The sequence below is a fragment of the Oryzias latipes genome, chromosome 16 (genome assembly GCF_053564925.1).
Source record: "Oryzias latipes strain Hd-rR chromosome 16, Olatipes_Hd-rR_3.1".
Taxonomy (NCBI): Eukaryota; Metazoa; Chordata; class Actinopteri; order Beloniformes; family Adrianichthyidae; genus Oryzias; species Oryzias latipes.
Genome location: NC_136252.1, coordinates 5,057,681 through 5,129,769, shown reverse-complemented (window position 1 = coordinate 5,129,769; position 72,089 = coordinate 5,057,681). Strand labels below are relative to the sequence as shown.

The following is a 72,089-nucleotide window of genomic DNA, read 5'->3' as shown; positions in this document are numbered from 1 at the left end:
GTACTCTTACAGATTCAAAGATTATGTCCATTGGTGGGGATTCGCTCACGGTCTAAACTGAAAACCACACCACCGTCTCCTCTTCTATGCCTAACTTAACTAAATTGAGTTGGTGTTAATCAAGATTCATGCACTGGATTAAGTTGATATAAATTAGGATTTATGATTTATTTAAATACTTTTTTTAAATTATATAATATTAAATTGAGTTTCATCATTAATTTTTTACTCATTTCCAGCTATATTATTAACTTATTTGTTCATGTGTATAGAACTAATGATCACTTTGAATAGTTCTTTAAAACCTTTATTTCAAAAATGCACCAAACTGTTTAAAAAAATTGAATATCCCTTTTAATTATCCCTTTTTTTATCCCTTATCCCTTTTTTAAACTCTTTTTTTAAATAAAATACAACAAAATACAATTGTTGAAATACAACAATTAACATTGTCATGTTCAACATCTCAGCAATTGGGAATGTCTCCACCCGGGCCAAACCTAAAGTCTTCACCCGGGCCAGATTTGCAGATGTAAAACAACAAACAAACACGTAAGTCATCTCATTCATCACTGAAAAATGTACACATGCATCTTCGTTTGGTCTGATTCCACTCCAGAAACCAAACCAAAGACACAACCGGTATGGACTAATAATGAATTAAGAATATATTTTATGTTGAATGCTGGTTATTGGTCACAGTTTAAATTTAAGAGCTTTTTGATATGTGTTTGACATGTTAAGATTTTTGAAATGTTCAATTGAAATTCTGATTTATGTCTTTTAAGGTTTTCAACCTATCATGTTCATCAAATATCAGACAACTGTCTGCTAATATAAACAAAAAGGCGAAGAAAAGTAGATGAGCGATTGAGTTGATTTCATGTCCTTTGGAAAACATGGTCTATCGAGTCGGACAGGGACTGGGGAAGACCAAAAGACTCGACGGTTGAAAACCGACATGTGACGGTGAAACTAAAGCTGATAAAGTCAGAGAAATCATCTGTCGACTTTGGAAATACAAAAGTTCACAAAAGATGCCTGAAGTAGCTCTTTGAAGAACCTTAAAACAACTGAAGCGAGAAAGAACCAAAAAATGCTTTCACTGAACAACCCAAGTACCTGAGCAGAAGGGCCCAAAGTAATGGAGAAAATGAATTAAAAGAGAAGTTCAAAAGACTCATAAAGGAGGCAAGAAATGTTAGTGAAGCAAATGATGATTACAGAGCTGGTGTACTTGAAGAGTTGGAAACTAGTGGCAAAGACACAGAAGAAGTGGAACTTTATAAGCAGCAAGAAGAAGATTTAGAAAAAACAAGTAATGAATGTGACTGAAGGTTTGAGACGGTGACGGTGTTAAAAGTGTAGTTCAACTGAACCTCTGGTCAACATACGGTTTTGAGGAAATGAGTGTTGCTGTTCAAGAAGCTGAAAAAGCCTGTGATGATGTTGCTGCCATCCCTGTTACTTCTGTGAACAAAGATGGATATGAAGCACGGTTGACGATTGTGCAGAAACTTGTCCAAGATTCAGTTCAGAGTCTAGCATCTTGGGAGCTGTGGTTACCAACAGCAGAAAAACGGTGATTTTTAAGCCAGAGTAAAAAGGTTAAAAACTATAATCAGCGCTCTTGAGACAAGAAAGTCTGAGTTTATCACAGCACACATCGTTCCAGAAGAGAACCGTGCATCTCGAACAGTAGCTGCTGCAGCAAGTTTGGTAAATGTGCAAACATGGCAAAAATGTTTAGGGTGTCACTCTGAGAATCCAGAATTTCTGAAGACCAATTGTCTATGTAGAAAAAAGTACTTTAGGAAATGTGGTTCTTCAACCCATCATTACTTTCTCTGCCCAAATGGAGAAGAACCAAGTGGAACTGGAAAAAGTAGAGAAATCAAGAGAAGACCAACTTTCACACAAGAGCAAGAAAATGTATTGGCGGACTTCCCCCTGAAATGGCAGAACAATTTAAAAGAGCTTTCTCAAACACTGCTGCAGTCACAAGAGACAAAACGGATTTTCATTAAGAAAGTGAGGTCAAAGTTGAAGAGTTGCCTGTTTGATATTGTTGGAAGTTACTGCCAACGCAGGTCAGAAAATTGGAACTCTAATTGACCTAGCTTCTGACACAAACTACATCACTCACAGAGCAGCCAAAAGACTGAACTTAAAAAGGGAGAAATTCACACTGATTGTTCATGGTGTTGGAGGGATGTCAACAAAAGTAAAGTCAAGAAGATACTTCCTAAAAATCAGAGTTAAATCCCCTCAAGGAACTGAAAAGGTGCATCCGCTGAGGCTACGGCCTCGATGAGATTGCAAAAGTGCATCAAATTGTAACACCAGAGCAACTAAGAAGATTCTTTCAAGAGATTGAACCAGAAGACCTCCAGAGACAAGACACTATTGACCTGCTAATTCACCACTGAGAGGGGCATCCATCTCCACAAAGGCTCAAAATGGTGGGTGATCTAGTCCTTTGGGACAGTCCTCTGGGGAAAACTGTAGGTGGAGCTCACCCTGATCTGTTTGAGATTGTTGATGTCCCAGCTCACAGGTCTGAAACACATTTTGGTTATGAGAACAGCTGCTGCTAAATATAAAGAAGCCTGCAGTTCAAAGGAATCTTCCCAGCATAGGTGTGCAGTTGCTGCCAGTAACTTCCTGGACTGGTGGATTTGGGAGAGTATTGGAGCTGCTTGTGATCCAAAGTGTGGAGGTTGTCGGTGCAGCAAGTGTCAGCCAGGAGGCAAAGAAATGTCATTGGTGGAGGAAAAAGAACTTGAAATCATAAAGCAATGCGCCACCTATGTCACATCAGACTTGCATAGCAACTCACCACACTGGGATGCAACTTATTCCTGGATTGTAGATCCATAATTTCTTCCAAAATACAGGAAAGGAGTGGAGCAAACATTTCTGAAAACAGAAAAGCAACTCAACAGGCAACCTGAGTGGAAGATGACTTATGCTGCCTAAGTCCATGACATGGTGAAGAGGGGAGCAGCAGAATGACTCACACAGGAAGACTTGAACAGCTGGAAAGGACCAATATGGTATGTGAGCCATCTAGTTGCACCAAAGCCAAATTCCATGTGTACTCCTGTGCGTTTTGTCTGGAGTAGTAGCCAAAAGTTCAACGGGCTGAGCATGAACGACCTCTTGTTGAAAGGAGCTGATGTTCTGAATCCCATACGAACAGTTTTACTACGGTTCAGAAGAAAAATGCACGAAGCTCTGGGCGACATCAAGAAGATGTGTAATTCTGTATGGTTAAACGAAAAAGAGATGCATCTTCACCGTTTTTTCTGGAGGGATGACCAAGAACAGGAAATTAGTGAATACGCCATCACTAGAGTGAACATAGATGATCGACCAGCTGGATGTATTGCTCAACTGGCTATGCGAGAAACATCAAACCTTCAAATGTTCACCAACCTAAAAGAGGAACGACAAATTGTTGAAGAAGACAGCTATGTTGATGACATTTTCCGGCAACAACTTGGAGAGCCTCAATGAAATCCTAAAAGGAGTCAAACAGATCCTGAAAGCAGGAGGGTTTTTCCTCAAACGGTGGATCCCATCTGCCTAAAGTGGAAGGCACACTGAAACTTCAGATCCTCTCCCTCCAGCAAATGAAAACAAAGTCCTCATACTACCCAAACAAATGAAGATGGAGGAAAATGAAGCTCTTGGAGTTGGCTACCTGGTGAAAGTGGATAAACGTTATGTAATGACTGCAATCAATTTCTCAAAAAGAAGATACACAATAAGAGTTGAAGAGGAAAACTCCAAACCCCTTAACTAGAAGGGAGTTACTGAGCCAAGTAGCAAGTCTGTATGACCCAATTGGTGGCGCCATACCTACAAAACAAATAGGGGTGATTCTTGTTAGGAAAGCCTTCCAAGAAGTTAGAGGTGGCGCTAAGACCAAAGACACCTGGGACAACCCCCTTTCTGACCGCCTGAGAGAAGAAGCAACACAGCTTTTTGAAGATTACATACGTCTCAGTCACATCACTTTCCCTAGGAGCCTCACACCAGTAGACTGGGTTGGAAATAATGTAAGTGACAAAAGATATGGTGCTGTAGTGTACTTCAGGTGAGAAACAATCAAAGGGGTTCAAGTCAGACTGGTTGAGTCAAAGGCAAAGCTTACTACACTTACCAAAAAAGGAGATGCAGTCAAAGCTGAAATGTGTTGAGCTGTCTCTGCATTTCGACTAAGACTGCACGTCGAAAAGCACAGCCGCATGAAAATAGACTGCTGGTATCACCTAGTGGACAGTCAAACTGTTTTTGGAGCCATTCAGAGAGACAGTTATGGATACCAAACCTTTTTTGCCAACAGGATTGGTGAAATCCAAAAGGTCGGACCCATAGAAGATTGGTGGTGGATACCAGGAGACCTCAATGTTGCAGACTGCATAACGAGAGGTACTGGACCTGAAAATCTCTGTGAGGACTCTGACTGGCAAAGGGGAGGAAGCCTATGACAGAATGACCAATAAAGTCAGCCAAAGAAATTACTACCAGTTCCAAAGGAGTTAACAAACTCCTACGAAAAGCCTACTCTTCTGCCATCACATGAGCTCAGGCAATATCAAGACAAATGCACTCGACAATATGGTTCAAGGTAGTCCAGGGAAGGCATCTTGTGAGTTCAAAGTGGAGATTTTTCATGCTCACAGACCTTCAGCTAGAGGAGCAGTTAAAAAAAAACTCATAGATGGTATAAAAATCAGCAGTTTAATGCGATTAGTCAGGAATATTGCTTGGCTTTGGAAAGCTTTTGAAATATGGAAACAAAAACTAAAGAACACAAAAAAGAGACACATCAAAGTTGCCCTTTCAAAAGAAGAACTAGGAAATGCAATTAAAAAGCTCACTCTCACCGTGGAAGAATACCAGGATGCTCTCAGAGATGTGTTCCACACTGCACAAGAAGGGGTGAAATTTGAAGATACCACTCTGAACAGACTTGTTTTGTACACGGATGAGTAAACGGGACTTCAAGTATGTGGTGGAAGAATCCAAAGCTTTGATGAGGACAAGACAGCAGTCCCCCTTTTGCCATGTAACTCCTGGGTGTCAACGCTCCTCGCCCGAGAAGCACACAAAGCAAACCATGAAGACATTGCTGGAACACTCATGAGGATGAGGAAAAGGGCCTGGGTTGTTAAAGGCAAAAGACTAGCTAAAAAGGTGCTTGATAGCTGTGTGGAGTGCAGAAAGACTAAAGCCAAAAAATGTTATCAAATCATGGCTGACCTTCCTCCTGAAAGAACACGTCCAGCCCAAACCCTTTGAGTTTACCACAGTTGATCTGTTTTTTGGAAGTGAAAGATGAAGTAAGAAAAGGGTACTGTGGCGATCTGACAGTTTGCATATCGCCCTGATGAAAATCACCTGTGCAGGTCAGAGAGGAGAGGCGTGCCCTCTAATCAGAGTGCCATCAGCTGTGGAAAAAGGGGACATAAAAAGACAGACGCAGAGGATCTGGGAGAAGAAGAGTCAGAGAGAGGAGGAAGCTGAAAGAGGATCCAATGACCAACCATGCGTGGTTCAACCTGAAAGACTGACGTCTTCTGAAAGGAAAACCTGATCAGATGCTGCAGAACTTTTCCAGACAGTTTATTGCACAAGGCCTCATCCTGCACTATCCACAAGACATCTGCTCAAAACCTGGATTAAAGTCACAATACAACAAACTGGACCAAGAACCCACAACTCTATAACGTAACACACGGAACTGCTCCTGTACAACAAAGACGGTAGGAAAACCTGGACCGGATCCCCTCTACCAATGACTGGATTCAGGAAACAACGTCCCAGGAACCCGGAAAGGATTTCGTAGGAGTACTGGACTGAACAAGAAACAAAAGGTACTCGGAAAAAGTAGACTGTGTGGCCATGCTTCCTAACTTAATTTCAGCAATACCCCCCCCCCCCCTCCCTAAAGTAACGGAGACAATAAAAGAATTTAAACGAACTTTGGGCTTTTGTGTGTGTAAAGAGCAGAGGGTGTGGATAACATCCTTTGTGACAGTGGATTTTTTTTTTTTTTTTTGTATCTTATGTCAGGAGAGAGACCTGACTGGCACCTCAGAGAAAAGTCATCCACAAACTGTCACAGTACGACTTAAGGTGTGGGGGATTGTCTTTTTGTGCGTGGCTTCCAGAGCGGTTCATGCTGATGCCGTAAGTGATCAGTCAACTGAAGGTTTTCTGTTAGCCTACAAGCGATTCACTGCCATCTGAGGTCACAAAATGGCAAAAAGCAGCGAAGAGCGACGCGGAAGTCTCCCTGAGGAGGAGCTGTAAAAGCAAAGCTTGTCCGGACTTGTTGACGTGACCACTGTCCTTAAAGTGGCAGCAGTGACCTGCTCTGTGCATGTCAAGTATCAATATTTAAAAAAAAAATGTTAAGCTTTTCTTAATTTAGAAAGTAATTTTAAATACTTAATTATGACAACTTTAAAAGATGATGACATATTTAACTATTAACATTAATTTAAAAAAAAAACAACTACTCAGCTGCAGTTTAGCATTGGTACATTTTAAGACATTCAAAAACAATAATTTTTAATATTACTCTTACTATTGCAGGAACTAAGCTCCAGACTGAATACAAAGATAGCATAGGTTTCCACTAATTTGATGTCTTACAAAATTACAGAATTAATATGCATTAGCGCCCTCCTGCCACTTTCTACACAGTTATGTTAATTACGTTTGTTTAACTTAAATTAGTTAATTTATTTTCCCTGTTTTACCTCAAAGCACTCACAACTTGTTTATAAGTTTGCAGAACATATTAAAAAATATTAGTGTCACGTCCGCAATCATACAGTGTCAACTTAATTCTGTTAAGTATAATATAACATCTTACAGTACAGAGCAGTTTAACACACCACTTACTCTTATGTATTATCTACTCTCATCATGATGCCTTACTATGTATGCACCAAATACCTATAGCTGGAGTCATTATTACCATGGCCAAGAACCGCCATTGCGGCAAAAAAAAAAGTATACCTGCTAACGAATAAAAGGGAGAGTTTAATTCATTGAAAATTTATTCAGAGAGGTAACTACTTCTGGTGGTTTTAAATCGTTGTCTTTGTATATAAAACTTTTTAGTAAGCACAGATTTAGGTTGCTAATATTCCAATAAGTTATTTATTCCATGTTTGTCTTGTGTTATGAATCTTCAATCAGTAATTAAATGCTCTAGTAGTGTTACGCCCCCTGCTTGCCGGGAAGTGTAACATTTTTTTGTTTATAAGGATGTCCAGGTTGTTCCAGATGGGTGTCATTTTGCACGGTTGAATTGATGAGTTTGATATTTTGAGAAATTCCCACCAGTCTGGTAAAGTGGCATTTATTTTAATACTTTGGAAGCAGTCCTGTTTTTAACTGTTTGGCTAATAAATGGTAGATCTGACAGGTTGATCTTTCCACATAACGCCTGTTCCAAGTCTAACCATGAGTTGGTTTCGGGATTATTTTTTAACCATTTCAGGATGTACTGTAATTTATTTGCAAGAAAGTAATTGTAGAAGTTAGGTAATTCTAAGCCTCCACAGCTTTTTGCAGATTTTAAAGTTTTTAGACTAATTCTTGCAGGTTTATTGTTACATAAAAGCTTGATATAGATGAGTCTAATGTTTTGAACCATTTTAGTGGCGGTTGTGTGGGAATCATTGAGAAGAGATAATTAACCTTGGGTAAGATTTTCATTTTAACCGTGGCTACCTTGCCCATTAGGGACAGAGGCAGGCTGACCCAGCGTGTTAGATCGTCCTGTATGCTTTTCAGTAATGGGGTGTGGTTTAGCTGCACCAGTTCTGATAGTTTTGGGGGAAAAATAGATACCTAGATATTTGATATTTTCTGATTTGACTGGTATTGTGAGTCTTTGTTCCGCATTCCTGTTGAGTGGTAATAAAACAGACTTATTCCAATTAATGGAATAGTCTGAAATGGAGTAGAATTCATTAATGATTGTTGCTGTTACATTTACAGAATGTAAATTACTTAAAAACAGTAATATGTCATCTGCATAGAGACTAATTTTATGATGGCTGTGTTTGGTTTTAATTCCTTTGATGTGCTCTTTCTGTCTTATTGCTGCAGCTAGAGGCTCAATAAATATAGCAAAAAGAGAAGGGGGAGAGTGGGCAACCCTGCCTGGTTCCTCTTCCAAGAAAAGACCTGTTGGAAGTCTGTCTATTAGTTCTGACTGATTCATTTGGGTTGTGATATAATATTTTAATCCAATTGATGAATGATTCTCCAAACCCAAACTTATGGAGGGCAGCAATGAAGAACTTCCAATTTTATCTGTCAAAAGCTTTTTAAACATCCAGCATTAGTATGGTCATTTCCTGATTTTTATTGTGGCAATGTCTATTATGTTAACGAGTCTGCGGACATTGTCATCCGAGTGTCTGCCTTTGATGAATCCAGTTTGATCGAGGTGAATTATGTGAGGAGTGATTTTTTTTCTATTCTCTGTGCTAGTGCTTTGCAGATAATTTTTACATCTGCATTGATTAGAGAAATAGGGCGATAGCTTGAAGGACTAGTGGGATCTTTGTCTGGTTTTAGAAGAAGGATTATGTTGGCTGAGTTCATGTTAGGTGGTAGTGACTGGCTTTCATTGATAGATGTGACCGTTTTATAAAACATTGGTGCCAGTTGTTCCCAGAATACTTTCATAAAACTCAGCAGGAAAGCCGTCAGGCCCTGGTGCTTTACCATTGGGCAATAGTAACAGAGTTTCATGAAGTTCAGACAACGAGAGCGGTAAGTCTAAATTTGTAATCCTCATTTAACTTGGGTAGGTTTCCATTATTAAGAAATAAGTTGATGCTTTGCTTTGATGGAGTGATCTGTGATGTGTATAAGTTTTGATAAAAGTTTTCAAATGCGTTATTAATTTTGACCGGGTCGTGAGTGATATTTCCTGTTTGGTCCATAATAGAAGTGATTGTTGATTTTTCTCTATTAATTTTAAGCTGATTAGCTAGAAATTTGCCAGATCGATTTGAGTTTTCAAATCTTTCATGTCGAAGTCTTTGTATTTGAAATTGTGTTTGTTTATTGATTATGTATTTTAACTGCAGATTTAATTTTTTCAGATCTCCCAGAATGTGTTCCTGTGCAGAAGCAGCATAAGCAGCCTCCAAAGTTTTAATTTTATTTTATATTATAACAGAGATATATTAAACCCCCTAGTTGTACCTGAGGGTGTGGATATTTCCCTAAAAGTTTTTATAGAAACTGGTGCATGATCACTGATAATAATTGGATGAATGTTGGAACTTTGGATATCTTTTAAGAGATTTACTGACTAATAAATAGTCTAAACGAGAGTGTGATTGGTGAAGTGGGGAGAAGAAGGTGTCAGTGTTTGGGTGACATGAGTGGCAAGCGTCGCAGACCCAGACCATTCATGTACTGCTTTAGGATACTTGTAGACCGCCATGTGCGTTGGTTTGCTGCTGTGCTGAGTCTGTTAAGTTCAGGATCCAGAATCAGGTTGATGTCTCCTCCTATAATGATTGTGGAGTCAGAGTGAACCGAGAGTAAGGTGAAGAATATGTGATAAAAGGAAGAGTCGTCAACATTCGGGCCACAAATACTGGCTAAGCAAAGGTCATTGTTCTGAACCAATATGTAATATGTGATAATTACAAATCTGTCTTCTGGGTCAGTAACTGTATCCTTATGAGTAAATTTCATTTTTTTATTAATCAAAACAGCAACTCCTCTTTGTTTGGAGTTGTAACCAGCAGAATACATTGACGGCAATACTGAGCAGCACAGAAGATGATCAGCTGATTTAGAGAAGTGGGTCTCCTGCAGCAAAGCTAGATCTGCTTTAAGATCAATCAGGTGGGTAAAGACTTTCTGCCTCTTTGGCCCAGAGCAAAGTCCACGCACATTCCAGCTAACAATGGTAACCCTTGTGCTATCCTAGGCACTTTAACATTGGGAGTTGGGTCTTCTAGACCCACTAGACAGTGCTCTGAACCGTTTTTCTTTAATGATTTGTGATCTTCACTGGTATCCATGGATTACATGAAATCTTTCCACTTTTATCCACCTTTGTCATGGTAGGGAGAACAATTCTGGATATGTAGTGCTCCAGCAAGTTGTTCTAACCAACTATGGTAAGTAAAAGGCACTGGGAGAGCTCCTTGTTCATCTAGTTTTCCTGAAATAAAACTTTGAGCCAAAAAAGAGTGAATCTATAGCAATTCTATTTGACTCATGTAGCAGTAAAGCAAAATACTGTTTTGTTCAGTGGTTCTCAAACTGTGGGGCACGCCTCCGTGGTAAAGAGGGCAGAGGCATCTCAGGGGGGTCGTGAGTCACCCGGTGGGATAAGGCTGGGAAGTGGGAGAGACTAATGGGTGGACGTCTGAATTTTTTTCACGCCGGAACATAAACAAACCACGCTTCGGGACCACTCATCTGTGGGTCTTCCGCACTTACATTAACCTAATCTTAACCGTGACATTTGAATACGTTATTACTGTTGTCAACAGCGGTTTTAATGTCTTAAAAAGAACGGCAAAGCTGCCGTTAACAACAACTATTACTTCTTGAGACGGTAATGCCGCCCAGATGTTAACGCATTTTGCACATGTGACAGATGTACATATTGGATACCCACACCTGCCTTTTCAGCTGTGATAATATTTTTTTAGAAGAATGGAGGAATGCATGTATAATGGGTGTAAAACCTCCGTGCCCCCTCAGGGAGGCGTGCCCCACAGTTTGAGAACATAGAAAGTGAATGATCCTTTATTTAATTTATTTTGTACTATGCATAAAGGATCATTCACTTGTACATGTCTTCCCTGCGAGGATACTTTCTTAAATATTTCCCAGACAACAGTGCTAAATACAACTGGCTGAGAGATCCAATTAACGCAGCAGCACCTGCTGATTCAAACTCTGCTGAGGAGGATCAGTTCATTCAAATCACGTTAGATTCCACCCTGACGATGAGGTTTACAGCACAGACACTCACTGAATTCTGGTTGGGTGTGGAGAGGGAGCATCCACTCATAGGGCAGAAGGCTGTGGGCATTCTGCTTCCATCCTACATCCTAAGATCTGCTTTTCTGCTGTTGCCACTTTGAAAACAAAGAACAGAGCTAGGCTCAATATTGAGCATGACTGGAGAGTTGAAGTAACAAACCTGCAAACTCGTTTTGATAAGATGTGTAGCACAAAGTAGGCACATTTCAGCCACTAACACAACTTTTTGTTTATTTTGGACATAGATTTAATGTTATTGTTCTTAAAAAGTGAATGATCCTGTATTAACTTTTTTTTAGTCTCTAGCAACAGGAATGTTTAAGATTTTGATATAGTATTAATATTTTACAAATTTGGCTTATTTTATCACAGTTTTTTTTTCGTGTTGGGGGGTGAACATGTTTCCCACTACGAAGGGGGAGAACAAGAGAAAAAGTTTGAGAACCACTGGTTTAGTCAAACTGAGTCAACAACATTCTATTTCCATTTTTACTTTTTTTTAAAAACGTTCTTGTGTACACTGTAAAGACTTTTTCTTAAATATATCTTAACAGTTTAATAAGTACTAGTAAGTATAAAAAAAGACAAAGTGCTAGTGTGGTTTCTGAGATTTATGTGCCACATTCCAACTGTGCTAAAATCAGGGATCAATAATGCTTCACTTTTATAGAGCAGCGAGAATGTCTTCAATGAATCCAGTTTTGTCTAAAAGCAGTAATTTCAGGCAGACATGGAAAAAAAGAGCTGGCAAGAGAGAGTCTTGACCTTAGAGTTCACAAACTGCCATGACAGGGAGAAGCAGAAATGCTACCAATGCACTGACAATTTGGGAAGAAGAAATGTAGATGCAACTTTTTTATTGTCTTTTTTTGGGGGGGATTAGGCATAACGTAGCTGTACATTAGCAGTGCATGAGCGTTAACATTGTTTGTCTTGAGCATGTTCTTCGGTAGCTTCAGTGGCATAACTCTGAGCCAAGGTGGGACACCACAAGTAGAGTGACTTGGCTTAGAGTGGCGAAGCTGTCATCCCCAGAGATTGATGCTTTCAGCGTGGTCATAGCTCAAAATAGCTCGGAGCCCGACTCATGCCAGAGCTGCTGGACGAGGCACTTTCTGCAGCGAAGGCTGGTCGAGGCTCAGAAGTGGGGAAGACACGAAGAGTGTGGATGGAGAGAGCAGTCTGCATCAAGATGTAAAAACATAGCAGTATTTACTGCATTGTGTACCTTTTTATTATAGACAAAGAACAATACAAAATCCAAAACAAGCCATTTAGCGATAAGAGCAGAGAAAAACCACCTTGAGACAGAGCGTGGATATTGTAAATAGTGTCACTTTTGGTGTTCATATCACAAAAAAACATGTTCATGCTGCTAATGCATGGTTGCCGTGCATGACTCAGTACATTTGCAACATAAATGTTTGCCTTTTTTACACACACACACAAAAAATCATTTTTAAGGAAATAAAGAGAAGTAAGACACTACAGATGGGAGGTAATTTATAAAGCACGGACACTAAATCTATGTTTTTTAAATGATTTTCCATCTATTCCACTTTGGTGATTAGCCTTCAAACACGGATTAGAAATGACAGAGCAGAAGATCAAAACAGGCTATCATTAAAAAAAAAAACCCCAAAGCATTTGTTTTAAAGCACAATACTGCCATGGATTTCAAATCACACTGCACAACCGATTTCAACCAGTGTTACAAAACAGACAAAAAGCTCAGGCACTGTACGTTCCTGAAGCCTATTTACACATTCTGTCATTTCTCTGTGGGGATCAGATACATCTCTGAACAGACATTAATTCCGTAAACGTGTTCAAAATTGCTTCCACAGCAATAATTAGTCCTATCAAACAACAGCCTCTGACTGCTCCTCAGGAGTATCTCCCCTCATCACGATGTACTGGCCCTCGACCTTTTAAGGCTCCCTGCAGAGGGTACACCATGTTCACCTTCACAGTGACCAAAGCAGCATAAGGCTTCAGTGTCCCTGTCATGTTCTGACTAATCAAAGTAATCCCTGCTGGCTTAATTAGCATCCAGGTGAATTTAAGTGAGTGTCTAATATCTGCCTTTTTTTATGCTGGGATGTTTTTTTTTCTTTCAAAGGTCATGTATATCTGCACCCAAGCATTTCCTTTTCTAGCATAATTAAAATGTCACAGTGGTTTTTTGTGGATTAATTTGAATTGTATGGTTCAACTGCAAACACACAAGAAGGAAAAAACATGTGTTACACTGTAAAGCCATGGTACAAAAAAAGAGGTAGAATTATATGTCAGGGGAAGCTGGATTATGTTTTTTATGTCAATATATCTTCAGAAAAAAATTATATAATCTGTAGATATGTGGCATTATGTGACAGTAAACCATATCACGCATTGCCAGACCACTAATTTAAGACAGTCATAGGCAAAAGTATTAAATGTCTTCAGTAATAAATGTCTTTATTAATGACCATTAATTTGTGAAAAAGGGTGAAACCTCCAAATATTTTTTTACAGACAACAAACTGTTGTTGAAATTAAATTAACTGAACTTGTTTGTCACTTGTGCTGAAAACAGCTTTTTAAAAAGGATTTATGCAAACATCAGGAAAATACACTTTTATGCTGAGGAGTGAAAGAATAATGTGTCCATTATTCATTCACTTCTCATTCATTCTTGGTGATGGTAACTACTGATGTAGTCACAGCTGCCCTGGGGCAGACTGACAGAGGTGTGGCTGCAAGTACATGCCTATGACCCCTGCTTATGGCAGCCCATAAGCTAAACTTTATAGATGAGATGGTATTTTACATGCAATTGTGAGTAATTGGAGTTTATCTAAAAAGTGACGATTACAGGAAACAGCTTAGCAATTGTATTTTATAGGGTATCCCCTTTGAGCAACAGGTTAACCATAACTGGATTGCCACAGGACAAAACAGATAAAAAGGCTCGATCACACCAACATTGACACCAATGATACTTTCCTAAATGGTAATAACTGTTGGAACACATCACACCCCATCACTGGTTAATATTCATCTGTGTTGAAAACCAGTAAATGCACATTTCTATGTTAGGTGTTGCTGGGTAGGTGGTTTAAAATGGCAGTTAGGAGCTTTCCTTGTAAACATCTATTTGCTGTGGCTGATAGAGGTGCTAAGAGAACAAACCGTAAAATTATATTACCCACAGCTTAACAATAAACTGAAAAATGACAGAAACAGGACCCTTGTCCTTTCACATCCATTATAGGGACTTTCAGCCGGTGACTGTGAAATGGGAATGATTATATTTCTCTCTAGTTTGTCAGATTCTTCTTTCCTCTGATCCACTGTGCAGCTTTTTTCATTCAAGTTTATTCTGTCGTAGTAAAATTTACGCAAAGGTCAGTGGATAAGAGCTGTGTTAAACTGTAAGATTATTCAGTTTTAGACAAGTCATCTTTCATCGTATTTGCTTTTTTTGTGCATAATATTAAAAGCCTTGAGTGCATGACGGCGCATTCCATTATGCTGTAGTTATTGTTTAGCAAATGTTCCCTTTTAAGAAAGTATTATTTACAAAAAGAAACTAAGCAGCACATCTTTGTCAGCTTTTGATTAAGACTTAAATTAAATTAAACTGTAAATTTTCAGAATCCCTGACATTCAGATAACTTTAGTCAAGCTTTGACATCTTGACCAGTGAGGATATTCTCATCACACTGCATCGTTTTGGCACATGGCAAAATGTTGGCATGTAGGTATTGGTCTGTCGGCGACTGCAGATCATCCAGTTCAGTGGTAAAGTGGTCAGGACTTTCGCCATTGGAGGTGTCCTTGATGACGCTATATGTGAGTGCCACACTGTAGGTCACCGGTTTCTCCATGCGCTGGGGACCACACTGGCATAGCTTCTTGAAAGCTGTGCGAAACTTCTGGGACATGGCGTTGTAGATCACTGGGTTGATGGCACTGTTCAAGTAGATGCAGAGACGGCAGAAGAGCAGGAACCAGGTGTCCAAGTAAGCTTTTTCTAGGAAAGAATTGACCACCACCAAGGTCCGGTAAGGCATCCAAAGCACGGCGAAGAGGACCACCACCACAGCAAGCATTTTTGTGACCTGATTAGGAGAAAAAATGGAAACAACAAAAAATAAATAATACATATAAATGCCAAAAATTCAATACCCAAAACATCACAAACCCAAGCATTTTTAAACTGCAGGTTTTTTCGTCTGTTCTCAATCCATCACAATTTGGATAAATTCCCAGAAATGCAATTTTTATTTATATATATATATATATATATATATATATATATATATATATATATATATATATATATATATATATATATATATATATATATATATATATATATATATATATATATATATATATATATATATATATATATATATATATATATATATATATATATAATTTAAGGTTATTAAATTCTTTAATATGTTTCCTCCATCATGAGAGAAATGCTACAAAAACATGTTAAAAACACCACAAACACTATTTTCATTGGAGTAGCTCTTTAACCCTTGTGTTATCTTAGATGGCCCCACCCTTACATTGCCGTGTTCTTCCTACCATGATAAAGGTGGAAAGATTTCATGTAATCCATGGACACCAGTGAAGATCACAAATCATTGAAGAAAAAAGGTTCAGAGCACTGTCTAGTGGGTCTAGATGACCCGACTCCCAACGTTAAAGTGCCTAGGGTAGCACAAGGGGTCCTCCTTCTTACATGTGCTTTTACAGCCACAAACCTTACAGCTTTTACAGATGGACATAGTAATACTATGAAAGCACCAAAAATATTGTTCTTGCAATTTTTTATTCGATGCACATGTTGTTTGCAGATGCAAAACTTAAATAACTGTGGTAATCACTTAAGCCTACTACTGTGAAAAAAAGCCTAACCTATCCAGGATAAGTCATGCAGGCCACAGGAGGGCAGACCAGCACAAGCAAGGTTGGTTGACATTTGTAAATGTGTGTCCTGTGCTGCCTCCTGGATCTATTAAAAGGCAAAAGAATGGCAGCAAATTAGCTGATCAGAATCATAATCAACTTTATTGGCTAAGTACAGTGCATGTACAAGGAGTTTGGCTTCAGTGTCTTGTGCTCTCGTGCAAACTAGCAAGGTATAAAAAAGTGTAAAGGGGCAAGACAAAAAAAGAATAAATAATAAAAAAAGAAAGTAATATAAGGTAAATATAGGAATAAATAAACAACTAAATAAGAAAAAAGACTAATGCAGCAGTAGTTCCGGTGTGACAGTTTCTGTGGTTTTGTTCTATGTTCTTGAGTGGTCAGGAGTCAGGAGTTCATTAGAGTGACGGCTCGGGGGAAGAAGCTGTCTTTGTGGCGAGTGGTTTTGGTGCGCATTGTCCTAAAGCGCCGCCCTGACGGGAGGAGGCTGGAAAGGCCGTGTCCGGGATGAGAGGGCTCTTTTACGATTCTGCCAGACCACTTCCTGACTCTGGATCAGTACAGGTCCTGAATGGAGGGAAGGCTGGAAGCAATAATCCTCTCAGCAGATCTGATGATTCTCTGTAGTCTGTTCTTGTCGTGTCTGGTAGCTGATCCAAACCAGACCGTGATAGATGTGGTCAGGACAGACTGGGTTATTGCCGTGTAGAAGACAGTCAGCAGCTCCTGAGGCAGGTGGAACTTCTTGAGTTGTCGCAGGAAGTACAACCTCTGCTGAGCCCATTTCCAAAAGTAAGTCAATGTGAGAGGTCCACTTAAGGTCCTGTGAGATGGTGGACCCTAGGAACCTGTGTCTGTTGAGGGGACAGTGGTGTTGAGAATTGTGAGTTGGGGGTTCCTCCTGAAGTCCACTGTCATCTCCACCGTTTTAAGTGGGTTCAAATCCAGGTGGTTCTGGCTGCATCAGAGAACTATGACCTCAACTGTGACTTAGAATGACACATTATAAAGATTTTATTGAAAAAGCAGTTATAATCTTTATAGTTATAAAGATTTTATTTAAAAAGTTAGGTGCATTTAAGACTTTAAGATAAGAATCACAACACGTCTGTTTATTAAAAAGTGACAGTTAACATTATCAGAAATGTATGATTCCTCAGGAAGAGAAAAGCACTGCTGCCGTTTTCAGGACAAAAGCTTATCACTAATATGAAACCTTCAAGTGACCAAAGCTGATTTTCTTTTGAACAATATCTCATTCTATCAGCATGAAGTGATTTATGTCATTGTACTGGCAGTCATCAAAGTAAAGGAAAAGGGAATGCTCTTTGGAGGAAAAGAACAGTCTTAAGATGTAAAAATTCTCATTTTATCTACAAAAGCCTGCTGATAGCATTGAACTTATAGATTATCATTGATGAATTTTCCCTGTGCATTTTTCTTAAATTGCCTGGATTAAAAGATATAGAGTCTAAAACTTGTAAAGCTGGACCAGCTGAAGTAAAATAAGTGCAATTTAGAAAAAGCAAAAAATGAAGTACTTTTCTGCAACGGATGTCAACATCTAATTTTAGCAAGGGTTTAGAGTCATAAATATCTGTCATTGCAGTTTTTGCACCAGGAGTCTCTAGCTTCCCCTTCTTTCTTCTCATCTGCTATACTTGATTACAGAAGTGGTTCTCGGTGTGCAGGGGTCATCTCCCAGCTGAAGCTCGTCCTTCACCGGCTGCATAAATACCTGTACAAGTCTACAGGTACACAACACAAGTGTTTGGTTTGTCCACTCATTCAATCACTTAGCATCTGCCATGTGAGAACTCACAGAGGGGCAGAGGAATGAATTCTGCATGCCACTTGAAGCAGAGGTGCCTCATATTTATGCAGAGGAGGAATCACACAGCTATGTGTTAAAACACAGCGGCAGAAATGATCATGATAGATGTGATGCACAGCACGGCTTACACAAACCAATTGTCTTTGTTCACATTAACAACCCCTTAAAAATCCAATTGTTGGACCCTGTTTGTTTTGTGGTCCAGCTTTCATCTGTGACAGCGCTCTTTGTGCATCAAGTGTCCCCACTGTTGACTGTCAACACCATGTTAAAAGCCATCGCTAATAAGGGCCTTCGGGTTGGACAAGAACTTTCCCCTCTGAGACGACATGACAGTAATTAGTTTCAATTCATCTCTCGCCTGCCTATGTCTATGGAGTTAATTCAGTCTCAATAATCAGAAATGCACACAACCGGTTTTACAAATGCACACGCTCCGATTCACAAATGTCATTTTATGCAAACGTGAAAAATAAATTCGGAAATACACACCCTGTGTTTCACAAACACACAGATTGTGTTTCACAAATGCACACTAAATGTTTTACAAATGCACAATAAGTGTTTCTCACAAATGTGCACACTGTGTTTCACAAAAAACATTTTAGAAATTCACAATAAATGTATCAGAAATGCACAGTAAGTGCTTCACAAACATGATTTTTAGGTACACATGTGATGTGAACTCACAGATCATTCGAACTGCAGACTGTGCATTCAAAATCCCGTTCTCGTTTGTGAATCTCCCCGTGTGTGTGAGAGAATTTTCTACGGTGAATATTGAGACTCATCTGACGGAGCGGGTCAACTAATGTCACCATTGGCTAGTGAATCTGTCAATCAAACTCATCGGCAAAGCAGGCGGGTTCGCTTTTAACCAATCGAATGGCCCCTTACACTCCTCACTTTCAAAGTGACGAGGGAGGGAGCTGTTCAGCACAGCAGTTGGGAGGACGCGGGCGGCAAACATGGCGGAGAGGTCTTCTGAACGGGATCAGTCTCAGCCCGTAAGTAATGCATTTATTTGATCATTCCCTCGTTGTACGTCCTGTAATGTTATTGAATACTAAGTTGAAGCGTTCTCCTTTGCCAAGTGACATGTGTGAATGCTTTATGAACACTGCAGCCGAGTCGTTTGCAGAGTACCCCCACCGCAAATTAGCTTAGCTTTGTTTTGCTTAGCCTGTGCAAGTTGTGGCTGTGTGAGTGTGAGTGAAGTTCAAGCCGGTGTCGGTTCAAGCTAGCGTCTATAGCCAATGATCTGTAGGTTCTTAACATGATTCAGATAGAACTAAGGGGAAAACATGCCGGATTTACAGCAGCAAAGAAAGTTTAATAAAAAGTATTGATTTGGAGACGGCGATTTGTTTAAACACTGATGCTATGCTATGCTAACTAGCTAGTTGTTCCGTGTGCTGCCTTTATGTAAACGCGATCCGGGTTAAAGTTAGACACAGCATTTTCACAACCCAGACTTTAAGACGGGGTGGATATGTGCAACAAAGTTAATTCATATGACATTCATGAAAACGGCATTTTTTAAATATAACATACATGAATCCACTGTTGAATGAAAGAAGCCTCATTAAGTTTCTAACGTTAGAACCCGTATTGTGCTGAAAGCCCTGTGAGATTGTGTCAGAGTGTCAGCCACTAAAATCCCCGTATCTTTACTTCCAATGACGTAATGACAAGAATCCCAAACATTATGTTTTTAGGCTGTTTTGTAGTCGATAAGTAGTCACAGAAAGGGCGGATGGGAGAAATCAGCTATCAACAGTGATTAGAGTAGAAGTTACTGTAAGTATTACACACAGGCTTCCTGTGATCAGTAGCCGCGGTTACATGGGCAGAATATCTTGATCGGATCAATGGTCGGGTTAAAATTCACCCGTGCACATGGGCACAGAAAACCTTTTTCCGATTAGAACAAACGTTCCCATGGCTCACACTTTCGTTCGGAATGAATAATTTGGGCATGCGCAGTAGTGTAAAATCACCCGGATGCGGAAATAGGTCCCTTTGTAAACAAACCGCTGCCACAGACATTTATACAGCAGCTCGGTAACATACGAGACGATCTTTCAAACGTGCTTTTATTAATGTTATGAATATTATGAAGTGCCTGTTCGCTCATCGTTATATTTAATCTGTGTGGTCAGTGCTTTTTTGTGGAAGAATTAAGATGGACGAAAGCTTAGGACAGGCTAACACGGGCTAACATCATTAACCTGATGGACACAAAATCCAGGACCGTGCGAGAAACGCAGCAATCTGCAGCTTTCTAAGGACTGAGCGACATTTATTTTTGCTCTGAAAAGTTCACACAGACCGCCCCAAAGCCACTCTGTGAGCTAGCGGCCCGAGCTTTGTTCGAACACGGTTCCTCCCGAGTCCTGCAGCCGCTAACCTAGAGCGGCGGGACGGCTCGCAGTCTGAATTCTCCCACACATAACAAAACAACAAAACGCACACGTAAAAAAGCCCCCCCACACACACACACACACAGACACAAAATTATTAATCCAGCTCCTCTGCTCACTCAGGTGCCAGTGGACCGAGTGAGCGTCGGGGGGCACGAAGCGCCCCTCCTCCGAATCTCCCCCATGAGGGGTGAAAGAGAGGGGAGACCCAGCGTGGCAAGAGTGGAGCGGCGCTTTTCACGGGGCGTCCGCAAAGCAGCTGGTCGGTCCCATATGCGCTCCAAAGCTTTCTCTCAGCGAAACACCGTCTATGCATGACGTAAACCAGAGCAGCAGTGACACACGATCGGAATTACCGTTTACATGCTCCACGATCGGATAAACGATCGGTATAACCCACCTATCTCCATCGGAAAGAAATTCTGATCCGAATGAGTCTGATCGGGGCAGAGTATTCCGAACGGCGCGTTTACATGACGCATTTTCTTTCCGATCAGGCGTTCATTCCGATTACTTTGGCCCATGTAAACGCGGCTAGTGTCTTGTCTCTGATTTTTTTAAAGGTGTTCTTTACTACAAGCTCAAGTAATCATAGCAAGAGTGTTTTAAAAAAATTCCCCTTTCATATATTTGAAAATTATGTAATTTAAGATAAGACAGCTAAATGATCTAATCCATGTTTGTTGTGTTTTTATTTATTCTCTAGGAATTACTGAAGCGTGACAGCGTGACAATCTTTTGTTCCTCGTGCCATCAGGCAATACAACTCTCTGGCAGGGCATCTTACAAGTAATTTCTTTTAATTTTACCCACTGATTTTCCAATTATTTACCTTTTTTTATCAATCTTTTTATTTTGTGATATTTCTATTTGTAATGCATGTGTGTTTATTTGTTTTTTTAAGATGGCCATTTTTAAAAAATTTCCTCAGGGATTATTAAATACCCTTCTATTCTATTTCATATTTTATCATCCTATTGTATTACTGTTTTACCTGTCAATTGGGAATTTAGCATTTTTGCCGCCGTAAACATCTGTCAGTTGAAAGTATTTGTACTTGTATTCCATAGATCTTGTACCTGAGAAGATAGCAGACAACAACTGTGCAGACACCCATTTGGCCTTCTTCAGTGACGCTGTGAACGTTTATGGCTTTCCTCTGAGGTATTCATGTCATTCATAAAGAAATATTTTATTCACATATCAGGCAGTATAAGTACTTGGTTATTTGTACAAAAATAAAATTACTTTTTTTAGACTCCTCTCCATAAACAAAGGCAACTCTAAAACTCTTTCCCCTCATGAATAACATTTTACCCCCCCTTAACAGTCTCTCTCACCTCATTTTTTCCCCAGTGATACATGTAACCCACTCCTGCAATTTTTTTAACCTAGAAATTGGCATCATACATAAGAACATTACATTTTAAACTGATGTGTACCGTATTGGCGATGCATTTGTAATTATGTGTTTGAGACATGATTTTCATGTTATTGTCAGGGTGAGAGGAGATCACGGAGGAGAAAATGTGGGCATAGCCGAGTTAATGCTCACAGTACGTACAACTGACACAAACGGGTTCATTGTGGGAAAAGTGTACACACAATCAACGGTGAGTTGAACCTAGTTTTAGAAGCTTTAATATATACACAGGGCTCCAGACTGCGTCCATTTGGTCGCATTTTGCGACCAAAATTTGAGAGTGTGCGACTGAATTTTACACCCAGTCGCACATGTGCTACCAGTAAATTTGCCTCCTCCACCCTCCGTATTTTTTATACATTAAACATGAAAGGAGCACGTCAATGATCGATGAAATGAGAGATGAAATCATCAATGAGACGCGAGCGCACACGCACGCAGGCAGACACACACACTCGCGCGAATACTCATGAGACTGGAGCACACGCGAGCACACACTCGCGTTTCATTGAGTGATGCCTGAGGCGGCCAATGCGTCTGAGAAGAATAGGGAAAGTCACTGCAAGTGGCTAAAATATGTGGAGGGGCGGGGCCTAGAGATAATCGAGTGCGCGTAAACATCCGTGGGAAGGAAACGGAGACAAATATCATCACAACCTGATATGTGCGTCTGAGCTATGAGCAAGCGAACTATTGATTCGTTCTTCCGACCTGCAGCTAGTGTACCAGTGACAGAGTGTACAGCAGGGGTCTCAAACTCGCATGAAGTCGAAGCTGCAGCGAGACTGAAAGAGACCAGGAATTAGGAGTTGTCCTTAACATTCAATTTCGTTTTAATATGCCTCTCCCCCTAAGTATGAGCTGTGATATTACATCTTTTATAATTATTTTAATGTTTTGTAATGGATGTAGCCTTTTTTTAATCAGTTGGTATTTTAAATTATTTTAATTGATCAGTGAACTACAAAAAACCCATCAGGACGCATGTCCCATAATGCATTGTTTTGTAGTCTGTAGTAGGGTTGGGCGATGTCCCCTAATTTGGCCGTTGACGATGTTTGCTGTCAACCATCGGGATGGACGATGACATCGTCGGGGGGGGGGGGTATTTTTACATTTTTCGTTCTTATATAACTGCTATTCGTTATTTTGCTTTTTTCATTTTATTTCCCAACTAATGGTTAATCCGCGATGATCCAGTATAAACTGAGGGAAGTGACTTTAACAGAAAAAGTAACAAGCAAAATAGAAAAGAAGTGGTCCGCTCCTGCACTTAACTAGCGAAGTGGACCGGCGGAGGGCGGATTTACAGCTTTATGTTTGATGGGAAGGGGGGGGGGGTACATGAGCGGTATGTGTGGGAGATTTAAGACTGCGATCCGTCCCGCAGCTCTAGGGGTACGAGCTATAAAACTCAGAACCGGATCTAAACGTGTGTCTGAGCACAGCTCGGATCGTCAGCAGACACACAGCGGTTTGAGCTTCAAAGCAGAAATGTCGCTCAGTCCTTAGAAAACATTCAATCAATCACGTGGATTTGTGTTTCCAGTCGTGTCCCGACTAAATAAAGGCTGATGTTATTCTTACATGTTTACGTGCAGCCAGCAAGCAGCACCATCCAAAGCTAATGTTGTTAGCCCGTGTTAGCATACTGCTAATCCTGGCTACGTTCAGAAAAAGCACTGACCACACGGATTAAAATTCAAATGATGAGCGAACAGGTGTTTGATAATAACCGTAACATTATTAAAAGCACGTTTAGAAGATCTTCTCGTATTTTACCGAGCTGACATGTCAATGTATATAGCTGCTCGCCGCTGTTATCGTTTTGTATTGAATTGTTACCTTCAATAAAGTTTGGAAAAAAAGCCGCTCGGCGGAAGTTGTATCCTCTTCCGGTTTTCAAACTGCGCGTGTGCGAATGATTTATTCCGACCGAAATTGTGACCTTAGTGAACGTTTTTTTATTCTGAAAACATTTTTCTGGGCCCATGTACACGGTTGGATTCTAATCCGACCATTGATCCCATCAAGATATTTTGTACATGTAACCGCGGCTTATGATGTCGACGCGCAACGTGGCGGGGGCGTGGCATCACGATGGTGGTCTCTCCATCGGGATGTCAGTCACCCATCACGATGGACGATGATATCGTCCATCGGCACAACCCTAGTCTGTAGGGCAGCTTTTAGTCAGTTCAATACTAAATTTCCAGCTGCGTCCGCTCTGATTGGTGTCTTGCTCTCACCCCTTTCTCGGGATATTTTTGTTTTGATTGACAGGTGATGTTGGAGCAAAAACAAAAATATACGTCACACACCAGGTGATCTGTGCAGTGTTGCGTCCATCTGGGTGATCTCAAACACGCTTATTGTGCATCTTGGCTAAACCTATTTGGTGTGACCAACATGAATTTCCATCCTCTAATATTTACATACATTTAAGTATTGTTTGAAACTGTGAAATTACGAAAGGTTACTACGGTAATCACTTGTTACTAAAAACTTTTTTTATTCTAAATGTATGGTATTTTTTTTACTATTTTTACTTAGTTGTACTGTCGTGACAGCGATGGTGATGTCAGTTTACCTTCATGTTGCATCTTCAAAAGTGCAGAATAAAATATGACACTGAATTAGAAACAGCACATTGTAATTTCTGCATCTATTATTAAAGTATTTATTTGTAATACAGTGGAAATTAGTAGATTTGGTTAGAATGTTGATTTACGGTATGCGACCCTAAATTTTCTGGTTGTGCCCCTAAAATTTTCAGTTAGGGGCCACTATGCTCCTAGTGAAAAAAGTTAGTCTGGAGCCCTGATACATAAAAGTGAATGATGTATTAAAAATAAATCTGACAATATAATATTTCTTTTTGCTTTTTTCCAAATACAGGATTGAGCTCCTCTGGTGTGATGTCTTCATGACTGTTACTGGTTTATATTACAACATCCTGCACTCTCCTGAGGACCAAGACTTGCTCAATATCAGTCACATCACGTATTCTGCTGCCATTACATTTTCCTACCACGCATTCAGGCCAGTTTGGATGTCTTTAGTGACGCGTGGGACACCCATCCAATCAGGACGGAGCAAAACATGACACCAAATCAGCTGTGGCAGTTGGGCTTGACCCAGAACCCTGTTTCTGATCCCCGGGTAAATGCTTTATTTAATCTCACTGTACTGGACAACTGATTTGTGTGCAGTTTGACTAAAGTGGAAAGTATCAAGAAGAGTATCATGAAATCATAATGACTACAGTGAATTTTCGTCGAAAATGAATGAAAAGGATTATTGTTGTGTGGTGCAAACAATTTCCCTAAATTGTTTGTTTGTAGGAAGAATAGCACATCTGCAAGTTCAAAATGCATCACAATGCATGGCCTTATGAGCCATCAGATGTACTAATGTCACTACTTTGTTAAGGTTCACTTATTTGCAAATTATAAACAGTTATGGAGATATGAGGTCTGCCTGCAAGCAACAATATAAGTTATTATTAGTCGGTCACTGTTCCTACATAATCTAAAACACAAAAAAACAGTGCTGTTCATAAACAGTATCTTTTTTTTTTTTTTTTTTTGTCATGGTATGCTGGTTCCAGAGATTAAATGTGAGGAGAGTGGATCCATGACTGAACCTCATCCTGGGATCAATGTCCTGGTATGGGACAGTCCTCTTTTGGGTCCACAAATGTTGGAACTGCAAGACGACATCAATCCATTGTGGAATTCAGACCGTTTGGGAGTGGACCTACATCTTTACTGTCCAGTGTGTTTAGAACTTAATTTAGGTGACATAATTACATACAGAAGAAGAGAGACTGAGGGGAGTAAGACAAAGTTCAAATCAATACTGCTGTATTGTTCAAGGGACTTCATTGTATGTAAGGAAGTTATGAAAATTAGTACCAGTTTAAATAAAATTCAAATCAGTAGAGATCCCACATTTGCTTAAATTTTGATGTTTTAATCTGTCCATGTTTTCACTGAATTTTACTCTGCAATAAAGGGTGAATGTTTGCACTTTGTTGTTCTATGACCATCTTTTGTTGTGTAGTATTTAACCAGCTATAAAACCCAGAGAGATGAGGATCTTTTTTGCAAGGGTGACCTGGCCAAGAGATGTATATGTATATGGTTACAATATAAAATCAATGACATTTGAGTTATTTAAAAAATAAAATTAAGGTCAAGCAAAGTGACTTCGGGCTGAGCAGGGGGGGTGTATTGGGTATCTGTGATTGACAGTGAGATGAACTTGAGGTAATGTAGTCCCACTGCGTGGTACGGAGCAAAGTGATGCCAGTTTCTCCACAAAACCTGTGGAAGTTGAAGATTTTTCTCCTCCACCTTCATATGATCAAAACCGTGTCTGAGTGTTGAAATGACGCTAGCATGAAAGCTAAGAGAATAACGTACAAACAATCCCGAGTGAAACATTCATTTTAAATCTCATGACCAGTACAGAGTTCGATGGATTCAATGTCAACTGCATTCAACCACTGTTGCCTTGCTCCCAGGTCCACTGAAAAGTTGCACAAGCCAGTAATTTTTGACAACCGAAGGCAATAAACCGACAAGCCATGCTAAGGCTAACACGCTAACGACCGACTGGTCCAGAATCAAAAAAGGGCGGGGCTTTTGCCACCCGCAGAAAGCGTAGAGAAAGTGTAAGGGGCCATTCGATTGGCTAAAAGCGAACCCGCCTGCTTTCCCGATGAGTTTGATTGACAGATTCACTAGCCAATGGTGACATTAGTTGACCCGCTCCGTCAGATGAGTCTCAATATTCACCGTAGAAAATTCTCTCACACACACGGGGAGATTCACAAACGAGAACGGGATTTTGAATGCACAGTCTGCAGTTCGAATGATCTGTGAGTTCACATCACATGTGTACCTAAAAATCATGTTTGTGAAGCACTTACTGTGCATTTCTGATACATTTATTGTGAATTTCTAAAATGTTTTTTGTGAAACACAGTGTGCACATTTGTGAGAAACACTTATTGTGCATTTGTAAAACATTTAGTGTGCATTTGTGAAACACAATCTGTGTGTTTGTGAAACACAGGGTGTGTATTTCCGAATTTATTTTTCACGTTTGCATAAAATGACATTTGTGAATCGGAGCGTGTGCATTTGTAAAACCGGTTGTGTGCATTTCTGATTATTGAGACTGAATTAACTCCATATATGTCTGCTGCAGTTTCACATTAACTCAAGGGTTTAGTGAACACCCTATCATTTAACATCACACTCTCCCAAACTCAATAAAACTGATGACTAGATCTTTTTAAGTTCTGATTCTGCTGTATTTCTCCTACAGTTGAAAAAACAAAGACAAATTAATTTTTATTGTTTGTTTTGCTTATATCGAACTACAATATATTTTTCAGTATATTGAGCAACACTGTATTGACAATATCTTCCATATATGGAAGTATTATTTTCAGTATATTAAAATATTGCAATTATTGCCACTTTCATATACAGTGATCCCTCGCTATAACGCGGTTTACTTTTCACGGTTTCGCTACTTCACGGATTTGCATCGTGCATTGTGTTCTGCATTCTGTTTGGCTAAAGTGTCACTCCGCGTTTTCTCTACCTGTGCGTCAATAACATTGCAGTTTAATATGTACACGTACGTAAAACATCTTGCCAAATTTACATTACGTACGTGCAAATTCTCTTGCAATCTCCAGTTTCTCTAAAACCCATAGAAAAAAAGAGCGACAACAACTGCCTATCACTATGTTCTTCTCCCGAACAAACACAGCTGCACCGCGGGCTTCAAAAGAAGAAAACACATCAGAGCGGAGTCAGGATGCAGCGGTTCAGTATGAATAGCAGTGAAATACACCTGAGTCACTGTTTGTCTGACTGTACTTTGTATTTTTTTCAGTATAATTTTAAATTTTATCCCATTTAATCCAATTACTCGGGTCGTGGTGGGCGGGGCTAATCTCCGCAATTTGAAGCCTTCTGTTCGTATCGATGATTAAAATTATTATTTGACAGTACAGTACAGAAGTTATTTGTTGTAAAAACTTTTCTAAAGTACTTTTATTTGTGAAACAAATGCTTGAGCCCGTTTGTTCTTTCTTTTCAATGTAAAATAGAGTATTTAATTGTATAATAATTGTAAAAAAAAAATAGAGGTTTCTACTTCATGGATTTTGGCTATCACGGGTTCTTTTTGGAACGTAACCCCCGCGAAAAACAAGGGTATACTGTATGGTAATATACAATGCATTATATTGTCATTTCTATTGAAATGTCCCGCAATATAACGACTGATGTACTGAAATAAACTATCCAATATATGGATATTTATACTGAAATATCCTATATATTGACTGATATACAATACATTTTATCATATCCCACAATATTGTAGCCGTACCTCCGCAGGTGCATGCCACGATGGCAGAAACAAGAGCGAAGACAATGAAGAAAGGTTCAAGCCCTTTTATTTTTATATTGCCAGACCAAAGCAGACCAAATCATCACTTACACAACCTGCATAAGCACGACGAGCTTCGGCCGCTTGGTTCAGATTCTGGACCGCCTGCTTATAAGCCCAACGCAGTGGCTCCTGATGTACCACCACCCAAGCATGCTCGTCACTCTCAAAGTCTTTCCTATCCTGACCCAACCAAATATCAAAAGGCCTAAGTGGGGCCCTCCCAAACATCAGGAAATATGTTGAGTAACCTGTGCTATGGTGTTCGGTGGTGTTATACACATACAGCAGCTCAGGAAGGTATTCAACCCATCGTCTCTTCTGATGCGGATGCAGTGTTCTCAACAGGTCATGTAGGGTCCTGTTAAAGCGCTCACACTGCCCGTTTCCCTGAGCATGATAGGGGGTAGTTCGGTTTTTCCTGATCCCATATACTTTACACAAACCCTGCACCACATCTGTTTCAAAACACCTACCCTGGTCAGAGTGTATCCTAGAAGGAACACCATAGGGCTGGATCCAGTTCTTTACCAGGGCCTTAACAGCAGTTACTGCACGCTGATCATGGGTTGGTATTGGGACAGTAAACCTGGAGAAGACATCAGTCATGATAAGGGCATTCTTACGCTGGTCTGACGAAGGCTCCCACACTGTGAAGTCCATAGCCACAACCTCAAATTGGCCTGTAAGCCAGCAAATGTCCTTGTGGTGTAACCACCTGCGGGTCAGGGTTCTTAAAAACAATGCACCGCTCACAAGTCTTGCAAAGAGCCTCCATGTCTCTGTACATCCTAGGCCAGTAAGCCCGACAACGGACCAGCTCAAAGGTCCACTCTACTTCCTGATGCCCAGCTGCGGTATGCATCTGAGTGAGTATCTCGTCCTTCAAAATGGCTGGCAGTATAATCTGCCTGATCTGCCCCTCACACTGTCCCCAAGACTGCCGATACAGCACCCCATCAACCTCAACAATCCGCTTCCACAGTCTTAATAGCTCTACTGCCCGGGGACATAATTGAAGCCTCTCTGTCCGGCTGGCCCCACACCCGATCCCAAAACCTCCTAAAGGTAGAGATCAGACCATCACCAGACTGCAACTTCACCAGGGCCTTAAGGTCCAAAGTGGGAAAACTGGTAGTGGAGCTAGTGTAAGGTACATCGATTGAACTTGTATGCACCTCCTGTTGCCCCACATACTGCCGAGAAAGAGTATCGGCACCAGTGTAATGCCTGCCAGGCTGATAGGAGATCTGGAAATCGAACCGGGCTAGCTCAGAAACCCATCGTTGTTCCACAGCACCGAGTTTTGCACTGTTGTAATGACAAAGAGGGTTTTTATCAGTCAGGATTGTGAACTTGTCATCAATCAAATAATCACAGAATTTTTCAGTAACTGCCTATTTTAAGCCCAACAATTCTAGTTTCATGGCACTGTAGTTGTCCATATTCAGTTCTGAAGACTTAAGACCCCGACTGGCAAAAGCCACGGGTCGCAGTTGTCTATTCACATCTTGAGATAAAACAGCCCCGAGTCCTTGGTGACTCGCATTTATTTCCAGAATAAAAGGTTTGCTGAAATCAGCATATGCAAGAACGGGTGCTGAAGTGAGTTTTTTTTTCAAACATTGAAAAGCCTCCCATAATTGCCGAAACCCATTTGTGGGCCGACTAACCCTTGTTTACAGATAGCAATGAGGCCAAAGCAGGGAGAGGCGCTGCCATGTTAGCAAAATTCTTCACGAACCTCATGTAAAAACTTGCAAAGCCTAAAAAGGACTTTAATTCTCTTAAACAGCTTGGCCTCTTCCATTCTACAAAAGCTTTAATTTTGTCGGGATCTCTGGCTACTCCAACAGCTGAAACCAAATGTCCAAGGTATGCCACTTCAGATTTCATAAAGGAACACTTATGTAGTCTGACTTTAAGATTGTACTGTTTTAGACGGGAAAACACAAGATCAAGACACTCTAGGTGTTGCTCAAAAGTAGAGGAGAAGATGATTATATCATCCAAATATAATAGAAGGGACTGATACCTCTGGTCACCAAATAACCGCTCCACTAATCGATGAAAGGTCCAAGGAGTATTACACAACCCAAATGGCATGCGTGTAAACTCAAGTAGATCAAATGGCGAACAAAAGGCTGTTTTGCAGAGATGCTTTTCAGCCATTCCCACTTGGTGGTACCCACTAGCCAGATCGAGGGTAAAAAACCATTTTGCCCCATGAAGAGTATCCAGACTTACCAATCCGCGGAAGAGGAAAAGCATCCTTTCATGTATTTGTATTTAGTTGCCGGTAGTCAACACAAAGTCGAAGTGAACTGTCTTTCTTGTGCACTATAACAAGAGGAGAAGAATATGGGCTACTGCTCTCGCTGATGATGCCCTGTTGCAACAACTGAGTAATGTGTGCTTTGACTTTTTCATACTGACTAGGGGGAATCTGTGTGTAACACTGTTTTATGGGGGGATCATTCAGGACAGGGATTTCATGCTCTATAAGGTTAGTGATTCCCAGGTCTAACTCTGATTTTGCAAAAACATCCTCATGTTTTTCCAAAAGCTCCCTAACCTTTTTGGTCTGTTCTAAGTGTAGCGCCCGTCCCATGTAATAAACTAAACGGTAAAACTCAAATACTGTAATACTATGGGCGGGGCCCTGGGTGTGATTTTTATGGTTTGGTGCCGTCACAAATCCCTTTAACTTCTAAGTGTTTTGTAGTTGATTATTGTCAAAATTAAATAATTTCCAAACATACTTCAAATCTAATAACTTAAAACTTTTCCTCGTTTACCGTCTCCAAACTTCAAGAAAAACACCTTCAAAAACTCCAGACAAGAAGTGTCGTTTAAATAAACTGAAAATTTAGTTATTAAAACAAATACAAAAATCAAAAACAAAGTATGAATCTTAGTTCACAAATCCACAAGAAAATGGGAAAATAAAAACACTTACAAACTCAAAAAATGTCCCTTTTTAAATAAACAAAATACCCGTTGCAGGCCTGTGTCGTCGCTCGGGAGCGTTGAGGTCTAAAACGTATTGACCGCTTCACTTAGAAAGCAAAACAAAATAAGCACGTGCAGTGTTTTTTTTTTTTGTACTCACAACCTCCTGGTTCAGTCAGTGCGGATTCTGGTGTATTGACTTGGAAATGAGTGAGGGAAAGGAACTTGACCCAAACTGGAACTGGACTCTTGTTCAATGTTGACTGAACACAACCCGGGTCCCAGCGGGAACTTTCTGGATCTCCGTCTGATGCCCACAGGAATACCCCAAGAGCGCGTCCTGGTCCTGCTCCTCAGTCAATGCACATAAATGCCTCATTAATATCCTCACACAAACTCTCAGTTTGAGTGTGTTTAATAACTGTTATACTTTACAACATTAGCACCGTTTACTTTTTTTTTACCGTAACGTTGGGTCACAGAATAACCGCTGCTAACAAGTTACATGCTAGTCACATATAACATTCCTCTCATACAACATGTGCTTCGTAAAAACTCAGCGCAATTACATACACAAATGTTGTCAACTGCTTTACCTTCAGCAGCATTTCATATGCTCTGAACTCCTTTGGCGAACTCTGCATCCACCACCGTCAGAGAATATAAATCAAGCCGAAACTTGAACCACGCTTCCAGCTTCTGTACGTAGCCTGTTCGACACGCACACACTTTTTTCAATTGTCCCGCCCTCTAATGTTGTGATTGGATTAAAATCCAAAACCCAACCAATAACACTCACAGAATCCGTTGACAGACAATCTGACATCCAATTAGGTTAGCCAACACATTGAGCACCCTTTATACACTCACAGTAACTTAAGAAAAATAATAAAACACTGATACTTTAGATAAATTCCTTGCCAACAGTTTAACTTTACATAGATAACTTAACTGTTTATCTAAAGAGAACTTAAACAAATATAGATATTTTTTATAACAAATACTATTTAAATGAACAACTGTTTTTTCTTCTTTTAAGACCGGGCTACATAAGGTAAGTCCCTTGAGGTCAAGATTGCCCACCTCTGATCCCACAGTCAGCTGTTCAGTCCTCACACCCACATGCACCGGTACCAAAACCCTTTCCTCTCCTGGACTAACACGTTCAAAGCTGATGCCAGTTTTACCAAGTGGCAAAACATCCACACAGTGAAATGAGCAGGACCGGCTTTGAGGCCGAAGCTCCACATCTGAACATCCGACATTAAGCACTGGAATGGCCACATGGCCATTATCTATAGGGACTAAAACCTTGGAAACAAGCAGTTCCCCTGGCAAACCCCCATTTTCCACGCTAAGTGCCTCCACAAGGGAAAAAGCATCTGAGGAGGAGTGGCCAAACAACTGGAACAAAACACAGTACACCAGCTGGATAAGTAAAAGGAACAGTGGAGTAAACATAAGTGCTCGCTGAACCAGCCTGTTGAGACTGGCAATCTCTGAAGGCATTTTGCCATGCATCAGGGACTGAATGACTGAGGGATTCCTAACCATGACCGTGACGTTCATAAAAACAATCACGTTCATCCCCAAAATGCAGGGGACAGTGTTTTTACATTGCCTCATAAGGTTAGTCTCAGGATCTTTGACCACAAGGATCCCTCTGCCTTTTATGGTGACACCAAACGCATGTACATCTCTTTCAAAATAGCCCAAATAAGGTATAGTTAAACCATTTGCGGCACAGAGTGAAAGCCATTCACAATATTTCAAAGACGTTTATTAAAATATGACTCCATAACTGTTGACACATTTGAACCAGTGTCCAAAAGACATTTCACCCGTGCATCACCTATGAAAACATCGACAGTGGGACAAACTCCAATTAGACATTCAATCTCCAGTGCATCAGAATTCTTTGATTCAGAGCCCATCGCATCCCCTCCTGTAGTTGGGCTCATCACCAAAGGGGCAGAGAGTTTCCCTGTTGCTCGCTAACAATGACGGAGTTGCCACGACCAGAAGCGTTACGCGGTACGAAAATGGTCTTATTACCCGGAGCTCTCCATCTACACTGACGAGCAACATGCCCCGCCCGCTGACACCCAAAGCAGATGGGTTTACCTTCCAATTCGGACCGTGGTTGGACCCCCCGACCAGCTGTCTGTCCAATCTCTACTGACAAGTCTGACACCTTCTTAGCGAAGTCAGTAATTTGTTGCTGTTGTTGCTTCATAACGCTGATCATTTCTGCAGTTGGATCCAGTACCTTCTTAGCTGTAACTGCATTTACATTCTGGAACTCCTTTTCCCCATCAACCTGACACACATCAGCTCTACGTCGGCTGTAAGACGCAGTCGCGTCCCCATCCTCCCACAGTAAAGCTTCTTTCCGCAGGTTAAAAAACGAGATGGTGGAATCCTGGCGGATGATGTGCTTTAACTCCCGTCTCAGAATCGAGTCCCGCACATTCTCAGCAAACTGATCCCGCAAGGCAAAATCACTACAAGTGTAATTTACCTCACAGCGGTTAATTTCATCAATGAGCGCGTGCGAGTACTCACGCATCGTTTCCCCGTCACGTTGTTTTCTGTCAAAGAAAAGTTTCTGCAGGGAAGTCAACGAAGATGGCTGTTCATAAATTTCTTTTAATATCACCAGCAGGCAATCCGGGTCGGCCTTTTCTGCGGAAGACCGGTATTTTATTTCCTGCTTGGCCCTCGCCCCCAGGATGGTCATATATATTTATCGCTTTCTCGCTCTGCTGAAAATGATGGAAACTTAACACCGAGTTGATCTCATCCAGCCATTCGTAAAAGTCCGCACATGAACCCCCGGAAAAAGTGCAGCATTTCTTCTCCTTAGGGAGGTAAATGACACTGTCCTTCGGCCCAGTTGATGACGAACCACCTGCTGCTCCAATTGGGACGCCGCGCAGACAAACCAGACTCAGTGGGTGAAGCTTCCTGCTCCCGCAACCTCTCAGTCAACACGTCATTCATGTTCCGCAAGGCGTCCATGGTCGCTTTGTCCACAGCTATCCGGTCCTTCAAAGCCTGCAGCTCCGCTCGCAGCTCCTCCATGACGACAGCGGCAAAGGGAATCCCCGGAATCCAGTGATGACGTCAGCAGCCGAACACCTGAACGAGCTGCTGCTTTGGTTTGCGTATCAGACTCCGACCGCCACCACTCCGTGACGCAACGGTCCTGCTCACAGCTCCAAATGTAGCCGTACCTCCGCAGGTGCGTGCCACGACGGCAGAAACGAGAGTGAAGACAATGAAGAAAGGTTCAAGACCTTTTATTTTAATATTGCCAGACCAAAACAGCGGCACCGCAACCAAAAGAAGATGCTATACAAAAATGTGACATATACAAAATAGTAAGAAACAGGTGAAACATTAGACACAATATATAAGAATGTGAAAACAAACACATACCATTAACAGCAACCCCACGACACACGGCAAAACCGGAACAGCCAAGTGTTACATCCTACACACACACCTGTTCTCTTTATATACCGCACTACGCCCCTGAACCAAATCCCTATTGGTCACAATATCATATTACATAAGTTATATATCAAAACAGGCATATATCATATAATATACCTTAAATAATCATTTAAGTTATATAAATTATTACATAGCCATATCTGGTCCATCCATCTCTTTATAATAAAAAAATGTAGATTGGAAAGTCTGATATGGAATTCCTGTCTAACAAACAGAAATCTATTTCAACAGATATACAAGCAGTTGTTTGCACACCAAGGATTTTAAATAAATATGAATAAATAAAATGAAATAGGTTATCAATTCATATATTACGATATATTTTAAATCAGATAAGTTGCTGATATATTGAAATATTTTTCTTAATATATACCGTCTGATATGAATTCCAAGATATGCAATAAATCTTTCTTTCATAAGGGTGGAGCCTATTACTCTCATTCAAAAACCAGAAAGCTCAAGTCTTTATCACTACATTGCCTGGGTGATTTTTTAAGAACTGCTTCTTTCCCCTTACAGACCTTACAACTACAGCTCGAAGTTGCTGTCCAGCATTACTAACCTGTTGTTGTGTGAGCAACTTGTCCAAACATGTCAGAAACACAGACGGAATGTGAAAGCTATTGGCAGACAAAAGTCTTTCATCTTAGGTACTGACTTCTGTGTGTGTGTGTGTGTGGGGGGGGGGGGGGGGGTTGTCCGTCAATCAGACCTTCTGAATTCAGTAAATTATACAGAATTGCTGCAAAGTGTAGCTCCCAACTGCCAAATATGTTCACATTTTTTCTTTGATTGGACCATTTGAACAAAGTACTGGTAGAGAAACATATTGTCTCTGACATAGATTGAAGGAGACAAGAGCTAGATAGCAATTCAAAGCACAGGCAAAGCACTTAGATCACCTGGTAATATCTTTCAATCTTAATTAAGCCACTGCTCCACAAAGTCTGAGCCAGTTAGCCTGTCTTTTTTGGAAGGTACACGAAAGACTTGTTTGCTCAAAAGGCTTTTAGAAATCGACTTTGCATGTCATTGTGAGGAAGGAAAGTTTTTCTTTTGTTTCACTATGTCAGAAGAAGTAGACTCAGACTTTGTCAAATAACATGTCTGACTAAGGGACCACTGGAAACAGCATGATGACTCCATGGTTCTGCAAACCTCTGCAGAAGCAGAACCAAACAGATCTCTGTAACTAGTTTTTCAAAAAGCTGTATGCGTCAAGAGCTAGTGCAATCTTGTCTCAGCGATCAATCCCTGTCTCTAAATCTAATGAAAGTGCTTGTATATGTCCAGCCTACTCCCAGGTGAACAGATTTACACTCTTTATGAGGTGGAGGAGATTGACCCTGCACCAATAAAGATTGGTGAAATGGGACAGAAGAAACCTTTGGGGTTAGGAAATACGGCAGAATATATGTTAATGTCAAGCTACATGAATTAAAACATCTCAGCCTATGAGTGACCTGCACGAAATGAGCAAGATCCTTCTATACCAGGAGTGGGCAATTATTTTAAGTCACGGGGCACATTGGGTTCTGAAATTCGATAGAAGGGCCGGACCACAAGCAGATTTGTGAGTTAGAATGATATAACATAGAATGTAGATGAAAACATCTGGATTGAAAATTATTTTCTAAAACAGAATATTCTAGAGTTTTTAGTTTAAAACCTTTGTTCCCTATTTTAGATCTCTTTTTTTATTGTGAAGCCCTTTGGTACCTTCAAGGAGTTGTAAAGTGCTGTATGAATAAAGTTTCATTCATTTATGATCCTTGAAACCCTTGTGCTATCCTAGGCACTTTAACATTGGGGGTTGGGTCATCTAGACCCACTAGACAGTGCTCTGAACCTTTTTTCTTCAATGATTTGTGATCTTCACTGGTGTCCATGGATTACATGAAATCTTTCCACCTTTATCCACCTTTGTCATGGTAGGGAGAACACGTCAATGAAAGGGTGGGGTCATCTAAGATAGCACAAGGGTTGATAAAATAAAAATGCTTTAATGAAATAAATCAATGACCAAATAACACTCTCTATGATTTTCAATGACAAAAATTCTGGAAAAATATACCGATACATAAAAACAATAATTACTTGATCCTGTCTCATCATAATCCTAATAAAGACTTCGAGGGACATTTGTTTCTCATCCATTAATAATGAAAAGCTAATTTCTATGTCTTCTGCTGCAGCTACGCATATATCTGGGGATCAAGAGGATCTGCTTAGGGATCAGAGGATCTGCTCTCCAGTGGTTTAAATCCTATCTGTCTGATAGGTATCAGTTCGTTAATGTAAATGGCCATTCCTCTCAGTGCACTCGAGTCAACTATGGAGTCCCACAGGGCTCAGTCTTGGGACCGATCCTGTTTACGCTTTATATGTTACCCCTAGGAAACATAATCAGGAAACACAGCATTAATTTTCATTGTTATGCCGACGATACGCAGTTGTATTTATCCATGAAGCCTGACCAGAATGACCAGATAGAGAAACTGAACGCCTGCATCAGTGACATCAAGACCTGGATGACAATTAATTACCTCCTCTTGAACCCAGAAAAAACTGAGGTCATTATACTTGGTCCTAAAAACCTCAGAGATGCTCTGTCTGCTCAGATAGTCTCCCTGGATGGCATAAGTATAGCCCCTAATTCCACAGTTAGAAACCTTGGGGTTTTACTTGACCAGGATTTATCATTTAAGGCTCACATATCTCAGGCATGTAGAACTGCCTTTTTTCACCTGCGAAATATTGCTAAGATCAGAAATATACTTTCTAAGAGTGATGCTGAAAAACTCATCCATGCATTTGTTACGTCGAGGCTGGATTACTGTAACTCCTTGTTAGCAGCGTGTCCTAAGAGTTCCTTAAGAAGTCTCCAGCTTGTTCAGAACGCAGCTGCTAGATTGTTAGCTGGAACCAGCAGAAGAGATCACATCACTCCTGTGTTAGTTTCGCTCCATTGGCTCCCAGTTGATTCTAGAATTAAGTTCAAGATCCTCCTGTTAACCTATAAGGCCTTACATGGAATGGCCCCGTCCTATATTAAGGACCTCATAGTCCCTTACCAACCAATCAGAACACTTCGCTCGCAAAATGCAGGACTGCTTGTGGTTCCTAGAATTAGTAAAAGTACGGTTGGAGGTAGAGCGTTTAGCCACCAAGCCCCTGTCTTATGGAATAAACTCCCAGCTCATGTAAGAGAGGCCGACTCAGTTTCTACATTCAAAGCTAGACTGAAAACATTCCTCTTTGGACAGGCTTATTGTCAGACTAGCTAGTATTCAGAGATTATTTAACTTAATGTTAGTTTGTTTAAATTAAACTTAATAACTATTTCTTTTAAAAGGCTGCTAGAAGTTGAAGCTGGGGTAACTATGGTGCACTGGGGTTCTGTCCTCTTTCCTTTTTTACTTCTACCCTTCCTCTCCTCTATTCTTGATCATAATTTATCATTTAGTTCTCCATGCCTCTGTTTGGTGCAGTGCGATTCATGTATTGTCCCTCTTTTCCTCTCCCCTCCTGGGGAGTGGGAGTGCTTCCAGACTCCAGTTGGCTCATCCGTGCTCCAGTTCCTGACCGTTTACCTCGCCTTTGCTCCTGCTCCTACACCTGGCTGTGGATCCTGCCTCTGGCTCATCTCTGGCTCGTCTCTGCTCTGTACCTGACCGAGTACCTCGTCTCTGCTCCTGCTCCTACACCTGGCTGTGGTTCCTGTCTCCGGCTCGACTCGCGCCTTTGACTGTCCCCACAACCACGGCTGGATGAAGCTCGTCTGCTGGACTTTATATATGTAGTTGTAGATTTAGATAAGTTAATTCTTCTCTAAGATTTCTGGTAAATCGCCTGTCCGTCCTGGGGGAGGATCCCTTCTTCATGTGGGCACCCCTGAGGTTTCTTCGTTTTTTCCGGAATCCGGTTTTTTTGGGGAGTTTTTCCTTACCGCGAAGGGGGGTCTAAGGGCAGGGATGCCAGTATAGCTTAGTCAGTTTGTTAGTTCATTTTAGTATTTTTCTATTGAACTCTTTGTATTCGTGATCCTTTTGATTTCATGTTTTACTTCGAAGCCCATCGAGACGACTGTTGTCGTGATTTTGGGCTATACAAATAAAATTGAATTGAAATTGAATCTGCGTTACCTTTTCACCAGTACAGAGTTCCCTGTTTATCGCAGGAGTTACGTTCTAAAAATAACCTTGATCGGTGAAATCCACGGAGTCTGATTACAGACGTTTATGGCAGAAAAACTCCTCACTGCCTAAATACACTTTTCTCAAACAGACATGAACATTTTCACCATTTTCTCTTGTTTAAATTCTCAAACCTTCAGAGATATTAGGTCCAGGATCTTAGAATGAAGAACTGATCGATTTCTGTAGATCTGAAAAGCTCCGCGTTTCTTTACAGGAGACACGGCACGGAGGAGATTGATTGACAGGGTCTCCAGCCAATCAGGACACAGAACACGGTGCGCTGTTAAAAAAATGCAGCATAATGGCTCTAAAAGAATGAGCTAAACCGGGAAAGATGAACTGCGACGTAGAAAGGGAAGACCGTCTTCTGTTCTGTTTGACAGAGATTTTACAGGGTTTCAGGTTGGAGCACAGACTGCAGAAGGAGGAATAAAATGTCACGTCTTGATCGTGTGGCCAAATTAAAAAAACAAAACAAAAACATGGGTCTCTGTTATTGTTCAGTGGGCCGGACCAAACATGGAGGCGGGCCGTAGTTTGCCCAGCCCTGTTCTATACAGACAGGTCCCAATCATCTTATTGGTGTCTTTGACCACATCACTGTGACCATGCGCTGAGTTGTCTCTGTTTTTGAAAATATCAGGGCTATGTTTGAAATCCTTCACTACTCACTACTAAGTGCACTGTATAGTGGTTGGGCTCTCAATATCTACAATTCCTAAATCAAGTGCCCTAGAAATTTCCCAGAAGTCTCTGCGAAAAACCAGTGTAAATTGATACTCACTAGATTGGCAATTTTTGTAGTTAGGGAGTTGGGTGGGTTTTCTAACGTAGCCCAGGTCTCAAAGATTCAAAGATTTTTATTGTCATTGTATTTCTACAACGAAATTTCCGATAGCACTCTGTCAAAAAAGAAACAGTAGGCATAAAAAGAATAAAAACCAATATAAAGATATAAAAATCAAAAAGTATGTTAAGAAGTTTAAGTAAAATGTCAAAATAAATAACTAAACAGTGTTACTGCACATTAAGTGGTATGTTATACTGAGGGAAGTCTGAGATGGAGAAGATTTGAGTCAGGGGTAGGTAGAAAGCGGGGGGGAGTTGAGACTACAGCTCTGGGAAAGAAACTGCTTCTCAGTCTGTTTGTCCTTTTTTTTTTAAAACCTGGTACCTCTTGCCCAGTTGCAGTGGCACAAACAGGTGATGTCCAGGATGGCTGCTGTCCATGCTGATGGCCCGTGCTCTTCTGTGTAGACGCTCTTTGTACACCACGTCCAGGTCCGGGAGCTCAGCTCCCACAGTCCTCTGTGCTGTCTTCACCACCCGGGACAGGTCTCTCCTCTCCTCTGCTGTGCAGCTGCTGTATCACTCTAGATACAGCCCTGGCAGAGGATGCTCTCCATGGTGCTCCTGTAAAACTGTCTGAGAAGTCCCGGAGCCAAAACCGCCTTCCTCAACTTCCTCAGGAAGAACATCCTCTGATGGGCCCTTTTCACCAGTTTGGAGGTGTTCAGTGTCCATGTCAGGTTCTTGGATATGTGCGTTAAAAGGGGCCTGACGGAGTCAGTCTGTTCCACATCCTCACCTCTGATGTGGAATGGGGGTTGTGTCGTTCCCCTGGTCTTCCTGAAGTCTATAATGACCTTCTTGGTTTTGGTGGGATTGAGGACCAGATCGTTGGCTGAACCACTCCTCCAAGTGTTGGATATCCTGCCTGTACCAGTTCTAGTTATTGTCAGTAATGAGGCCAACCACTGTAGTGTCATCCGCAAATTTCATTAGTGTTGGAGGAGTGGATGGGAGCAGAGTCCTGAGTGAAGAGTGTGAAGAGGGCTGGACAGAGCACACAGCCTTGTGGTGTATGTGCTCAGGATTATGGTGTCAGATGTCCGGCTCCCCATCCTGATATTCTAAGGTCTGTTGGTGAGGAAGTCCTTAATCCATGAACAGAGCGTGGACGATAGTCGGAGATTAGAGAGTTTGTGGACCAGTTTGAGGGTTATCATAGTGTTAAATGCGCTGCTGAAGTCCACAAAGAGCATCCTGCCGTAAGTGTTTGGCTGCTCCAGGTGGATCAGGGCTGTGTGAAGTGAAGTGTGGTAGAAATGTAGATATCTGCAGAAGTATTTGCCCGGTAAGCAAACTGATGTTTGTCAAAGTTTGCGGGGATGTTATCTTTGATACGTTCTAAGACGATCATCTCAAAACGTTTCATTATCACCGGGGTGAGGGCAACTGGATGGTAGTCATTAAGTGTTGTGACAGCAGGTTTGGTGTTTGGGCACAGGAACAATGGTTGAGGATTTGAGGCAGGTGGGGACTGTGGACAGCTATAAGGAGAGGTTGAAAATGTTAGTGAACACGCCAGCCAGCTGGTCAGCGCAGGACTTCAATAGGCGGCCTTTAACCCCATCCGGTCAAGCTGCTTTTGCAGTGTTGATCCTTTCCAGGGTGGATCTCACCTGGTGCTGCTCAAGCCTGAGTGTTGGGTCCCCTTCAGGCTGCATCCTGCTAGCAGGTTGGGGCCTTCCCTGCTGCTTGTCAAAGCGAGCAAAGAAGAGGTTCAGTGTGTCTGGGAGATCCTTGTCCTGACTGACCTGTGTGATACTTCTGTTGTAGTCAGAGATCTGATTCCTCTCCACGTGCTGCGGGGGTCGTTATTCCTATAGGTTCCCTCTATCCGTTGTCTATAGTTGTTTTTGACTTCCTTAATTCCTTTTCTCAGATTCCTCCAGGCTGTGCTGTATACCAGCTGGTTTCCTGACCTGTAGACGGTGTTTCTGGCCTTTAGCAGTGTCCCCACTGTTCCATTAAACCAGGGCATTTGGTTGGGGAATGGTTCTGATGGTTTGGATGGGTACCATTTCCTCTGCACAGAACTTGATGTAGTCCAGTACAGCAGCCGTGTAGCCCTCAAGGTCAGACTCCTCAGCAAACACATCCCAGTTTGTGACCTCAAAACAATGTTGCAGAGATGTGGTAGCCTCCTCACTCAACACCTGTACAGTCTTTCTGGTGGCTCTGCTTCTGCACCCCACCAGTCTGTAAGATGGGGTCATTAGGAGAGAAATGTGGTCCGATAGACCCAGGTGGGGGGCTGCTGCAGCTTTGTAGGCTCCCTTGATTTTTGTGTACACCTGGTCTAGAATATTGCCGTCTCAAATACAGTTGCTAAATAATCTAAAATGTTAAGCTGTGTAATGGTAAATTAAAAAAAGGGAAAGAGTCAAATTTTGGGGGAAACATTGTACTTGTAATAAAGGTTTAAAAATCATCCTGGTAACTTTGTTTTTGTTATTTTAACAAGAGTAATATGATAAGATAAAAAATAAATTACTTTAAAAAAACAAAATTAGCATCTTCCAAACAGTTCTGTGTTTACCACTAGCTGCGTTTCCATTACACATATGCGCAAAACGTTATCGAAATTCTAGAAACGTTGAAAAAACACAGTTTCATAATGACACTGTTTCCATGAAATCGTAATTTTGTGAATAAACACCAACCAACTCACAAGATAAGTCATTCAAAAACATGGGATTTTTGATTTCCAGCAGATACATTCATATTTCAAGACACCAGCGCTCATCGTCACCTTTTAATGGATTGATGATTTATCGCACACAGGCCACGGACCGGCAAGCTCCTTTCACGTGGGAGCGGCTACGGATAAAGCAATTTAGGGTAATTGGGCTTGGTGGTTTTATAGAGGAGCTGTGGATCCAACAATTTTACATGACACGTTCAACTTTTAAAGAGCTGTGGTCATGTGGCTCATTTAATTCGAAAAAGTGTTTCCATTGCAGTTTTGCAAAATAATTTAATTTCGATACACCTCAAAAAGCACCTCCTCCAAGTGAAAGAACTTTTTTTTTGATAAATGGGTTTTTTCTTTTTAAATTGTCGTATTTCCAGTAGCAAGTTTATTTTCGCAGATCCAATTTGCGTGATTTCATAGTCAATAGAAACGCAGCTACTGTTGCATGTTTCTCAAAACAAAATTGAACTTTGCTTGAGTAACACAATTTTTACTGTTTAACTTCCCAGCTTTTGCTGATATTGTTAATTTTCTTGGTTTTCATCTTTCTACTTTTTTACTATATTGAATTGTAACAATAATTTGTCAGTAGACATGTTGTGCTATTTAATTATATGTTATTAATATTTGTGTAACTATTTCAACCTTTTGTGATTTCTTTAGACTTAAAGACCTACTTCTAATGTTCCCAGTGATCCTTTTATTATGATTATGCCATTTTTAGGCAATATAAAAAAACCTGTGTTGTTTTTCTAGAGCATGGTTTCTGCAGAACAGCAGGACTTCATTGGAAAGTCTCTGAGTTGTGGGCAGGGCTGTTGGTTAGAAGTTTGGTTACACTGTGGACAGGGGCACAACTATCTAATTTCATAGGGGTATGCGGCCACATTACCCCCCCCCCCCACACACACAGACATAAATGCACATAATAAACGTCCCATCCACCCCTCCTGAATAATGCCTTGCCCCAGCCCTCTTCTCTGTTCCTCTCTGTTCTTCTCTATCATCATCATCATCATCATCTGAACCTCTCTCCTCGTTCTTCTCTGTTGGGACTGATATGTCAAGTATGTCTGCACTTGTGTTCCCAAAAAAAGTGAACAGGTGGTCAGCAGAAGTTTAAACCAGAATGAGCATCTAGGTTTTTGTGACTTTAATAGTTTAATTATTCCTACCTGAAGTCATCTCTGCTCTCTTTTATTTCAGATGCATCACCAACCTCACGTCTGTCTCCTTGACCTCTTGCCTGTGGTCTTCTCCACTAAATCATATGGCCAAGCAACAATTATTTCAAGTTTTCAATAAATTAAACATCTTGCTAATGCACATATTTTTAAATGAAGGATACCATTTGAAAATGACTGACTTGGTATGAACTGGCTTTGCCCTGAACGTCCACCATAAGACCAACCTGTTTCGTTCCTCCATCTGTCCTGATTCTTTTTCTCTCTTCTCGTCTTTCTCTCCATCCTCACAGCTGTTTGATACTTTGTGTTAGGAAAATTTAAAAAAAGTAAATGACTAAAATATGTGTAAAAATAGAAACATTTTTTAATTTTCAATAAATTACATTTTTGTTGAATATCAGTTAGTGGTGTGATAGAATAAAATAGATTTCTTTATTGTTGTTAAACATTTCCAAAATGTTCAGCTAAAATCCAAAGTGTCATTCAGCCAAGTTGATATTAAAAGCAAATGGCTGTAAACTAAAGTCACTTAAAAAAAATATTGTCCAAACTTATAACGATATAAAAAGAAACAAAAACACCATCTAACCCCCCATTACCTGTTTTCAAGAACAGTGTAGATGAGGACAATATGTGTTCAGCATTAAAAAAAAATCACAGCAGAAGGTGTGAATACATTTAATTTAAGTGGCAGAAAAGGTTAATTTGCCAATTAATGTACTTGATTTAAGTCTGTATAATTAAACAAAGAAAAACAGATTGAACGCTTTGATTTGAATCATCTTAACCCTTGTGCTATCCTAGGCACTCTAACATTGGGAGTGAGGTCATCTGGACCCTACAGTGATTAGTTATCTTCACTGGTGTCCATGGATTGCATGAAATCCTCTTCACCTTTATCCACCTTTGTCATGGTAGGGAGAACACGTCACTGGAAGGATCGGGTCATCGGGGCCCCATAGGATAGCTCAAGGGTTAGGCAGGCTTGTGTGGTGATGCTTTCACAAGGTCATCCATAATTTCATTGCAGTTTTGGCACAATTGACATTTTCTTCTAAAGAATCAGTGCAGGAGAGAAGGTAAAGAGACATGTATCAAAACCCAAGAGGGCAGTAAATTAGACATACTTTTATTATTTCCAGCTCAAGTATTCACAGTTTAACAGACAGATGCTGTAGGCTGAAAAATAGGAGTGGGGGGGGGGGGGGGGGGCTAAATAAGAACTAAATTATCAATTATTAAATTCACAAAGAAGACATGTAGTACCATTTCATTTCCCATTTCCCGTTTCTGTCAAGGAGGATCTGTCAGCACTCCATTACTGTCAATCTTCTGCAGACAGACCGATACAGATGAATTTACTTTTACACCAAGTCCACTGCCATCAACCATCAATCTCACACCATTCTGGCTTTTATCTCTCTGCCATCCCATCAGGTCTGTGGAAATGTATTCTTCCTGTCAAAAGTGAGACCCGCATACGCCCTATTTCTCCTTTGTCTACAGAAAATGCACTCAGACAGGAGAACTTACTCCAGTACATCAAGTAAAATGTTGACTACTCTACCAGGAAATATTGTTTTTTAAGAGCCAATACCAAACAGTAAACAGAACTTTCAAATTATTCACCTGTTTTGCCTAAATGTCTAAATCTAATAACAGGTGGGCAGGTTACCTTTTTTAAGTTTGTTGGAAAAGAAAAAATACTGTATGGTTACATAGGGGAAAAAATTGTAGCCAGAATGGTTTTCAAAATAATGCATGTTAGATATTTCATGCACTTACATAATTAAAGCTGATTTATTTAAAGTCTATAGGCTTGTTGTAAAAAAAAAAAGTCAAAACTAAATAATGATGTGCATTAAGAGAATACAATTTGGGATTTGACAATAATGTATGAAGGGATTTCGTGTAGCCTCATTAGTAATTAGGCACCGTAACATTTGGATGGTTTAGTTTGGTATTGGCAATGTGAATAACCACTGGCACTGGTTATTCACAGAGACTTCTGAGAAATTTATAGGGCACTCAATTTTGGAATTGTAGATTCGGACAGCACTACAAAATGGTTAACGCTGACTCTCGAACATGGGAAAAGACTCAATAGCTTTCAGTGAATTTAAGATTATAGATTGTTACATAAATGTTTAAGTGAAACTTATCATTAGAATGACAGACTGTCAATTTATTTTCAAGTGCATAAATCTACAAAATCAGCAAGGGATCAAATACTTATTTCCTCCACTGTATGTTCAAACAAAAGAAAACATGGAGAATATATTTATCATGGACTGGCAGTCTTCATGATTAAAAACTCAAATTCACACAATAGCTGAAACAAGCTGGACACCCAACGAAGCAGTAGGAGACTTAAATGTAGTCTTGTTCTGAACCTTGATTTTTTGACAGAGATATAGGCAGTAAAGCAATATACCAAACTTCTTCTAGATATTTGAAGTTTCACAGCAGAGTAGTTTTTCTCCCAATGTTAAAATGGACATCATTTTAGCGTTCATGCTTTTGTTTGAGACAGTTTTTGTGATGGAAGGGTTACACAGGAATTCATCATTCCTTTTTTCTGCAAAATCGATTTTAAGTCCTCCCACTGAGCAGAGAATGTGTTTCTAAATTTGAATTTAGAATGCCTATGTAACAAAACATAAACTTATTGAGTTGTTAGATGTATTATAATGTTAATTATCACAAAAAGAAACCCCAAAGTGGTATTTTTGATCCATTCATGCATTTCTAAGCATTCCTCTAAGAACCTGCACTATAAGCACCAGCCCCTCCCAATCCACGAAATAGAGTGGGTTCTCACATTCATACATATATAAATGAGGAACAGCCCCTTCCAAGAAGAGTCTACGTTGCCAGGACCACCCCCCGGCTAACACAAACAACCACTTTTGCCGCAGAAGCTGGCAGTGATCGGCTAAACTCTTTCCTTTTATGGACAGTATGCACATCCATCTTTGCAAAAGTTCAGAGGGTGTGGGCAAAACGCGGACAATCTGCCAAAAGACGGTGCCTCAGAGATCAAGTTTTCTGACTTTCGGGTAGGAGAGTGAGTGGCATGGTGCCTCTGGCAGTCTCTCCTCCCCTTCCCCTCTAAGAAGATCCTTCTCCAGCATTCGTTGACCCTTATGGTGCTTAGCCTGGCCTCTAGTTTTGTCTTTATGCTCTCTATGCTCATACCTTATGCTTACCTCGCTTCTCTGCCTCATCTACAGGACAGATTACCACGAGTGTCTACCTGGGTCTTACCTCCTCAAGAGCAGTCTGATCGTCATCCACGATCCAAGCCTCCAGCCAAGCCACTACTCCAAGCCAAACCAAGGCTCCAAGGCACTACTCCCGCCAGAATCGTCACGTTGTCAAAGATCCTCCAAAAACATACAAACCCTCTGATCCTCATCCAGGAATATAAATCCCTTTATTCGCCATCTTACTCTCCTGTGTTTCCTTCCGGGTTCCAGCATCTGGGTCTGCTTCGCCTAGCGAATCATGACTGTGAGCTCGCAAAAATAACTAATATTTCATTAAAAATCGTTCTTTAGTGGGCTAAAGGTAATATGTTATCACATGTATGCATGTAATCATTAATCTTTAAATTTCTTTTGTTCGCTCATGTCTGACAAGGAAAAACAAAATAAAATGTTTCTAGCACAAAGACGGAAAAGGGTCTGAGATGAATTACCTTCTTTAAAAAGAGTTTTGACTTTTTAAGGTTGACTTGGTTGGAGACAGAAGCTACATCAATTAAGCTCATTTGATAAATACACCAAAGATTAGTTGGAAAAGTGGGAAATCTCAGCTCATCCCATGTTAAATCCAAACAAGTGAACCCATGTCAGCCCGTTTGAAAATGTGGATTTTGGTTGACTTGAAAAGAACTCCGGTGCAACTTTCTAGAATAATCATGATGTGTTTCTCAAGCCAGGGTTCATTCAAAGAATCCCATGCTGACATGAAGAACTTTTCCAACCAGCTAGACAGTCTTTTTAGACGTTATTTACCTTTGCTTGCTTCATTGTGAAGTAGCATAAACTCACTCACAGTTTGACTTAACAGCACACAACATACTCTGCAGAAGTACTTATGATGTGTTTTAACCTCAGAAGAAAAGCAAATTATTCGCTCTCACTCATGCACCGTCTCTGAGGATGGGCCCCTCCATCACAGCGTCTTTGTTCCTGCATGCAGCCAGGCCATACCTGAGCTCATTTCTCATGACGGCTTTATCTCAAAGAACTCAAAAAGAGCAAAAAGCAAAGATAGCAGCAAAGGTTTATTGAGGAAAACATGTACATGCACTCATCTAGAGGGTTACAGCAACAAAGATAACACAATGCATACAATAAGCCAAACTGTAGCCCTTCGTTGCTCTGATTCTAGTTCATTATTCTCACGCCTTTAAGGATGAAGAGGTCCTTGTTAATGATGCAGAAAGATGTGATGCAGGTTAAACACCCCCTCTAAAGTCCCTACAGCAGCTAAAAGGCAGGAAGCGTTGTGCTGCTTGTGTCCACAATGAACCTTAAACTCTCAAAAACATGCAACTGTAGGTCCAACTGACTGGAGTAAAAAGAAACTGCCCAAAGCTTATTTGTGTTGGGGTTAAGGGTTTTAATCATCCAACAAAACATGGAGCTCCCTGAGGCAACCCCACCTCCTGTCATTCCAGGGAGGCGTCCTGCTTAATCTGATAACCAAACGTCCCCTGTCACGATCTACCTGAGAGCACATGTTGTGTTTCTGTTTTAACCTTCACAGCATTCAGGCTTATGTTAAGCCTGTTTTTAGAATAGAATCGAATAGAATAGAATAGAATCGAATAGAATAAAATAGGTCTTTAATAATCCCTAAGGAAATTTAAAAATAAAACACACACTTACTTAAAGGCCCTCAATTGTGTTTTTGGAAGCAATTTCCTGATGACGGAGAACACATAGTAACAAAATTAAGCTTAAAATTACATTTGAGTATTTTTTATTCAAATGGTTGTGAATCAGGAGCAGACAAAAATTTAAAAAAAGCATATTCGTGACATAGAGAATTTGCTGGGTGGGCCACAAGCGCCCTGCTTCTCTCCATTCTGATGCGTCCGCTTGAAAACAACTAGATCCACTTTATTTTCCTTATCTGAGCTTGAATCTGGCTAAAAACTGTACGCCTGGATTGCTCCGATATTTTGTTGCATATTAAGTTGGGGGTGTGAGGGGCAGTAAGCAACGGGTAGAGCATGTAAACATAGCTCATTTATGGGTGATGGAAAGCAGGTTGCCCTCATCTCTGACGTGAATCTCTAATGAACCCCTTGCTGCTATGCAGAAACTAAAACCTACACAATGACACAGGTTTTACACAAGGAACACTTTGAAAATAAGACAAAAGATATTCAGAGGTACCCAGTTAAATTCATGGCTTGTTATTGTGTGTGTGTGTCCTGAATAGCTGAAGTCATATCACTTGTGTCACTTGTTCCTCCATGTTCATGCTCTACTAAACTCATGACATTGTCTGTAGTGCTGGAAATCCTGCAGTGAATATGAAGCGATGAGTTGCCATAAGAAGTATCCACAATAATTGCAGGGTAAAACATTAATATATCAACAATTCTACAATAAAAGTTCGTATCGTCTCTATCAAACATATGGATTCCTCCATTTTTTTCGTTTTGCTGACTGTGCAGCCCTCATCCTTTAATGTGAATGCTGGACTTTTGCAGGTTGTGTAACATCCCCCTGTCTAACTCTGCTCTGTCTACCATTATTCAATCCTCATTCTGTCCTGTTGAGACAGACGAGGAGAATTACTGAACTCTAAGGTCTGTCAGGTCAGGTGTGTCTCGTTACCACTGAGCTTGATTCATGATTGTTTTGCTCTCTGAGAGCTGCTGCTAGATCTCTGCAAACTTCACAAAGTTGTATAAGACTTAATGGATTTGTTTTCTGTTTGGACTTCTGGTCCCACTGAACTTTTTGAATAGGGGACACTTTTCAACTTTTGATCCTTTTTTAACCATAGCTGAATAAAAATACATTTCCCAAAAAAAGGCTTTAAATATCGGTGAAATTTTACTTTTGAAATGTCATTAATCCTGAGCATATAAACCCCTTATTTATGTGACAGCTGCTGTATGTGTAAGTTAGCTTTAAGAATATTATTTTCACACTCTTGCTTGTTTCTGAGGAACAGCACGGATGCTTGTTTCCATTTAAATTACAAGTCCTGAACCAGTGATTGATGTGCTGATTATACACTACGCAATCTAAGCAAAAGCAAAGGTTTCAAAGTAGAAACATACTTTAAAGGATTTAAAAAAAAATATATATTACATTTTAAATTGATCTGAAAAACACGAGGGCCAAATGGTTTGTGCAAATCAATCCGTTTAGAATTCCTTATCATTTCATTCTGCTGGTGTTATTATTTGGGATCATAACCCAAATAGAAGCAATAAACTAAGTCCAAACTCAATTGTGGTTGTTTCTCTCCAGCTGGGTGTGAGATCAGATGTCCACACATCATTACACATATCAAGTGAACAAACAAACAGGGGCCCACCTGTCTGCGGGAGGAAGCCGTGGTGCTGCTGGAGGAGCTGGCGCTTATCATCCTTCCCGCCTGGCTCGCCTCCCTCTTCCACTTGTGGCTGCTGGCGCCCTTTGGATCGGCGGGCAGCGGGTTCAGGAAAAGTATCCGGGCGATCAGCCCGTACAGCACGGTGGCCAGCAGCAGCGGCAGCACGTAAAAGACGGTGAAGTCCGTGAAGTAGATGGGCAGGTAGTGGCTCCTGGACACCTTGTAGGCGCAGGTGAGCAGGACCACGTTGTCGTAGACTAATTTTTTGGTGTCGGACAGAAAGAGCCACATGACGCAGTAGACGGAGGTGAGCGCCCACACCAGCATGATGATCTTTTTCGCCCTGGACAGGGTGCACAGGAACTGCGCTTTGATGGGGTGGCAGATGGCAATGTAGCGCTCCACGGTGAAGGCTGTGATGGAGCAGGAGGACGCGTTGATCCCCAGGTACTGGAAGTAGGTGATCCCCAGGCAGCCCGCGTAACCGTACACCCACTGTCCGCGCAGCGCGTCGGTGATGTTGGGCAGCCCGGCGGCCGTCAGTACCATCAGGTCAGCTGCGGCCAGACTCACCAAGTAGCAGTTTGTGGGAGTCCGCATGTGTTTGGTGGTTAGGACCACCAATATGACCATCATGTTCCCCACGATCCCCACCCCGCATATGAGGGACACCAGCAGGACGCTGATCACCTTGTATTCGATGGAGTAGTCGTGCCAAACTCCCAGGGTCTGGTTGTCGAGCATCGACGTGTTATTTTCCAGGGTCATGTTGTCCATAGTGAGGTTCTCCATCACAGCTGGAGGCCGGAACTCTGTGCACCTTTCAGAAAACACTCAAGCATTCATCAACATCCTTGGAGCGCCTTCTTCTTCTCTCATTCTCTCCACGATCCTAACAAAGATGCTTTTCCTTTCCCCCAAGTCAAGCTTTTGGGTTTCCTGAGCCATCAAACTGTCAACTGCCCTCCTTCCAAATGGCAGAAAGAGATCGCTGGCTGAAGTTTGCAGACAAGAGGAGAGGATGGGCTGCAGGCGGCTCCGTGCTCTGGACTGCGCGCCTCCTTCAGAGCGCGTCCGCTGCTATCCAGCGCACAGCAGAGTCACGCTCTGACGCATTGGACACAATTCTCGTGCCCTGCCAGTGGATTTTCTGTGGGGAATTTGGTTAGATTTACTGTAAAAGCATGTTTTTATTGTTTTTTCCTTCCTATGGATGAGCTTCTGACGAAGAAACACATTTTATGCAGGAATCGTAACGAATTAATTTTATTCATTATGAATACTGCTCATCTCATGGAATGGAATATATATTAATGAATGCTAATTTACTTGCTTAATTCGCAGTATGGTCATCAGACATGATTCACTGATCCTGCATTTATGCATTGTTAATTATGGATTTCATAAAATGTACATTTTATCTCCAAAATGAGCTTCAGGCATTTGTCTTTACTGAAATGTAATGATTTAGAACGAAACACAAAAAAGTCAAATATCTATATATTTGTTTAAGATTATTTTTAAGAAAAAGGAGATATGTTTTTTTCTCTTAAAATTCATTTGTTATTTTTGATATTTTTTATTTTGTACATTTTTTGGGATGGTTTTAAGCTGTGTTTGCATTCTGCTTTGCCATGATCAGTTTAAAAGCAGAAAAGTAGAAAAAAAATAACTTGATAAACATATAGTTTTTAAATTGTTGTGAGAATAAATGGATTCAGAGCTCTATGAAACAGAAAACATGCTGTTTTGATTCCTTTATTGACAACTTTTATTGGGAAAGCCAAATGTATCACATTAAACATTGTTTCAGTTATTTTGGGATGCCAGTAAGTCAGACCCCCCATGATTGGTTTCATTCCCAACAACAACAACATACTCCTTAAGATAACATTAAGGAATACTGGTGCAATTTTTCACAACGATTTAGTGTGATAGCAATTTCAGAAACATGGTTCAATGCAGAGAAGGGAGTTGAAAACTTTAATTTGGAGGGTTATGAACTCAGATACTGTAATAGACTAAACAAAGGTGGTGGAGGAGTTGCTCTATATGTGGATAAAACTCTGCATTTCAGAGTAGTGACTAGCATGACAGCTGTTGTTGACAATATGCTTGAATGTTTAACAATCGAAATCCCTCAAGAAAATCAAAAAAATATAGTTGTCAGTTGTATTTAAAGAACACCTGGCTCAAATATGGATATGTTTACAGACTGGATGGAGAAAATGTTTGTGGATAAAAATAAGGTAATTTTTGTATGTGGGGATTTTAACATTGACCTTTTGAATCCTCATAAGATTAAAGCAGTTGAAGAATTTATTAATACCATACCAGACATTAATACCAACCAAGTAGGATAACTGCAAGTTGTCTAACATTAATAGATAATATATTCTCCAATGATATTGAAAATAAAACGGTTAATGGGTTGCTAATTAATGAAATCAGTGACCATCTTCCAGTTTTCCCAGTATATGACAGTAGATATGTTAACCACAGGTTGCATTTCTCAATGGGATACAGAAGAATTAAAACAGAAACCTCCATCAATGCATTTAAAGCTGAGCTACTTGAGCATAATTGGGATGTGATTTATCAAAAAGAAACTGTTGATGAGGCTTATGAGTATTTTTTGCTGATATTTGGTTCGTTGTATGATAAACATTTGTAATCCATTGTCCATGGATTACAAATGGATTGCAGAATGCATGTTAGAAAAAGAATACTCTTTATAAAAACTACTTAAAAAAAGAGAACAAAAGAGGCAGAAATTAAATGTAAAAAATACAAAAAGAAGTTAACGCAGATCATAAGAACATGCAAGAAGAAATATTATGGAAAACTTTTAGAGGAAAACAAAAGTAATATCAAAAAAACATGGGGCATACTCAATACTATTCTAAAAAGGGGTAACAAGGAAGACTCCTATCCAAAGTACTTTATTAGTAAGGATAAAGAAATAGATCAAAGGGAAGAGATTGCTAAAAGATTTAATGATTTTTTTGTAAACATTGGACCTGATTTAGAAAAACAAATCCCGGATCCAGGAACATTTGGAAAGGATGTGCAAATATTAATTGACAGAAATCCCAGTTCAATGGTTCTTAACCCAGTAACTGAAAATGAAATATTAAAGACCGTGAGAGGAATGAAGGGTAAACTCTCTACTGATGTTAATGGCATTGATATGGCTTTGGTGAAAACAATGATCAGTGGAATTCTGAAACCATTAGAATATATTTTTCATTTATCATTCTTAACAGGTTCATTTCCTAATCAAATGAAAATAGCAAAAGTTATACCATTGTACAAAACCGAGAACAAGCTTCACTTCACAAACTATAGGCCAGTTTCTATGTTAGCGCAGTTATCAAAGATACTGGAAAAAATGTTCATAACCAGATTAAACTCTTTCATTGAAAAGCACAAGATACTGGACGAAGGACAGTATGGGTTCAGGTCAAATCGATCAACATAACTGGCCCTGATGAATGTAATAGAAAATATTACAAATGCAATTGATAATAAAAAACATGTAATCTGGGTATTTATTGGTTTAAAAAAAGCTTTTGACACAATTAACCACGGTATGTTAATTAATGAATTGGAATGGTATGGCATTAGGGGGTTAGTCCTAGACTGGATCAGAAGCTATTTGAGCAACAGAAAGCAGTTTGTAAGGGTTGAAGGTGCTTGTTCCCAATGTTTGGACATTGTTTGTGGTGTCCCTCAGGGGTCGGTTCTGGGACCAATATTGTTTATTTTATATATAAATGATTTATTTAAGGTTTCTAACAGATTGCGGATAGTTTTATTTGCTGACGATACAAATGTGTTTTGTGATGGGGATGATCTGCAGCAACTCATAGAAATTGTTAAGAAGGAGATGGAAAAACTGAAGCTGTGGTTTGATGTAAATAAACTTTCACTAAATTTAAGTAAAACAAAAATGATGTTATTTGGTCACCATAAGGGTAAAAATATTAACATTGACATGCACAGAAATGGGGTGAAACTTGAAAGAATTTATGAAAATAAATTTCTTGGGGTCATAATTGATGACAAACTAACCTGGAAAGCACATATTAGCTACTTACAAACTAAACTATCCAGAAATATTTCTGTTTTGAATGAAGCTAAACTGGTTCTGGACCACAAATAACTCCACATCTTATACTGTACATTGGTTTTACCATATTTTTCTTATTGTGTAGAGGTTTGGGGGAACAACTAAACAACGTTACATTCACTTTCAGTACTTCAGAAGAGAGCAATACGAATCATACACAAAGTCAATTATCTTGAGCAAACAAATAAATTATTCATACAATCAAAATTACTCAAATTTTACGATCTAGTAAACAATTTATTACCGACGAATATCCAAAGGTTGTTTATTAAAAGAGAGGAAAAATACAATTTTAGGGAAAGCACGTACAAATAAAAAGAGATTTCGTTTTTCAGTTTGTGGCGTGAAGTTGTGGAACAGAACCAGTAAATGCTTGAAACAATGTCCAAACATAAAAGAATTTAAGTATAAATACAGAAATATGATCATGGACAAATATGTGAAATAACAAAAAAATACAGAAAGTCAATATTTATAAATCTGCATACTTTGAGAATACGTTTTGTTATTCTTTTGCATGTTTTTTGGAAATGAGAATTACATGTGCAGCTGTAACCGAATATACACTTGGGTAGGGCACTGGACTTTGATGGTGGGAGTACTGGATTTAGTTGGGAAAGAAAGCACTTAAGGTAAAGGGGGTGAGAGTTTATAAGATTTTTCTTCTCACTCCCTTTTGGACTTGTGTTTATATAATTTTGTCTTGTCTTGTTTTATATAATTTTCTTGTTTTTTTTTCTAATTTTTGTCTCGTGTTTGTCTTTTTTTATTTTACACTTGTTTTCACTTGTCCAAACTAAAAAGGTTACTACTACTACTAAGATCACAACATAAAATGTCTCTTCTGCCATTCATGCCTTCAAAAACAAAGGTTAAAAAAAACATATATGTATATATATATATATATATATATATATATGTATATATATATATATATATATATATATATATATATATATATATATAGTTGTTTGTTTACTGTTGTTTTTTTGTCATTTAAATAAAAATAGTAATTTTTTTATAGTAAACACACCTCAAACTAATACTAAAACTCGCTGCGCTCTAAGGTTCCTTCATTTGACGTTTGATCCTAATACAATCTTACGTGAGTCTGTGTTTTAAAGAAATCTTAGGAGCAAATATAACTTTGGAAGTTATAGTTATAGCATGTTATAGCATGGCATTTCTGGCTAGGGATGTTTTACCTTTGTTCCCAGATTTTATCAGTCCCCTCTGACTAAAAGGAGTCTCCATCATTCATCAGCACCTTTAGAGCTGGGTGTTTGGTGTTTGTCTGGGGACTCACCTATCAGTCATTGGTCAGCGGGTTGTTTACCTGTGGGGCCATCATGTAAAACATCACAGTCACACGATTCTTGGTGCTTGAGGTGCAGAAGCCCATGGAACGGGTGTCAGGGCTGGACCGTCTGTGACTAGAAGGTGGTTATTGTCAGGACATTGTGTTTTGAATTTGAATGTTTTGAATCTTCTCTTTTATTTTTACCAGGTACCATATTTTCTGCACTATGCGGCACACCAGATTACATCTTGTTTGCAACACGTAAAAAACAGACTGATGCCACTAAAACAAACATTACTGTGACTACATTAACTTCAAACCTCATTTGTAACACACAAAAACACCCACAGTCTCACAAACATAAATGTTAACTGCGTTCGCATATTTACGATAGCACCCAACCTTGTTTGGAACTTGCGAAGATATACAGACTTACATTTTGACAGAGCACGAAATATCTCTCAAAATTACTTCAACATTAGGGAATGCAACCAGAATGAATCCAAATACAAACTGCTCTGGCAGGCTTTTGCTTTTTAAGTGCACCTAATGGTGCGGAAAATTCAGTATGTGATTTCTTCCAGAAGTGGATGTGATGAGTCCTGTCAAACCTACAGTCTATAGAGGTTATTTGATTGCAGTTTGCTTGCTTTGCTGTCACAACATGGTGAGTTCATGACTGAATCCTTTTAGAACTTGTGGGTGTTAAAGCGTCTAAACCAGGGGTTTAGACAACCTTTTTTACTCAAAGAGCCATTTGGGACCGCCCCTAATAAAAAAGAAAGCTCCCGGAGCCACAACCCATTTTGACATCATTATATATATTATGCATGTATATATTATTCAAAGGTGCTTATTACGTCGATCGCGATCTACCGGTCGATCTTCAATGACATGAGTGTAGATCGCGGGCCAGAAAAGATTTTTAAAAAAAGTACTTCTATAAAATCCACCAGCCAATCAAAATCCTCACTGAGAAGTACGGGACTTGATTGACATGGAGATTGGCCAATCGGAGATCGTCTGAAGCATACGTCGCTGCAAATGCACATTATGTTCTTTAAAAGATGATGCTGCGGCCGCGTGTGGGAGGAGCTACTGGTTCTGGTCTGATCGCTGCATGGAGCGATGTGTTCATCAATGCATGGTAGACACTGAGAATGTGGAGAGATCAGGTTTATTATTTTGAAGAGTTCTACTTGGTAATCATGTTTCCATGTTTGGGTTTATAAAATCATCCCAGAGAAAGTCTCTGCTTACACTCCTGCAGGGAAAGCTGCGTCTGAATCTGACGCCCGTGTTTGCATCTCTCTGACAGAGTTTGAAGCCAAAGCCCCTCCTCCGCCTCTCTACCTGCTTTTCCTCTCTACCTGTTCACCTGTTCATATCCTCTGCAGCTGAGAGTTGTTTCCCCCGCGCTCCTCAGTGTGTCCCACAGAGAGCGCTAAATACGATAGTCAGGTCGCTCCAGCGCAGCACAAGGATGAAAGAGCCGGACGCAGGTTATAGCGAGGATAGAGCGGGTTGAGCAAATGAATGGAAGAAGGCGGTCCGCTGAAGAAATATTCAATATTGTACACATTTTATTTTTAGTCTGAACTATCTTTTATCTAGAAAAATCTTTTGTTTTATCAGTCCAGTATGAAAAAAAAACATCATCAAAATCTGTTTTGGGCGGTTTTTGGCTGGGTCTGGCGGTTTTCAGATGACTTTTCGGCTGGAAACCAGTGACTCTATCTGGCAACGCTGGCGCGAACTCTCAGTCTGTCATCAGTGTCTGCCCCGCAGCACGTCAAGTTCCCGGCAAAAGATCGGAGTGTTTATTGAAGCCGCCCAGCTTGCCTCTCCCAGCTATCAGCGCCCGATAAATACGAGCTCATTACGAAGCTGTTTTTTTACGTGGCTCGTGCTTCGTGCGGAGCTAGCAGCGCCTTTGAAATGCCATGAAAAATGAAAAACTAAAATAAAATTTAATTATTATAAAATACTCATTATTTTCCAAAGTCACAGGGAGCCACAACAGATGGATGAAAGAGCCACATGTGGCTCCGGAGCCATGGGTTGCCGACCCCTGGTCTAAACCATGCTATTCATACACCTTTTATAGTAGACAATGTCCATGTATATGATACCTTTAGCACTCGAAAGAACAATTTTCTTTAAATTGAATATAAATTATTTTCCTGAGCTCTTTTCTAACCCGAAAGTAAGACGACTCGATCTCTGAGGCCCTGCCTTTCGCTTCATGTGGGCGCCGCCCATTTCATGATGTTAGCCTAGAGTCGGCCTCAGCAGAGTGTCTGGTTTTTAGAAGAAAACTCAGAACAGATCAAAATAAAGCTTTGGGGGTTCTTCTCATGAGGAATGAACATTCTAATACACCTAAAAGCTCAAAAATGGATTTTTGGATGGTATAGGACCTTTAACCCTTGTGCTATCCTATGGGGTCAAGTTGACCATTAACGTGTTCTCCCTACCATGACAAAGGTGGATAAAGGTGGAGAGGATTTCTTGTAATCCATGGACACCAGTGAAGATCACAAATCATTGAAGAAAAAAGGTTCAGAGCACTGTCTAGTGGGTCTAGATGACCCAACTCCCAACGTTAAAGTGCCTAGGATAGCACAAGGGTTGAAACTAATGTCTAGCAGAACCAGAATTGACAAGAAAACATCTAACTTTAATTCATGATGAGTAATAATTTTTTTGTTGTCTTTAAGTTGATTTCTTTGCTAAGTTATGAATGTATCCTACTTATATGTTATCTGTGCAGTCACATAAAGAACATGGAAGTATGAAGAAATGCCTCTAAAAAAGTCACAAACAGTACAAAATACTGCCTTTCCGGTTGAAAAATAAAACGTTTTTCTACTTTGACCCACGCTTACTTCCATGATATTCTGCTTATCCTGGTTCTGGCCACAGGTTCTGCAGTCTAAGCAATGATACCCAGTAAGGGAAGTATATTTTTGCAAACTTTCCAGGAAAAAAGCTAAAATGACCCTGATAAAATAGAAAAAAGGATTCAACTTTGCCAGCAAATGTGAGGAGCTGCTCGGTTCCTAAAGTAAGAAGTATAAAATCATTTTCCTGTATTATTGATTTCCATCAGTCAATATGGAATTATTCAAGTTTTTGTTACTCATGGTCAAATTGTTGTTATATTCAGGGTTTCACTTCACTCTTACATCAGTTTATCCCATAGATCTCAGGTTTAGATTTTAATTTATGTCTGTTTTCATATCTATGAATGAATTTATCAGGATAAAGTTTAATTATTGGAAACTCAGATTCTTTTTACGGATGTGTTGAAAAATGGTTCATTTATCAAAACTCGAAATCCACACAGAGGAACCCTAGTGGTCAAAATCCCTAAAGTACAGGAAAACAAACCTTGGCACAACTGCAAACAGTATTATCTACCAAACATATTTATGAGTCCTATTTATTCTCTGGAATGTCAATATACAATACACTAAATGTTTATGAGCATCACTTTTCAAGTCACAAATCATTTTTGGTAATGACAATATTGTTTGATCAGAGCGTATTTCTCCACACATCCCTTTACCTTTATGTCCATCCATTCATTAAGAACAAGTGCTTTTCAAGACAAAAAGTTCAATTCCATCTTCCGTTTACCTGCAGCCAGCTTTGGAAATGGGCATCATTAGCAAACAAGAGCGGACATGCTGTAGCTTTCAACACAGTCGTCATGTTAAAATGACTTTACCAACCCATTCTCAGTCCCAGGGGGACCATATCAAAGTGAGTGAAATAGCTGTGTAGGAGCTGTGCACATGGTTCAACAAGGCCACTTCCTTTCTCATGGTAAACTCCACCAACAGACGGAGACAATTGTGTTATATGTCTGCAGGAAATACCTTAAGCTTCCTGTTAGAGTATCACTGCTTCAAAGGGAAGTTTAGCTTAGAACAAACAGAAGGACCCCCAACCAAACCATTACACCACCCTTTTGCTCTTGACCTATTTCTTTGTTTACTCTCATTTATTTTTCTTTGGTATTGTTTCCAACTTCCTTTATGCATCTTTTAAATTGCTTTAGTTTTGAATTTATCAGCTGCCAGCTTCGTTTGCCACATTCCAGTGTTCCTTTACTGTCATGACTGTTAATGTTGGAATAAAAGTTGCACCGACTAGCCATCAGCAGCTGATGAAAAGATCTGGGGCCTCATTTATAAAACTTTGCGTAGGATTTGCGTCAGAAATGGCGTACGGATGAAACATAGGACGTGCGTACGCAAAGAAATATTCGGATTTATAAAACCGTGCGCACGCACATCCTACGCATCTTTCCCTTAATAAATCACAACCGATTCTAAATGCAGCGCAGCTTTTTGCGGCTTCATGACACGGACATATTTGTCCATAAATAGTCCGTGAAACGCCCACAAATGAATATTCATTGATTGCGGAACCATGGCAATCACAGAGAGGAAATGAAAAAAACGTAACTTCACTCAATGTGAAGTAGAAGTTATCGTTGGCGAGGTGGAAAAGAGGAGAAAAGTGTTGTTTGGAGGGCACAGTGTGGCCTTACTAATGCCAAAAAGGCACGTGAGCGGCAGACGCCGTAAATGCTGTAGCCTCACAACCATTCGAGGTTTGAGGCTACAGCGCTCCATCGGGGGGGGACACACCGGAGCGCCAGATGCACCGGGTGACACGCGTGGTTCCTCCGAGTGCTCCTCTGCCCAAAAGCCAGCAGAAGTCCAACAGGACGGCTGGAGGAAGTCAAAACCGGCTCATAAGCCACTCGTCCTCGTTTGCCAGCAAGTCTTCTTGCTGTCTAAAGATGCGTTCACTCCGAATTCTTCCATTTGCCACATCTTCTAAGAGCGCAAGATCAGCCATTGTGCGTCATTACGCATTGTGATGGGGCATTTTATTTCCATCCATTTTATTACATCTGACAAGCTACAGATGTCGGTAATAATCGACATGGAAATGGGAAATTGATCAGCGCAAATGTAATTTCTTGTTGCTTTCTGAATGGTTGAGACATACGCCATACATTGTTTTATCAAAAATAAAACAAACTAAAGGCATATGCATGAATACCACAATTCCATAGCTTATGAAGAAATGTTTTAATATGAAAACAACTTTCCCCAGTGGATAATTAGTACATCTGTCCGTCCGTCCGCACGCCCACACCTATACCTGCTCCGCCAGACGGACACACTGACGAGAATATCAGTTTTGTACATTATTTCGTTCTGTTAACTATATTATTTATGAGAATGAATTGCACAACATGCCAATATTGCAGAACATATTTCACTTTTCTTTCTGCAAATAAGTGTTCATTTGAATTTCTGTTGTAATTTTCGTTTGATTTTTTTTGTTTGTTTCACTGCTGATCGATCAAACGGGTGTTCGTGTAGCTGTTAATTGTAAGACTTGCTTTGTGAAGTCTTCATGTTATTTATGAGAGGCAGGATTGTCATTTTCACTTTCACTTTCACGTGTTTCTTCCATCTGCCGACGGTGTCGCCGTTTCTCATTTCATCCGTTTTTGTGCTTACGCCTGGGTCAGAGCTTGCGTGAAGGACCGCACATTTTCCCGTCAAGTTTGCTTTTTATAAATCTCAACTATTGCGTAGAGAGTGGCGTACGCCTTCTTTTGTGCGTACGCAACGTTTATAAATGAGGCCCCTGATCTTTTTTACACCTAAAATGTGTAGCTGATGTGTGCTGCTGTCAAAGTGAGGGGAGGAAGCTAAAGCTGTTCTCTGTGAAGCACACACCGACAAACCCTTCAAAGTGGAGAAAAATAAACCGCATCCATTGCTTCCTGGTATGAATATACGTTGAGGGCAAGAAATTCCTCGTCTACACATTTAAAGTCAAAATTTCACCTTCTGATTGTCCTAACAAAATGAAGAAGTAGGGTTTAGCCTTAGACAGAGTAAACACATTAGCAGTCGCCTGCTCCTGTATGACCGTTAATATGATATCAATTATGACAAAAGAAAAACTTTCTCTCAGAAGGAGCCATTACCTAAGAGACCTTCCAGCACCTTGAATGCCGACCTGACACAATTCCCAGGTGCCCGCAGGACCATTTGCACCTCCAATCATGTGACCTGAACATCCCTCTGGATGGGTGGATAGGTGATAGACATACACTTAAATGCTTCTTCGGGTGCTGACTCACCAGCATTTATTTAGAAGGCTCTTGAGTGAGAGATAAAATATTCAGAATCTGATTTTTTTTTAAAGAAAGGCTTCCTTCATCTGCTGTGAAAGAACTGCTAAAGTAAAATACATTTTTTCCTTAATTATAGGTAATTAAAAGGTGCTAAATTATTCACATGAAATATTATACCCTAAATACATAATTAAATTACCTGGTGTGTCTGTATTATGTTTTCAAATAAAGAAAACGTTGCCTTGACTCAAAGAAAAAAACAAACGTTTCTGCCAAGGTCTTAAAATCATCCTGAAATGTCAAAACACACTGAGAGCAATGAAATTAATGACCTATAATTATCTATTAGCTACTGCTTGATGTCTTTGAAGCAGTGTAAAAGGTCTGATGATTCTTTAAAGGAGCGATAGAGATGAGTGCCATCAGTGTCTACATGAAAGGAGATCCTGATGAAGCTGTTAATGATCACTCCTGCTGGAAGATTCTACACACATATGAAGACATTTGATCTCACTTGAAACCCAAGAAATGATAAAAAATCAATGAACCCATAAATCATCCTACACATGTCTTGTTAAATCCTACATGCACATTGGCATTTTATTAAAGTTCCACTCCAGCTATATTTTTATCCATTGTACAATTGTTCCTAGTGGTTTTAAATGATGATTTTGCAGTTTTTTGGCAAAAAAAAACAAACAAACAAAAAAAACAACCTGTGTGATTTTCTAGGACATAGTTTCTACAGAGCGGAAGAAGTTCATTAGAAATTCGCCTCTAGGTTGGTGGTGGGACTGTTGGTGCAGAACTAAGGCCACACTGATATCCCGACCCATCATTATTGGAATAAAGAAATGCTCGTAATTGCTGTTTCAATCCTAACTTCTTTTTTATACGTCCTCCATCATGGGAAAAATTCTACAACATGTAGAAAAGACCAAAAACACAATTTTTAATTTAAGCATCAAGAAAAATTAATCTGTATTTATTTGTTGTCTTTCTTTATGAGCTGTATGAGAACTCATAAGATGCACTTCTTCCTCATTATCTGGAGGAAGGAGCCGTCTCAGTCCTGACCATGGATGACTTTTCCTTATACTAAACTTCAGCTGCCAAACCATGGAACAACAAACTGAGACATGCACACTCACACTTGGATGGTTCATAATGACCATTTCCACTATCCACTGGTGTTTGGGGTCTAGCAGTACAGTAGATAAACAGACTGGTTGAGGTTTTAGGGGGTAGCTGGATGCAAGACTAGATTCGTGTAATAGCTGTTGCTCCACGTGCTCCAGTGATACAGAGGATGAAAATGGTAAAAACCTCAGCACACCAGGCTGTGGATCTATTTATTAATGTGTGAATAACCTTCTCAAGAGGGTGACACTGCAGAAAGTGTTGGGTGAGGATTATCCAGAAACTGTTCAAGTAAAATATAGGCCTTTGACATCATGTTATATCTTCATAAAATGTCTCAGTGATGCAATCCCAACTCGGTTCCCAGACAATTCTGGAATCCTTGTCTCCTCTATATGTGCTTCTCCATGACTTATCGCATGGTTCTAATTCAGTGTCACGTCTTTATTGACCCGTTTTCAGCTGTTATGCCACATCGTCAGAAAGCTAAATGAAGTTTTTAGTTCAGATAGGAGATTTTGACAGACAATCACCTCTAACTGCCAGCAGGTGGAGAGGTAAAAGTAAAACGGTTCATGCCAGGGAAGAGGATTTTTCAAATTGCTTCCCTGTAGAAACTGTGTGTCAGACACGGTTTAGCGGGTCCTTTTAAGTGAATATTGATTCGGCTCACTTCAGGTGGAGGTGAGATGGAAGATGGGCAGCTGGACGTGAAATTACAAAACACTGAATCTAACTATGTGTCAAAGTTTCTCTGCAGAACGTCTCAACAATGCTAAATTGGAGGGGTGCTCATTATCAAGCTAAGATAATTTGTCATCTCAGTTTTAGTATTTTGCTGTTATAGTTTTATTAGTAAAAGTTAACACCACCAAAATTCATCCAAAGATGCAATGGAGAAAGTAGTCACATTATGCAAATCTTGTCATAATGTAAAACCATCCCTTTGCTCTCTGCTTCCCTTTTCATCTGTGGTCTTGATGCTGGTTCTTTGCTTTCCTAACGTTATTCTTCGCTGCCATCTTGTGGTTGAGTTTTGCCATGACGAGAACCCAACCACACACTTCTCACCTTTCGGGGCCACGGAGATGCCGGTGTGGGTACCGGATGTTCTCGGGTTGCCGGATGTTCTCGGGGTCCTTCAGGGTCCTTCAAATGAGTTATATCACTAGACGAGACATCACGTGGTTCCTCATGGGAGGAGAGCACCGCCATCTTGGTAAGGTCAAGTTTTGAAGACCAAATCACTTTTATAACATTTAATAAAGAGCTCTGTTTTTGCTTTCAATCACTTCATTATATGAAAAAGAAGAATGGCTTGAAATTGCTTAGTTTTGTTCAGAAATACAAACTTCACGAGTACCCCTAACTTAACTAGTATTAGACTACTCAGATTTTTTTTATGTTCCTTTATTTTATTTTACTTGTGTTTGTATTTATTTGTGTGTTATGTTCATTGTTTCTTTTTTTCCCCTCTTTTGTTTATTTTCTATGTCCATATGTTATATTTGGCAATGGTGACTGATCTTCGAGGCAATATTGATTACATCGTTATTGTTCGTTGTTAACGTTAATGTCATTGTTAATGTATGATACCGCAATTGTCAATAAAGTTTTTTAAAAAACTTCGCGACGTTAATTCATTGGTCGTGGCAACTTACAGCCAATCAAATAGTGTGACGTCATCATTGGTCGAAGGACCCTGAAGGACCCCGAGAACATCCGGCAACCCGAGAACATCCGGTACCCACACCGGAACCTATCCCGGCAACCATAAAATATTTTTTGTGTTTAGTATTTTTTTTAAAAACATTTGATAAAAAGTAGAAAAATTGTGAGTTTGTGATTATTTGTTTGGAAAGTGATAGAAATATTTAAAAATAATTATTTGCACTTCAGTGTGTAAAAAACAATTTAAATCCCTAAAAACAATCAAACACCAAAAGAATCAAACTCAGAACACCTGTTAATCTTCTGACATTAAGCCTTTCTCATTCTGAAGCTCTGTGAAAATGTTCATCTTGTCAAGTTTCACTGTAGAACAATGTGGAATCCACCCAGAACTGGATCACAAAAAATGTGCTTGCTGTAACAGTCACTGAGGAAGGACTAGTAACCATGGAGACCTGAGGCCCTGCTGTTTCTATAAGGTCCCACCAGTGAAGAACACCTGTGTAAAAGAACATCAGTCATTCAGAAAAGAACTGGTCAAAAATGTGGAGGATAGATAAGATCCAAATTGAATTTCGCATCAAAGTTAGTAGAAGGAATGCTGTCTTTGACATAGGAATGCCATTCCCGACATGAAGGCACCAATTTTAGCCTTTTTTTGTCTTTTTTTTGACGACACTAAAGCGATGGTAGGCAGATCCACGTACTGTTAAATCTTGGACAGAAACCTTCTCTCAATCTGGGATTTAAAACTTGGCATTCCAGCTTGACAATGACTGTAAATTTACAGCCAAGAAGAAAGAATGACAACCTCCAAACTTGAATCCCATTTAAAGTCAGTGAGAAAGCTTCTAGGTACCACAACCCCAACGCCTCCAAGAGGATGGAAAAATAGGACTCAGACAAAATTCTCTATGAGATTATGCAAACCCAAATCCCAACCACAGTAAATGTCGAAACTCAGTTACAACTAACAAAACCCACCCAGAGCTCAAATGGCTGTTGTTAAAACTGATATATTTTCTTGTAACCAAAGTGCAAAATCAATTCATTCATTTTTTTGGAAAAGTTTTTATTATTTTTATTATTGATCAAGTTAAATTCACAGGATAATTCCTTTTTTCATCCAGCCTAAATCAAAAAAATACAACTTTTTAGATGTATTGTACTAATAACTTTCTATGAATGATAGCTGGATATGAAATAAAACCCAATCTGTCTGTAGCTTTCTGTACCCTGTTTAAATTCTGACAAAAAGGGATAAAAGACATGAAAATTGGTTGGTTCCACACATTTTAAAATCACTGGACAAAAATTCCCAGCAGCCTCAGCTATTATTATTATCATGTATTAGTTATTCACAGAAGCTTTCAAGAAAAAACGCCCTTCGCTCCTGATTGAACTTTAAAGCTCCCACCAAAACGACAGAGGCAAACATTTTTTAACAGCAGCTCTGTCAGTGGAACAGTAAGTGCCTGGCACACAACATTAAATTGAGGAAAATAAAGTATCTGGCTCAAACTCAAGATTTTCTCATTTCCCTAATGAATGAAACTCATCTGATTCTCTTGAGATATTGGCCCTGTCCAATAATACTTACATCTTTGACTTTGCTCAGAACAGCAGAGGTCACAAGTGTCTCACAACTAACTTTTTTTTGGAACGGTTTTCATGCAGCAATTTGATTTAATCATAAATGCGAAAAATTTCCTTTAAAAGATAATTTCCCTATTCTGATTTTCCAAAGCTTTTTTCTCTTATCTTTAAGTAATTCAAATAGATGTTTTAATAAACAACAACAAAAACTAAAATATTGTACATAATGTATGTCATTTATAAAAGGACAGAAAATCTGACTGACTTTATGTGAAAAGAAAATGCTACATAACATTGGAAATGTAATTCCCAACATTTTTTTTTCTAAAAATCAAATGAATTGTATTTCTTAAAAAAATACAACTAATAATCTGAGATGATATAATTGATTCATTTTATTGTATTACTGATGTTTTTATCACTATGATGGACTGATGACTGTAATCTGCCCTTGCCCACGCTGGCTGCGATAGGCTCTAGCAACAGGGATTAAAGCAGGTTTGGGAAACATGAATGGTTACTTTCAGAGCTGTTCAACCAAGAAATCTGTTACAGAGAAGCTGTGTAACAAACTAAAACATGCTAAAATCCTAGATCAAGATGAGACACTCAGTTTCTGACATTTATTGGCTTTACAAACACATTTTTAGTGTGTAACCCTTGTGCTATCCTAGGCACTTTACCATTGGGAGTTGGGTCATCTAGACCCACTAGACAGTGCTTTGAACCTTTTTTCTTCAATGATTTGTGATCTTCACTGGTGTCCTTGGATTACATGAAATCTTTCCACCTTTATCCACCTTTGTCATGGTAGGGAGAACACGTCAATGGAAGGGTGGGGTCGTCTAAGACAGTGTTTTTGAACCTTTTTTGAGCCACGGCACACTTTGACCTTGACAAAATCCCGCGGCACACCAGCATCCAAAAAAAAAAAAAGGCAGAAATTCATGGTCTGTATTGATCGACAGCCAACACCCCCCCCCCCACCACCACCACCACCACCGCAATCACACGTGGATTTTTGTGATAATTGTGGCAGAAATTGCAGGAAGTTGCAGCTGTTTTTTCTAAGAGATGAAATAAAAGTTAAATTAGAAAATAGAAAATTTAGAAACTGTTTGTTTGTTGTGGTTTCAAGACGTTTCACAAGGTCGACTCATTATCCGCTGTCCCTTTAAGCCAATGCATCATGGGAGATGTAGTGTGAAAACGGCCGAAAAGGGCAGAAAGACTCGCGTCTCTGAGCTTCAGTGTTTTGTTCACTTGTTCCACGGTCTGACACCGGACTCTGTGGAAAGCTACACCGCTAAAGACGAGCTTTAGCTGGTATTTATGTTAGAACTGAGCGACTTTATCAGCAGAATTAAGAACAAGGAATTGAAGACTTTAAGCACTTCTCATTGGTCAGACTGATGACATGTGATTAAGCCTTCAAGAATGATTGGCGGAGACAGTTAAAGGGGCAGGACTTTTCCGCAAACTGCCATAGCTGCAGGTAAATCGCTGTACCGTCATTCTTATCAAAATGTCTTTAATAGAATTAAATAAACACAAAGAAAAAGTAATTTTAAGATCTTTTATATTCCTAATTACTCAGTGTTTTATCAGGGCCTGTTTGGATGAACAAAGAGCTGATTTCCTGGAGATGGGAAATGTTGTTAGAGCAGTTAATGAGGGCAATTTCCCACGGCACACTTGACCATCTCCCACGGCACACTGGTTGAAAAACACTGGTTTAAGATAGCACAAGGGTTAAAAGAGAATGATGGAGTGAAACTTGAAATATTTGTGACAAATCAAATCAAAACAAATCAAAATAATTCAAGGAGGAGTAAACAACTCACCCAGGAGGGAATAAAACAAACAGAAACTTACGATGAATAGCAGCGTCTATGTGACTGAGATAATGTTAGATTTCACATATTAAGATTGACATTAAGAACTTCAGGTTGCGGGCTACAGCACTGACGCGTGTGGCTCACGGCGGCTATACAACTATCTTCAAATGACTTAAAAAGTTAATTTTCTCCAAAAAAAGAGAGCTGACCATGGCCCCTAAGAAAAACCAAGCAACAAGTGACTATGATGACCTTAAAATAATGTTTGACGAGATCCAAGCTACGTTGCATCCTTTCATGGAGCGAGTGAACGACATCCAGGCTAAGCTAACTCCTCCATTGGAGCTGGTGGGAGAGTCCCGAAGACTCCGAGCTCACAACGAGCAATAACATAATTCGACATTCTGGAGAAAAGACTGGACAATGTGGAACAACAAGTAAGGATGAATAATGCCATTCTGACTGGAGTACCGATCAAACCTCGGGCAAAGCTGAATGCAGCTGGAGTTAGCATTGTTAATGCTAATACCGCTTGCATTCTTCTGAAACAGGGAGCGATGGAGAGTCTCTGGAACACCAAGTGGAATCATTTCTCACGTCTAAAGGAATTTCCCTGGATCTAAATACCATCGAGACCTGCCACCCGCTCCCCAGGAGAAAGGAGACGGATAAACCAGCGATCCTCATCAGATTTGTGAATCAAAAACACAAGCTAGCTCTGATGGATCAGCGTAAAAATCTGAAAGGATCGGCCGCTTATCTAAACGACTATCTGACCAGAAGGAATGCTGAAATCTCCAAACATGCCAGGCTTCTCAGGAAGAGTAAGTAGATTGAGAACACTTGGGTTAAAGGCTGCAGGATTTACGTCAAACCACTCGGTTCACCGGACCGGTCCAAGGTTCTGGTTGTTAACACCATGAAGGACTTTGAGAAGTGTTTGATCACGGACGTCTGACCCAACATGCAGTAATAAATCAAAGAGTCAAATATAATTTCAAGAAAAACGGCACCTGGGATCAGCACCATCTCTAAAAATCTTAAGTGACCCTGATTTTCAGCAGAGTTCTGACCTGCAGACAGTTTGACCTCAACTTTCAGCGACGCTGACAACAGCTGCAGAAGGAAAAGGACCTTAATCTACTCTCTGCAGACATAACAGCGAAGAGAACTATAAACTATTTAAACCAGAAGAACAGCTGTTAATAAGCAGAAGAAGGAATACCAACCTTGGTCAAGCGACAGAATATGGACCCTTTTTTCTTATTTTTATTTTAGTTCACAACACTACCTTATAAAAAATAATAATAATAGTAATAAACAAATTAAAGATAAAAAAAATGCTTAATCAATTATTGAGGATGGTTAAAATGAATGATTTCTAATGATATTACTTCACTTACTCCAAAAATGGATTCATGATTTTTCCTAGTAAAACTTAATTTTCACGTATTTTTAACTTTTGATACTTGATCAGTTTTTGCTATGAAGATTTTTGAAACAGTGTTATTGCCTATTTTTCTTGTATAGTATTATTTTTTAATCATGTATTAATTAGCATAATCTGCATTTAATTTAGATAACTGATCTGCAATATTTAATTTTATGTCTAATTAGTTTGATACATCTTTGTATGAATGTATAACTGCTGATTGTATTGTTTTTTGTGTATTATTCTTACTTGATTGCTTGAAATGAACCATTTCAAATCAAAAATTAAAAAAACAACACAAAGAAAAAGAATGTAAAAAACCTATTTCATATATGACAAAAATAACACAGGAATGACTTTTTGTATGTTGACCAAAATATTTGGACAAATATTTTTCTGGTAATGAGAGAAAACATAAACTTAAAAAAAAATGATGTCTTGTTTCATCTGTACCAATGCAAACACACACAAAAAACGTAAATATCATACTAACATTGAATCATGGTGATGGCAGTGTCATGGCCTGGGGTTACTTTGCAAGGCTAAGGATTGAGCAATTTGGCAAAACAAGTAGAACCATGAATATTGTTCAACTAAAACAGGGGTTTCAAACTCATTTTGGTTCGGGGGCCACATTCAACCTGTCTCAAGCTGAAATCCGCATGAAACAAAAAGTAACTCGGCTGCATCAGCAAAATATATATATATATATATATATATATATATATATATATATATATATATATATATATATATATATATATATATATATATATATATGTATATATAACTTATCCAATTTTGCCAATTTAAATGAATTACTTCCATTGGTAACAAGTAATTGAGTTAAATTTATTCAAACTAATTTCTTACGTCTATAAAACTAAATTAATGTTCATACATCTCAAATTTACACATTTATCTAACTTAATGTCATATTACTCCAATTCAATTAATCTTTTTTCCATCTTAATTTATTATAATTCTTGAACTCTCATATGTCTAAGTTTGAGCGGGCAGATATACCGTATTTTCCGGACTATGAGTCTCTCCGGAGTATAAGTCGCACCAGCCCAAAAATGCATTATAAAGTAAAAAAAAACACAGATAAATCGCACTGGACTATAAGTCGCATTTTGAAGGGAAATTTATTTGACAAAATCTGAGACCAAGAACTGATAACTTGCACAACCTCATATGACACAATCATAGCAGACTGTTTATCTCATAATTTCACAGTAATTCTCTCTATTTATTTATTCCTTTCATGAAGCATCATTGTCCAACTAATACTCTGTTTTCATCCTGTATTTGTAGAAACAGTTGTCATTTTTATTGCATTTCTGAATCTATGAAATCATTGGAAAATAGAATATTATGTTTTTAGCCTTCAAGATCTTACTGTAAAAAAAAGTTTGCTGATTCTCTGAGTCACTTAACACACTCTTAACACTTAACATACATCATACATCAAATTGACCCAGGAAAATCATCTCTGTTCCTCACAAATGAACATAACAGGAGGGTTAACAATGTATTTATTTCAATTTATTTCTAATATAAGTAGCTGTGGAGTATAAGTCGCACCCCTTGCCAAACTATGAATAAAAAGGGTGACTTATAGTCCGGAAAATACGGTACTCATTTTTATAACAATAAAAAGAAAGAAACTATTTACATGGAATGCATTCATTCATTAACCAATTTTCCAACTTTGTCATTACAGCATTTGGCAGTAGGGGTGCTATACAAATTCCTCATCCTCTTCCTCTCTCTCACTCATGGTGCAGAGACTTCAGCATAGTAGGACAAATAACTCGGCAAAACACAGTTAAAAAGCTAAACAACTAAACACATTTGGTCAAAAAGCCACACTTAAACCAAAACCCGTCCAGACAGGCAAAGGGAATGGTATCCCACAATACCTTGCGGTGCCGATCTAACAACAGCACCAAATTTACACCTACTTAATTTAATTAATTTGAATGAAAGTAAAATAACTGTCTGACAACTTTGTGTTATTTTTAAGCTTACTTAACTGAAAAAATGATTTATCTTAACTAAAGCAAATAATTAAGTTAGATCAGAGTAAAAAGTTTATTTTCCAACATCCATATGTGGTCTTATCACCCTCTCACGGTGGAAAAAGTATTATCTGAGCTTCTTCATCCACTAAATCATCTTCAAATGGACACGCCATGCTGCTTCACCTCTCTGAAAACAAACTAACCTTCAACTAAACCTGCTCCAGACCAGGTTATGTTCAGAGCATGAGTTGCTATGGCAAGCTATTGACATCCCCTGAAACACACCTCCATTTCTGGAACAGAAAGCTGAGGTTATCCACTTTCTTAGCCTCAAACTTACCATGGGGGCTAGCATAACCTGCTCTCTGGAATACCCCCCAGTAATATTAAAGCAAAATAACCTATGGTCAGCTTGTTATCTTTGGCTTTGTTTTGTTTTTCTCAGTTGGAAAAAATGCCTCAACCAATATAGTTGCCTAATTATTCATTATTACACATTCATTCACAGAGACCAATGGATCTCAAATAAAATGCATTTCACTTTTTTGAAAATTTGTTTTTTTTCAATTTTTTACAGACAGACTATTTTACATCTGACTCCACTTCAACATTTTTTTATTTTTGACAACATTTTGGTGATACGGG

At 39.7% G+C, this 72,089-nt stretch overlaps 1 protein-coding gene and 2 long non-coding RNA genes across 4 annotated transcripts; 1 reads left to right on the top strand and 2 right to left on the bottom strand.

The window, feature by feature from the left end:
- Window positions 1-14,694: 14,694 nt before the first annotated feature.
- Window positions 14,695-50,961, bottom strand: trhra (thyrotropin-releasing hormone receptor a). Its single transcript, NM_001204790.1, is given in 2 exon segments — window positions 14,695-15,164; window positions 50,116-50,961. Coding segments are annotated over 2 exon segments (1,251 nt in total). The 5' UTR covers window positions 50,926-50,961; the 3' UTR covers window positions 14,695-14,723.
- Window positions 18,222-25,701, top strand: LOC144984520 (uncharacterized). 2 transcript variants are annotated; one of them, XR_013648269.1, is made up of 5 exons: window positions 18,222-18,831; window positions 20,954-21,036; window positions 21,318-21,411; window positions 21,749-21,860; window positions 24,569-25,701. It is a non-coding gene; the product is annotated as an uncharacterized LOC144984520 (long non-coding RNA). The 2 variants fall into 2 exon arrangements; XR_013648270.1 differs by lacking the exon at window positions 21,749-21,860 and having other exon boundaries at window positions 18,230-18,831.
- Window positions 30,994-31,990, bottom strand: LOC110014814 (uncharacterized). The gene is made up of 2 exons (XR_002289812.3): window positions 31,696-31,990; window positions 30,994-31,451 (listed from the first exon to the last, which is right to left on the bottom strand). It is a non-coding gene; the product is annotated as an uncharacterized LOC110014814 (long non-coding RNA).
- Window positions 50,962-72,089: the final 21,128 nt, after the last annotated feature.